This window comes from Aquila chrysaetos, chromosome Z, assembly GCF_900496995.4.
Source record: "Aquila chrysaetos chrysaetos chromosome Z, bAquChr1.4, whole genome shotgun sequence".
NCBI lineage: Eukaryota > Metazoa > Chordata > Aves > Accipitriformes > Accipitridae > Aquila > Aquila chrysaetos.
This window is the reverse complement of record NC_044030.1, coordinates 26,244,170-26,316,258: the sequence shown is the minus strand read 5'-3', so window position 1 is coordinate 26,316,258 and position 72,089 is coordinate 26,244,170.

The following is a 72,089-nucleotide window of genomic DNA, read 5'->3' as shown; positions in this document are numbered from 1 at the left end:
CACAATTAATTGAGTTTACCAGTTATTATTCAACCAGTTCAAATTATGTGACCAAATAAAAATAGCTGATGGAAAAATGAGCTGGTAAATTCAGAAAATTATGGAATAGTTTTCAGGATGTCTAATTCCTGAAGACAGTCTCTTTGTATGAGTGTGGTCATATAGCACCAAGCAAACCAATTTCCTAACATATAGCTGAGGCCATGAATGCAGATGGCTTGGAAAATAAGAGTTGTTCGCGTTTAACATTACTTAGTGAATTACACTGCTCACGTGTAACATTGTCCTGGTTTCAGCTGGGATAAAGTTAATTGTCTTCCTAGTAGCTGGCACAGTGCCATGTTTTGAGTTCAGTATGAGAAGAATGTTGATAACACTGATGTTTTCAGTTGCTGCTAGTAGTGTTTAGACTAATGTCAAGGATTTTTCAGCTTCTCATGCCCACCCAGTGAGAAAGCTGGAGGGGCACAAGAAGCTGGTGCAGGACACAGCCAGGACAGCTGACCCAAAGTGGCCAACGGGGTATTCCATGCCATGTGACATCACATCTAGTATATAAACTTGAGGGAGTGGGGGAGGGGGGATCGCCGCTCAGGGACTAACTGGGTGCCAATCTGCGGGTGGTGAGCAACTGCACTGTGTATCATTTGTATATTCCAATCCTTTCATCATTACTGCTGTCACTTTATTAGTGTTATCACTATCATTATTAGCTTCTTCTTTTTATTTTTTATTAAACCGTTCTTATCTCAACCCACAAGTTTTACTTCTTTTTTTCCCAATTTTCTCCCCCATCCCACGGGTGAGTGGGGAGAGTGAGTGAGCAGCTGCATGGTGCTTAGTTGCTGGCTGGGGTTAAACCACGACAAACACAAAGGTTACAGTTGTGATGTTAATTCTAATGAGTTCCTAGTTCAAACGTTCTTAATGTTTCTCATTCTTTACCCCAAAGCACTGGTAAAAATGCTCTGGGTTTACGCTGATAGAGCAGGTGCTTTTTGCACACTGAATGGAACTCCTTTAAGCCATGCTGCATCAAATTGGAGCTTTCACAGCGAATCACATTAATTCTGCTGGGGGAAAAAGGGGAAAAACAACAGTGAAGGAGATACAGTGCTACGCCTCTGAAATCCATTTAAGCAGTAATCCTCTGAAATTAGAGCATACCATCTGATTTATCAGCTCTCATAGCAACAAAGTGTTTGTTAACTGTGGAAAATACAATTTCAGAGACATTAATTCTAATGTAAACTATGTTTTATGTTATTGTTTTGTTATCATCATTGTCATACGTGGACCTTCTTCATACATACAGATCTCAGCTGAAAGACAGTAATGGAACACAAGCCAAGTAGTCGTGAACCAATGTAATTTCATTGCATTTATGTGAACAGTTCTCCACACTAGAAAAAATTTCAGTAATACCTATCTGTGAATATTCTTTTTAATAAAAAGCCTACAGTATCAGCAGCAAGGAAATGCTTTCATGAGTTTGCCTATGAAGTCTTTTTCACAGAGTTTTGGACTGCTTTGCACAGTGGAAATAGGTGCAAGATTCTCTGTGTACTGAAAAGGTTCTTGGTTATTTAATTGGTAAGTTTAAGGGTCACTAACAATATTAATGTTTCAGACAGGTATTTAATTTTAAAAAAGGAAATAAGTATTTCTCGTCATACATCAGGAGAATCTTAAAGGGAATTTTGAGTGTGTACTGAAAAGTCTCAGCTGAAGGTGATCAGGAAAGAGGAGCTGGACATAAATAAGCAGCTGTAGTAATATCTCTGTTCACTGCCTCCTGGTTAGAGTCAGGAAAGGGAAATTAATTTGGCCAGACTACCACTTTCCCTTCTCATTTTCTTAAGCATCTCTTAACAATATGAAAGCCTGATTAATAAGAAGCTGTGCCTCCTGGCATTGTGTGGTTGTGACCAGTCACCTGGTCATGTTCAGGAAGGAATTTTTTTCCTAGAAAGTCATAGTAGCTGGTGTATTTTGTTGTCTGTTTGATTGCCTAATTCCCCAAGAAGGCAAAGTTTGGCTGACAGCAATAGAACATCAAATTTTATCGGTAAGAAATAAAAGACAGTGGGGCTGCTATGACCTTGGAGATAAAAGACTGGAAAATATTATTCCCCAGACATGTGATATCCAGGGTTTCAGTGGTGGAGTTAGGCTTATGGGGGAAATGGGTGGGGAGGTGGGTAGAATTTTGCAGAAATATAAAGATCTTTTCCAGCAGGGGAGGGGGGGATATATCACCTTGTACCCTTTATACAAAGTGTGAGGAGGCCAGGGATATTTCAGTGAGGCCCTATTCCCAGAAAATGTGTTGATATTGTTATTTGACCCTGTTGGAACCAATTAAAAACATAGTACAGTAATGTGAATTAAAGAACTTCCGGTCCCTTACCTGTGTTGAAACCAGTAACAGTTCAAATTATCACATAAAGTCTTTCCCATGTCACTGTTCTCCATTCGTCTGCCCACCTGGTTCAAAGTATTTCAGCTCATGAATGGCCGTTCTTAAAATATTCTATATATTCAAATGCTAGGGTTACTAACAAAAGCAGCTAGTACTGCAAGGAAGAAGGTTAAGACTTTGCATGTTCTGAGACTTCATAACCCCAAGGTAAGCTTTGAGCATAAGCTGTAGAGATTCTATTCATAAACAAATTAAGATTTTTTGCTCAGAACATTTTCCTGGAAAGGTTACTTAAAGTTTCTTTCATTCATAAAACATCAGCTGTGAAGGATATACAAATCTATGAAAGATAAAAGAAACAAATATTGGAGGAACCTCTGACTACTTCTTTTTACCTCCCTTTTGGAAAAGCTTAAAATGTATAGTTAAGCTGATACATGTCTGTGTTTTTTGGGACCACACAATTTTCCTGCTAGCCTTTACCAGCACATTCTTTTAGCATGACTCATCAAAACTTTGTTGTCTCTGACCTCCTTGGTGCAGAGCAGTCAACACCACCAGTTAGATATTGCTTTGAAACTGAATTCCGTTATTTGAATTTTGCTTCTACGATGTTTTCTGATATGTTTTCCAGTTATATTCCCATTTCACTTTTCTACCTAGCTGTTGTCTTTACTTAGTCGGTCTTGTCTTATTCTTACTGAATGTTGTCAGCTGCAACTCCAATCTTTCTCCAGCAGAGATTACAGATAGCACAGTTGCATCCTGCCTACTCTTGACACTTTCAAGAATATATGTCATATTTATGGGTCAGCCAACCTTGATTTGAAGGAAAGCTCCTTGAGAATAAAACAGCTGAAATGAAATAAAGGAAAGATAGCAAATTAATCTCAAGGCTGTTTTAATAGGCAAAATGTAATTATAAACAAAAATTAATTTTAAAACTTTAAAAGTAGAAAAAATATGTCAGTTAGAATAAAGATATACCATTCAGTAATTAATCAAAATTGCTGGTACTATTATAATAGCAAAAGATAATTTCCAAAGCTTTTGTTCAGTAAGGAAAATATGTCAAGAATAGAAAAAAAACATTGAATATCCTTCACAAACTTTCCTAAATTTAGAATTCTTGAAGTATACATGTAGTACACCTAGCATATGTGGAGAGCATTATGGCTGGAATCCTCAGGAATCTAGAGTTAAAGACCATAGCCTGACTGAACTCAGATGAAAAACAAACAAAAAAATCAAACCAACCAACGTAAGAATCACTGGATGCTGCAAAAGAAAACCACTGAAACTTTAGTATCTCTAAAGTGTACATACTGTTAAGATCCTGTGCACTAGCAAAGGAATATATTGTGAAATTGAGTGATGGTATAAAGGTAACATATTGGGTCAGATGTTAACCAGAGCACTGTTTCTGCTCCAGTTCATAAAACCTGCCAGTGCCCTTTGAAAAACTTCTCTGTTGTTCAGACGTACAAGTTGAGATTGAATTTTATTACACCAGTTCTTCAGAGAATCGTTGTGAACTTTCTGCTGGCTGGATGTAGTAGTTCTGGGGTCCTTTAAGGTAGAAACTAGTCAGAAGAGACTTTCATTTTTCCTTTTTCTCAGTAGAGATGTTCTCTAAATACTCCTATTATTTGAATAACATCATCCTGAGAGCAATCTTCTTCCTGTGACTGATTTTTTTTGAGAATAGTTTGAATTGCTTGTCATATTTCTTTTTTATTAGTGTAAAGAGACTGATATACCTTTAACTTTTTGGCACTGAGAAGAGGAATGTCAGAACAGCATCAGCTATAGAACCAGAATGACACTGCCTGCAAATAATTTAGAAATTTTTCTTTGTATGCCTGAAGAGATTATGAAATGCTACTTAACTTCTCAAGTTGGCATACTATTGAAGTCAAAGTGGAATTTTAATGTCCAGTGATTCCCACTGAGCATTAAAACAATCTTCTACTTCCTCTATCTACAGCAGATCTTGGTGTTTACCTAATGTTAAACCAAAACCAAAAGAGAACAGGAATTTGGTACTTGAAAGAAAACTTCAGAACCCTGTAGAAATTTCAGTAATTTTCAGAGGATATCAAGATTGTCTGCAGATGAGGATGGTGCTGAAGCTTCAACATGGCCATGCATGAAGCCATCAATGGAAGTACAACTGGGTTTTTTGCTGCCTGAGCCAGACTGGACAGGTTTGGAGAGGACACCATTTTTCTTTTTCTGAGAAAAATGGAAATGATCCACTTCTCAAAAGTTTAATATACAATCTGTGATAGTGAAATACCTTTCAGGAGCTGGTAATGACCGATGGTGGACCAACAACAATCCCTGCACAGGGGAAACTACCATGGCCTACTAAGTATGAAACCTGCAGAATAGTAATATAATTAAACAAAATATTTACAGCTTTTAAATTTTTCTTTATGCCTTGAAAGAACAGAACAACTTACTATTTTGATGTTAATTTGACTTTTTTTTGCAGATCTTAGAGAAGCATAGTCTACAATCCTCATTTTGTATTCATTCATCTTAAATATCCATATCATCAGTTACATTCACTAGTGTATGATGGGGTTCACCTTTGTGTCTAGAGTATATTTGTGAAAGTTTTTTCTTATTTTCGTTTGCGATCTTGACTTTCATTTAGCTTGCCAACAAAGCCTCTCTTGAAGCTGTCTGCTGTAAGTGAGGTGCTTCTAAAAATGTTAGCAAGAATTGAAAAAACCTCAATAATATAAAACAAAGGAAGGAGAGGGAAGAAGAAAAAATAGCTGAAGTAGTGTAAGTACACTGGCTGAATATATGAAATGACCGATTCATTGAGTATTTCAGTGATGGGCTCAGTACAATGTGAACAAAAAATGTAGTATTTGCTAGTGTAGCTGTCCAAAAACTTTATTCTGTGGTATGCAGAGATGTGATCTATTTTGTCAATTCAGCTGTCACTGTGATAGTAACATAAAATTAATACCCCATGTGTCCAGACAGAAATTTATAAGAAGCAGTAACAGCAAAATTATAGGTCTGCTTTTCTTTATTCCTTACTTTGCATCAAGTATATTAAAAATAATTTCTGCTGACTGACTTCCAGTTAGACATGCATAAAATTGTAAAGATTTTTTTTCTTTTTGCAAGTCTGTAATTTCACTCCTTCTGTTATTACTTCCCTTCCCTTCCCTTCCCTTCCCTTCCCTTCCCTTCCCTTCCCTTCCCTTCCCTTCCCTTCCCTTCCCTTCCCTTCCCTTCCCTTCCCTTCCCTTCCCTTCCCTTCCCTTCCCTTCCCTTCCCTTCCCTTCCCTTTGTTTCTTCTTAATTTTTATTATGATGCTACAGCTCTTTTGCGATATTTTTCTTTTTTAAAAAAATTATTTTCTTCTTATATCACCCTATGTTCCTACTTCCTCATAACATGTTGGTGTATACCCAATAACAACATTCTGTTTGTTTCACTAATTGAATAAAGAAAATTCAAACTAAAATAAAAAAAAGAAATTTTCATTATTCCACTCCTACCAGCATATCTGGCCATATTGAACCACCTTCAGGTATTACAAATGCCTAATCTCAATACCAGCATAAACAATACCTTAATACACTAACATATTTTGGTAGCTCAGAGCTGTACAGTAATTTAAAAGCTGTCTAAATATAACATCAGATGTAGGCAATTTTATTAATAAATAAATCTTATTTTTTCCCAGAGAAATAAAAACTGATTTATTCAAGTAAATATACCCTCATACATGCTACATTTATTTTCTAAGAATTCATATATTTCTGTACACCCAGAATTGAATCCTACTTGCCAACCAAGCTATAGGACAACCAATCACAGAAACCTTACAAATATCCCAGACATCTATAATTCATGACAATTGAAGCACTAGCACTTCAGGAACACTACTCTCTATTTTAAATAATGGCCAATTTTAGTTGCATAGAATTCTTTTCAGTAACAACATCTAATTAAAGCATTTGTTAAAGTTGTGTAATGTTAAACTAACAGGGAGAGCTTAATGGAGTTCTATTGGAATTTTTCCATTAAATTAACATTATGGACTTTTAATGGATGTCTTAATTAGATGCTGTTATTAACAGGCGTGATGCACAAATAAAAATCAGGCCCTATGTGTGCAGAATGCCTCATTAGAATTCACTGTGGGACATAGATAAAAGTGCCTCAGTCTACCTAATGCACTTCAGAAACAACTTCTTTCCTAAGCAAGCACAAGCATTCAGTCACAGGTTAAAACAATGTGTTCTTTGAGCCTTTTATTTTAAACTGAACTTACAATATTGGTTCAAATGTGGCTCTTATTTACATTGGTGCAACCTTCTTAAATTTAACAAGGTCATTCTCTAGATGAAAATACTCGCTTTTAGCCATTTGAGATGTGAAACGTTAACAAACACAGCAAGATATTTTTGCACAATTCTGTCCTTATCTTTTCTTTCCCTTCCTGAAATTCAGTCCAGGAGGGTGGGTTGGGTGGTGATGAATCTGAAACAATGCTGTATTAATATGTTCATTGTGCTTTCCCTTTCTATCTTTGTTACATGTGTCACCACAGCTGAAAACTCTGACTGTATGCACAGCAGGTAATTAATCACAGAATCATAGAATGGTTTGGGTTGGAAGGGACCTTCTGTCACAGATGGAGTGATGCACTTCGCTTGTAAGGATGAAGTAGCAATATATTTATTTATATAAAACAACAATTTAACAAAGTTTGATGGCAAATGTGACAGTGGTTTAACAAGATTTCATGGCAAGGTTCACTTGATATTTGCTGCATAGAGGACAGGATCAGACAAAACTGTCAGGGAGACTTCGAGTTGAGTCAGAAGGGACCCACTTGCATTCTAAACTTCTCAGAGAGGACTCTAGGTGCAGCTGGATCCACTCCAGTCTTGGTCAACAGTTTATGTCTTAAGGATTATATGTGCGCAATCAATCCTTTATACCACTTACCTACAATTGCAATGTTTAGCATGCTATTAATCACTTACCAAGAATCTGTTGTGGCAAGGAATCCCTCAACCTCAAGGAGTAACCTTGAGAGGTGTCCTTACTCAAGGGGAGATCCTGGTGTGCAGCACACTGCCATGCAGGAGAGCTCAACCGGCCCTGGCCTGTCCACTATTTATGGAGTAAGATAATTGATTCATAGTCATATTTGCATACCAACTACAGATGCTAACTTCTTCCAAATTTGGCTTCAGTAGGACATTGACCAACACTGTGGTTAGGTGGGTGCACTGTTCAAATTAGCCATCGTCTATTGTGTTTTTACGTTTCTCCCCCAAATCCACTTTGAGCCCGGTGCAGCTATCATGACCAGACGCATCCATTACAACCACCACTGGTGGTCAACACTTGAGCAGGGTTGCGGGAAATGCAGGTCACATTGGGGGAGGGAAAGAGCACACGTTGCCAGCATGCACACTGCCATGTCATGTCCAGTTTTACAACCACTAGTATCCCCAAGTCCTTCTCCACATGCTGCTGTTAATGCATTCATCCCTCAGCCTGTCTTGATACTGGGGATTGCCCCAGCCCAAGTGCAGGACCTTGCACATGGTCTTGTTGAACCTTGTGAGGTTTGCACAGGCCCACTCCTCAAGTCTTCTAAGGTCCTTCTGGAGGCCACCCCTTCTGACAAGTGAATCAACTACACCACTAAGCTTGGTGTCATCTGTAAACTTGCTGAGGGTGCACTCAATCCCACTGTCTATGTTGTTGATGGAGATACTAAACACTGTTGGTGCCATACAGACCCTTGAGAGATATCACTCATTACAGTTTTCCACTTGGAAATTGAGCCATTGACTGTAACTCTTTGGACACGGCCATCCAGTCAATTCTTTATCTATCTAACAGTCCACCATCAAACCCGTATTTCTCCAATTTAGTGGTAGGAATGTTGGGGGGGATGCTATTAAAGGCCGTATGGAAGTCCAGGTAGATGACATCCGTAGCTCTTCCCTTTTCCACTGATGGAGTTGATAATGAATCTACACTGACAGCACAACTAGCCCTTTTGAGCAATGTTTGTGTAAAAGACTCATTTGTTCTATCATTCACTTGTTCTATCACCCCTGTTTGCAGCGTCAAGTTTTAAGGGTATTGGGAAGTTCCGCAATGCTGACAGTGAGGTGCTTGTGACATTTCAGAAGTTTCAGCTCCCACCAAGACATAAATTCTGGCATTTCTGTAGGAACATAGACCACAAAGCTCGGGGATGTGGGGCAGAGGAATGTCATTTGACAGTGCAGATCTGTGGAGCAGACTTTCAAGACGAATCCAGACTGATGACCTTGAGACAGCAGATTTCAGTCTGGTGAGGCAACAGTTACATTCCGAGCTGCTTTTTTGCACCTCCTCCTTTGTTTTATCTTACAACTTCTAAATTAAAATGCAAGCCAGCTTCTTTAAATCAAGTCTTTCAGAATTTAGACCTTATAATATCTGCAGTTAAACCAAACAATTTCTCAGCTCTCATACATGTAACTTCTCCCCAGTAGTGTGGTGAGTAAAAGATTTTGAAAGAGAAAAGAAAAATAAAGTAGACACACTGAACATATCTATAGCATCTTTTCATACCACTTTTATTACTACAATAAAACAATAATTGCAAACAATATTTTTATTATAAGGTACAGCCTATAACAAAAACACTCCAGGCTCAATTCAGTAAAGTAGAGAATAAGCTCATTCTCAGTATCAGACACATAATCAACCCAAATAAAGTCAGTAGCTTCTCTGGTTCTTTTCAGTGTCATGATTTCTGCAATGTAAAAACAATATTGTGGAACCCTTGTTTTACTCTGTATTTACTTCCTTCTGCACATTTGCCTAAATAGTATTTCTAAAAAATTTACTTTTTCTAATCCTCTACTAGATTATGTAAAAAGGGCTCTGAGACTCACTAGCTGCTTTGAAAAAAAAAAAAAAAATCTTCTATTGTAGTATATTTTTTGCATTATAGTTCAATTTTAATATAAATAACAATGAATACAATGAAAATTTAATGTTTCCTAAAATAGAAGGCTGTGGATTGTCACTCTTTAAGTCGTTCCTGTTCTTTAAAATTGCTTTTGTTTTCAGGGCCTTCCACTGAGATCAAGATGGGATGTCAGCCAAAAGGAATTTAACTTAGTGTTTTCCATTAGAGAATAGGCCTGAGTTTTGATCTCTTTCATAATCATTTGAATATGTAAACCAATGATTTCCATCTTTAATGGTTTGGCAAAAAAAGATTAGGCAGACTCGTTTAAGGAGTATTATCCTTTGAAGCATGCACAGTAATTCCAAATCATTAAATTTTCAAGCTGATTATGTTCTTCCAATCTAATACTTTATTTCTTCTTTTTATAATTAAACATTTTAGACATGATAGAGAATTGTAAAACAATATAAAACTGAAAAAATCAGAAGGTAACCTTTCCATTGTTGAGGTTTCAACTAAGAATATTTGAGTTTGAGTAGATGCTATGTGGATGGTAGTTGAGCAGTGTTAAAATAATATAGCTCATTTTATATTTGCCATATAAAAAAATATGACTACCTGCACCACTAATAAATCAATATGCATTACATGATCATCCTGAATATTCCTAATATTAATTGTAAAGCAGCTACAGTAAAGAGAAAATGGTTACCTTAAAAAAGCAGTTTCAAAAGTATGCACATAATCTTTTGCAGGAATTAATTTTAAAAACCCCCAAACCTTTATGCTCAAAATGGATATTGGACTTGTTCTTGTACTCATTGGATTCAATGGCAAAATTCCTACAGAGCAAAATTGAGCATATCCTGCATAAGTATAGTGCCTAGAATCCTACTCTGCAATTATTTTTTTTTTTAAATAATTTTGCAAACCAATTAAACTGATGCTGAAAATGGTTTTTGTATGAAAATAATGCTTCCCAGTTGTGGTGGTGTTGTGACAGGGTTTTGGTAGCAGGGCGTGCTGCAGGGGGTGGCTTCTGTGAGAAGACACCAGGAGCTGCCCCAATGTTGGACAGAACCAGTTCCAGCCAGCTCCAAGATGGTCCCAACATTGCCCAAAGCTGAGCCTATCAGTGATGCTGGTAGTGCCTCTGTGATAACATATTTAAGAAAGTGTAAAAAATGCTGCATAGCAGCTGTGAGAGAGGAGTGAGAAAAACGTGTGAGAAACAGCTCGGCAGACATCAAGGTCAGAAAAGAAGGAGGGGGGGAAAGGTGATCCAGGTTCCGGAGCAGACATTCCATGGAGAAGACCATGATGAAGCAGATTGTCCCTCTGCAGCCCCTGGAGGCCCATGTTGGAGCAGATATCCACACTGCAGCCCATGGAGGACCCCATGCCAGCATAGGTGGATATGCCTTAAAGGAAGCTGAAACCTGTGGAGAGCCCATGGCAGAGCAGGCTGCTGACAGGAGCTGTGGACCACAGAGAGGAGCCTACACAAGAACAGGTTTTCTGGCAGGAACTGTGGCCCCACAGTGGATGCACACTGGAACAGTCTGTTCCTGAAGGACTGCACCCCATGGAAAGGACCTACACTGGAGCAGTTCTTGAAGAACTGCAGCCCATGGGAAGGACCCACAATGAAGTAGTTTGTGAAAGACTGTATCCTGTGAGTGGGACCGCACACTGGAACAGTGGAAGAGTGCGAGGAGGAAAGGGCGGCGGAGATGAAGTGTTAGGGACTGACCACAACCCTCATACTCCATCCCCCTGTACCACTTGTGGGAGAGGAGGTAGAAGAGTCAGGAGTGAAGCTGAGGAGTGGTAGGAGGAAGGTGGGTTTACTTTTGTTTTTTTTTCTCAATGTCCTACTCCTTTATTAATAAATTAAATGACTCTTCTCCAAGTCAAGTCCATTTTGCCCATGACAGTAATTGGTGAGCAACCTCCCTGTCCTTATCATGACCCACATGTTTTTTACCTTATTTTCTCCGCCTGTCTTGGTGAGGAGGAAGAGTGAGAGAGTAGCTTGGTGGGCACCTGGTAGTCAGCCAAAGTTAACTCCCCACCACTGGTTCAAACAAAAAATGCTCTTCCCACACCCATCTTGAATGACCCTCAAAAGCACTTGCTCATCTCCCACCAAAATTAAGCACTGTAGTAATCTAGACAATTAAGAACAATTTTAAGAAAAAAAACCCCACACCTGTTTTTACCTAATGTATATCCACCTGGGATCTCTTAATTCCTCTCCCAGCAGATTATGGGACTCTGCTCAACAAATCCACAAACTGCATTGTTGTTATTAATCCTTGAGCTGCCAGAGAGCCCTTCCTCTACAATGGCTCTCCACTGTGGGTGAGGATTGCTTTTCTAGAACTCCTTATTTCTCACTGCCAATGAGACAAGGATTTAACATGCAGTGCACTTACCATGCTTTGTCTGAGGTATTTCTGGCCTCCTATATATCCTCATAGAATGGGGTTTAGCATCATCTAACAAAAGAATAAACTCTGCTTTTTTTTTTATCTTTATGCAGCAACATGCTTACATAAGTACTAGAAGCCTATTATTTAATGTTTAAACCTAAGCACACGTAGTTTGTTAGATGTGAAGGATAGTTTCTTGAGCAGCCCCCATCTCCTCTAGGCAAGAGCAATAGAAGAAAACTATTTTGGTAGCAGAGTCCGAATGATTAATATAATATATATGTGTATGCATGTATGTGTATATACATATACCTCATAAACTACACTGTAAACTTCTGTAATTTTGAGGCTATCTCTTTCTATTTGTAGTGGGGCAGTAATACAGATTTTTCTGTTTAGGTCCAGGTTAGTGGTAGCACCCACTGAAGCATTTGGAAATGAGGAAATGTAAAAAGATACACATCAGAAGACATTTGCAGAGCACAATAATATGTAGTTTTATTGGTCCTGCATTACAAATTTGCAAATCCTTGCACACTAACTCCTTGCACATGTGCTATCTCCTATTGACAGAGGACTGCTGCTGCCAGAAGCGCCTGTGTGCTGCTCCATCAGAGCTCTGCACACACACGTCTGTTTGCTTGCACCCTGCTCAGGAATCCAAGTTCCTCTCAGGAACCTCTTTCCCTTGCTTCCATTTTCCACATGTTGCTGCAGCTACTTGAAGCAAAATTTCAAACCAGGAATGGCAGCCAATAAAATGAATGTGTTTTGCTGTATTTATCAGCCCAGATACCACATGTGTATATTCTGACTGAGAACCTCACCCAGCAAGCTTTAATGCATTGAAAAGGGACTTTATTGGATTTCATGGTTGTTCCATGGAAATGTATAAAGTATCACATAATTTTATCTAGACCTGGGTAGAAAACAGCAAGGCCTATAAAACTTAAAACAGATTCAAAAGTCTGTGCATTAACAGATCAGAAAGGTTTTAGAAGCCTTCATAGATGGTATCGCAGGATTGCTAATACTCTAGGAGTAACATATTTACTTCTTTTAGATTTTAGGTCAGAGACTTGATTTTGTGAATAAATCATCTCTAGTAGTTACTTTGCCCCCATGAACATGGCAGGATTTCACTTTTTTTTTTTTTTTTTTTTTTCCTTTGGGGCTATTCCTTTTAACAGATGATTAAACAGATATTGTCTGATTAAAATGCTGTAATTCTGACAGAAAGAGAGAGATGATTCTGTAGCTACTGGCAAGGGAACTGAGCTGCATATGACCAAGTCTCTGCTCTTCCATTTCTTTCACATCTGTTGTGCTGGCTACTGGCTATTTTGGGGTAGCTTTCTATCATTTGGATTCTACTAAAAATTCTGCTTTGAAAACACTTTCCTGTCAAAGGTGCTATATTGTGATTATTTAATTGAAAAATTCCCAGCTGACTGTCTTCCAGTGTATTTCTGATATGCCTAACTTTATGGGGTCCTATGGTAATTATTTTGAAGCAGAAGGGTTTTCGTATAAAAAAATCATCAATATTTTGCGCTGCATACAAAACCAAAAAGGCCTATTAATTCACTTGTATATGCTTTCAATGCATTAATCATTTTCTATAATGCACTGCTACCTGTTGTTCATTTACAAAGACAACTGAGAAAGATAAGATAACAATTTTAGACTGAATAAGATATGGGCAAGCTAGCATCAGTTTAAAACAGAGAAAATGACCACATAATGAATATGTGTAATATAATAGTTCAGAATAACCTCTCATAATATATGTGTCATTTATTCCTCAAATGAGGCAAAAAGCTGTGGTTCAGACCACAGTAGATTTTTCCTTTGGGTCTATATTTAAGGTATTAAATTTTCCACATTTATGCTCATTCAGTCCAAACACAGAGCAGGGCGTTGTGCATATGTATATATATATGGATACTTTCAACTATTATGCTATGAGTGTTCTAGAAATAGATTTGTTTATCAGACTTAATATAAATTCTAGCAAATATTAGTTACCCATTAGTCTAGCTAATCTCTGTATATTCACTTCTTGTGCCTATTTTAATTTATTTACTCATTATAAGTAAAACTTAGTTTAACAGACAAAAATACATGTGATCCTTAAATCTCCCGAGTATTTTTTAACTTTTCTAAATTCAGCAAAACAGACAGACATTTCAGCTTACATTTGAAAATGTTTACCTCTCACCTACAGCAAAACTAAATAATTACTCACATTTTATCCCAATATGCTGGTATTCCCAAACCTGTAAAACTCCAATTAATGGCTACCACATTTAATTTATAGACAGTAATCTGGAAATAAAAGTTCCTTTTCTGCAAATCAAAATTGCTGTACTACTACTTCTTACCTAAGGTTATCAAGATGGGTGAACTGCATGGATGGGAGAGCAAGATTTTTCAAATCTCAGACTATTTGGTGAATTCACTTAGTGTGAGCTCTCAAAGTTTCATTTCCTGTAATTTAAATTCTTATCATTTCAAAGATGATTAAACCAGTAAAACAACAATGTGTTCTTTCAAGATAAGAAAAAGACACTTTTCTTAATTAGGGCTGAAATATTCCTAAAATAGAGCTGGCACATGTAACTAAATATGACGCTGCTAAAATAAATATGATACATATGTAATATTTATTGTATTTTTTTATTATTATATTGCTTTTCATTTGCCTTCTTTCCATTTTAGAAACAACCTCTGTACCTTCATTTCTTTTATAATTTGAACAGTTCCTAGCATCTCTCTTTCTTTGCCTGTGGAAGTGAAAGCTTCTGTTCCACTCCTCAGTGGCATGTGGTCAATATGGCATTTGTCATGGACCTAAACTTTCCTGACCTCAGTAGACTTCTGTGTTTAAATTTTTAAATTACATTTTTTCACCTCTAGTTATTGAAGCTGACAATCTGCTGACATAAGAAAATTAAATAATAGATTTGGGGAAGATTTTACAGATTTTTCAACAGTTGAACATCCAGATTTCCTCCTGTCTATGCTCAGGCACATGGCTGGAATATCTGCATTAAGGAGATTGTCACTCCATTTTCCCTTGCAGGATACAGGTTACCTTAAATTCTTCTTCCTTTGCAGAGGAGTCTAATCCTTTCAAGTAATATTAGAAAGGAGCTATGGTAATTACACTGTTAATTTATGCACCTCATTTATATGTCTAAAGTTAAATGAGGTAGATCCAAGCTTACATGCACTCCATCGTATCTCACTGTGGACAAATAAGTACTTGCAACATTTCCTAGACAAAATTTTGGTGGACATTTGGCTTATCAGGTAACGAACTTGATTCTTATCTATATTTTCCCATTATGCAAATTATTCCTCATGTTCATATAAGGTTATCAGACATTTTCTTCAATACGTTTATATTTTCCATTCTTACATCGTCCAAAAGAAGTAATAGGATGTTTAATATATAAGGTGTAGGGACTCTGTGTTGGCTGGCCTTCACATTATTAATTTTATACATCATATTATTACACTTATACAGTGCTTATTAAAGAACCATGAGACCCTACATTATTTTCTTAATGATATATTATACTGTACAGTTCATTCTTATCACCCACTGAAATGGATCTACCTGTAAATCAGAACATACAGAAAATGTAAAGTACCACTTCTCAAGTTTAACAATGTACAATATATGCTGCCAAACTGGAATTTAATAAGGAATGAAAGATAATATTCATATTCTTACATAGAAGTGTTATAAATTCTAATAGAAGCACAATTAACCTGAAAAATTCGGATGTGTTTTCCACATCCTGCCAAAATGTAAATATAACACTGTCACATCCTCTCAGAAACTCTTTGAAAGACATCAGTGCTGAAATACAATAGCTGACTCAAAAGTATGAGGTGTAAATCCAATGTTATGGAAGGATATCCAGAACAAAGTACTCTTTGGGCCTGAGTTGGACAGAACTTTCTGATGCTAATCTATGTGACATTTCTGAGAGCAACAAATGTTGACTACATTCCCCAAATAAGAGAATTTACACCAATTTCCAAAATATTTTTTCCACAGGAAAAGAAGAAACAGCAGAGATTGTACAGAAACACTGATTTAGTCTCACAAGTCTTTTGAGGTTGAACATATTAAGAAAGTCAGTAATGAAGAGGTAAGGCAGAAAAGGAGGAGGAAGAATATCTAAGAATATAAAAGACAAGTAGGAACAATCAAATTCAATTATAAAGCAATATTCAAGCTATCTAACTTGCATTGTGCATATTTTCCTTTTTCCTCTAAACTTAGCGTGAAACGTTCATTAATTTGAATTTATGTGCAGTACAAAAATTCTGGATATCAACGCTACTCAAAATCCATTTTGCTGTTTTGATGTGAGGCACTATTTCATTCAGACTTGGACTAGCTATACAGTTTTTATGTAAAGTTGTCTCTATTTAATTTAACATAGCGATTTTAAATATAATAACAAAACTTAGATTCATCTGCACTTTCAATTAATTTCTCAGATTCTTGACACATGTAAATTGAAACATGTCTAGTGGTTGATGAATAGCAAAAAAACCCAAACAGTGGATGTATATAGGCAAAGGTCTGAACTTGTAGATAATCTACGGAAACAAATTTATGAATTCTATAGGACACAATATTTGTCAGGAATCAATTTCAAGTAATTGGTTCCACACAGGCTTGTAAAACTGAAGTCTACTTCCCTGCTGAGTTTGCAATCTTTTTTTTTTTATTCTTTTTCCTGAGATTGGGAATTTCATTATATTGCCAGAGTAACAAGCTGTCTGTATGATTCTCTTCAGGCTTGGTACCCCTAATGAGTGCGTTTTCTTTGGCCCCTTTATAAATCATTGTATTACATCATGCAGTATTTAGCCACCAGCCACCAGTGCCATAATCAGAGATTTGTACAGCAATGAGATGCTCATATTTTTTGCACAAATGTTACATTAGCTTCAAGGAACCAGAATAGTCAGAAGGAAAGGAACTGGGCTCAGCGCAGAGGCCAGTTCTGGGACACAGGGTAATGTGCAAAACCAGAAAGTTATCACCTCCTGATCCCTACTTTATCAGTCAAACTTGTATAATGATTAGGTGTAAACCATGCTTCTTTCCTCAAAGGTTTAGATAGCCCACTCAATTTGCATCCAGCTGTTCTCAGTTTCTCTAGTGTTAATATTTTTTAACCCATTAGAGAGGAGAATACAAATAATAAAATTGAAAACTAAGGGCTTGTAGAATTGGGATTCTCATCTCAAGGTAAGATATATTTAGTGTTTTTTTCAACAAGAGACATGATACAAAACCTACTTACTCCATGGAAACTAACAAATTATTTTAATAATATTTTAATTCCATTTCTTATCAAATAAATACTGTGCTTAATCTACATTTTGACTCGTTTGTTTATGTTTCCTGTTGCCTACAGACTGATTTCTTGAGTTTTATTTTTAAATTGTGTAGCTGTCTCTATCACTGTAAAGAATATAACATATATAACAATAGGTATCACATTTCAGAACCAGGAAAGCATCAATTAGTGTTTTTGAAAAAGATGCCAGCAAACACTATTACAACATTCTACAAAATCAGAATAATTCCTTGAAAATGTGTCCATTTTTTCTTGTCTTTAACAGCATTTCTGCTCTTACTGGAAGAAAATATAACAACACATTGTAAAACTGTGACAAAATTTGTTGAACTGTGAATCTTTTTTGAAGTATTAGTAAGCAGATAGTGAAAGTATGACCTAGTTTCATACATTTCTCACATACATTTTGTCCTATACGTAAACTTCTTTAAATTGATTTGCAGATGAGGACATTTTGTCTTTTTTCATTCATCAGCATTGAAAGTACAATTCAGCTGCTCAAAAGATGGAAAGATATCTAACTTTTAATGGCACAGAACCTACATATAGAGTTTCAAAGTTCTACAAGCAATTGGGCAAAATTACAGGCGAGGCAAGATTATACAGAGCTTTCCATCTTCTTCCCTATCTCCTTCTAGTGCTACAGCCATGGAAATACCTGCTTAATCAGACCAAAATAAAGTGTTCTGTCACTATTGGCTTTTTGTGTAGTATTTATTCTCCTTGCCACCAGAGATCCCATGCTCTATAGTAATCATTAAAGCTACTTTGACACAACTGAGAATGATTATTCTGAATTTAGTGTATTTTATATTTCTCTCACCACTGAGGTGAGCCCTGAAAAAAAAGAAAAAAAAAAAAATTCACTCCATTTACTGCCATCTCTCAACAATAGACTTGTAGAAAAACAAAAAAAACCCAAAAATAGACAATGAATGAAAAACTTATTTAATATCGGATCCTTTATAATCTTTTTAAGTGAGTTCTGTGGCCAATGATGTTTGATGTACCTACTTTTTGTAGGCTGTATCAGCATTTGACATCTCAGCAGAACTGAGATTGAAAGCTTTTTATAAGCTGCTTTCTTCTTATCAAGATCTGTCCCCCTGGATTTAGATCCTGGATTCAGGGCCCTATAAATAAGATCATCCCTTATTCTGACACTCTTATTTCCATGGGGAAAGCATATTAACATATAAATATATTAGCATACATTCATGGGAATTCCTGAACACTTTTTTACTTTTGTGTTTCCTTCAAATAGGTGAACGTCACAACCTTTCTCTTTTTTTCTCCATTAAAAAGCCTGTAAGACAAGCAGAAGAGTCTAAACCCAAGAATGCTTTTCAAAGCTTTAAATCAACACTGCAGAAATATATGTATGATTATTCAGGAAACTACTTTCAGTACTGCAGAAGTAAGAAGTATAAACAACAGCCAGATGACTTTTTCATGAACATATGTTCTGGTTTTAATGAAAACCTTGCTGACAGAATTTCCAGACACAGAAGACAGTGAGGTCCTGGACTACTCAGACAGTAAAACTGCTTGCTGTGAGAGTGGGGGAATATTCAAGTGACTTGAGTAGGTGAAGGGCCTTGAAACTTGTTCCTTCAAATCATGGCAGGAACTAGAGTAATTTGGATGGTCTCTAGGATTTCCTATGTATTCCTATCTGCACCAGTATTAAAACCAATTTGAAACCTCTCTTTCGTACTGCTGACTTGGATTAGCTCCTCTTTATACTCATAGGTGTTTCACTGTCTACTTTTGATCATTTTTCCTCCAGGACACAAAAGCTTGCCTGTTGGGTGTTATACCTATCTAATGGGCTTTCTTTTGGAAAACTTCTTTCCCCCATGTTTCCCCAGGGGATTCAACTACATGAGCATTCCTTCCTTACCTGGAACCCATAAAATACTACAACAACATTTGCTGGTCAAAAAGTGCATTTGTTGGGCTAATTTTTTTTTCATAGCTGATTTATTTCATCTAACTTTGCGTAACTTAACTGAAAACATTCTGGTAAAATGCATGTAAATAACATATAAATATGTATATAATTCACACTTCTTTTTTTTCATAATCCAGCAGTATACTTCCCATATATACAGTCTTTCTGTTTGTTTGGTTTTGTTTGAAATACTTGTTCCTCTCCTTCAGCTAATTATTTTTGTAAGTCTTGCACTGTGTAACTGAAATGACCGCTATTGTCAACTTGTTTTTACACTAGTTTTAATGATCCTAAAATGACAGGCAAATGAAGAAATTACTATATACTTATGGTACATATAAGGGTATGTGGGGGTTACAGCAGACGAACTGGAGGCATGCAAGTGGTCTGCTTTGCAGAAAGTCCTATTATAAATGAATAGATTATTCCTATGGTTAAGGCTAAAATGTGTTTCATAACTGTTTAATAATGCTGCATTATGGACTGTGGTTATCCTCCCTCGAAGACAAAAAGCTTTCCAATCACTTTGTGCACTGCAAGCATTCCAGCCCTGAGCCCATACCAATTACAAGGAAAGCAGAATAACCTTCTCTTTCTCATACGTGCTGCTTTTATTTAAGAAGTCATTCCAAGTGGACTAATGCCAGCATTTCTACCCTGAGGACTTCTTCAGCACATTCACAGATGTCTGGCAAAGACTACAAATTTATGCAGTGGCCTGCTCACCAGTTTGAGGCCATACTCACCACAACACCCAGCCACTCAGTGGCCAACTAACATCACCACCAGGGTGCCTTATTAATGTTAGATGTAAATGAGTTCCTCTAAATGCTGGAAATGCCAACATCATACGTGAGACTTGTGTTAAACTGTGTGAGAAAAAAAAAAAACAGTGAAAAATGCACATCCGCTAATCCTTTGGTGGGAACTCTTACATTCAGCTTCATTATACAGGATAAGATTTACACATCCTGTCAGCAGCAACCCCAAGCTGAGATGTGCTTATCAGCTAGTAACAGGTGTGCCTCTAGCAAGCTCTCAACTGCACCGGAAGAATGTGAGAGAAAAATTAAAGTAGCCCCTGACCCAGGGGTCTATTCCTCCACAGAAAAGGAGAAAATTCCCAGATGCTTCTATGAATCAGTAGGCACCTTCTCTCCTGACAGTAATGGGAGTGTAAACTAGAGGCATGCCCCAGTCATGTGTCTTTTAGTTGTCTCATCTTGTACTGAGTCCTCACATAGGAACTATCTTCTGTAAGACAGGTATTAACTCCTGTTAGTTACCAGTGGGAAACCAAATCTCTCTTCTCCCAGAACCCAGAAGCTACTTCCCTGGTCTGCTTCCTTCCTGCTTATCCCTGCCAGCAGAGAAAATTGCAGTGGGAGGATGGCTGGACATGAACAAATGGCCACAAATGGTGTCTCTCTACTGAAAAATCTCTGGCTGGAGATGGCCAGCTGGTCAGTAATTGCAAGGACATCCCTCTGAGTTCTGCTGTTCAAATTTTTTTCTCGAAATCCAGCTTACTGTTTCTTTTAGCACTCCTGCCTGAGGTCAAGAACTACATCAGTCTGCAAGAGTTAATGTCTCCTTTTCAGGGAACAATCTGAGTAGTTGCTAAAAACTTTAGTCCTGAACTAGGAGAACTGCTCCTGAATTAGAAGAAGGTGACATAATGCTTCTAAGTGCACTAAAACACACCCCAGGGAGTGGGGTGGGGGGTTTACATGAGCTAAAACTTAACATTCTTGAGATAATTAAAGCCCACATTCTGCTGTCAGAAATTTGCATTATGCTCCCATTTGACTCTAACCAGATCCCACTGGCTAAATGAGAATTACACCATTAGCTTAGGATCAGGTCCATTGACTTCAGAGAATGTAACTCCCTGACATATGACAGCAAGAAGAAGATAAACTTACAGAACACCAAAAAAAGCAAACTAAATATAAATTAATATCTCCATAATCTTTCAAATATGTAAATTTCAATTGCACAAATACTTAAACTATGCTTATTCTGTATATTAAATGGTCCTGGAGGTATAGAGATGATTTACATTTGAGCCTTTGAGAGGGGAGAGTGCTGATTTGTAATAAATGAACATATGTTCTGAAATAACTATGTGAGTCATATGATACCAAATACAGAAACTGTAATGCATGAAACCATTTTAAAATATCCTCAACTTAGTGTGTGGCATTTTATGTATGATAATGGAATTGATGGGCATTCTTAAATTACACATTCAAAACTGCTTGCATTTTCTTTTACAACTTACACTGAGCAAAATTTATTTAAACTCACCAACCAGCTCAGTACAACCCACATCACATCCTTATTTTTTCAGTGACACACCTATTTAATTAACAGTTGTCAACATCATGTACCTTGCCCATTCCACTGTCTGGATTGGATAATTTCTTTGGTTTCCTCCACCATCATGTCAAGTGCAGCAAATTAAAACTTTGTGCTCTTGTACTTCAGGTTTTTTCACACTGTTATTATGCTCTTGTAGCACTTACAATATCAGCCTTGTCATCTCTGCTCTTCTTTTAACACCAACCTCTAACCCAGTTTGCCAGTTTGTACCACAAATGTTTCTCTGTTTTTATCTGTGTGATTTACCCACAGAATTCCTTCTAGTAGCTGATCTGCAAAGCTACTATTAATTGTTCCATGAAATCATTGCTCCAGACACCCCAAAGGAAATTATCCAGGTGACAATGACTACATTGAATAAGAGCTATCGTTCAAGAATTAATCAGATTTAGACCGTCAATCTGTGCACACTACTGGTTTATGAACTGAGTTTATCCTTACCCATCTCCCTCCATTTTTCCCCATTGCTATGCAGTGCTTGAAATTATTTTGAAACACTTTTTATAAAGGAAACATGAAGGAGAGGAAGAGCAGAGTTGAATCTACCTAACCAACTGCAGTGAAGTAAAGGAAAAATCTGAAAAGAGTTATAATTTTCTGTAAATTCTCTGTCCCCGAGAGTGCCTAAAACATTTCTTTACATCAACAGAGCCAGGCACTGTACATTTTAATCAAGTGTTAATGGGAGCTAATGTCTGACATACATGCAATCCTTTGTACACAAGTTATAGCTCAGTAAAAACAGAAGTAATTTGTATTGCCAGAGCATTCCCACATTTCTGGGTTGTTTTTTTTTTCCAGTTTCTTTACCTTCTTGGGTTAATTTATCAATGCATAATATTGTTAAATAGGATAGTGAGTTGTTTTTGTCTTTTGTTTTTAATGAAACAGATAATGTAGAAATTAGTCAATACTGTATTTGCATAAATACTTTCTGACTCATTTGGTGCCAATAATTTTCTGTTACTAAAAAAAAAAAAGAAACAAAGAACACTTACTGTAATTTTGTCTTATAAAAAGTGTTCTTCATTTTCTGTGTTTCTAATTACATGTCTCATTGGCTACAGGTACACGATCAGAGCAGCTGTGATTGGCTGCACATTCACTTCTACTTTATTATCTTTCAAATTCATGTAATCATGCAATTATCTTAACAAGCCAATGCTTTCAGTGAAAGTGGAATGGGTAGGCAATTATCCAGAAGGCAGGGATTTGTAATATAATGCAATCTAAAATATAATATATAAATATTTAAATTCCATAGGAAATATATTATATCCTGTTGGATACATCTGAAGAATTTTATTCTTCATACTTAATGTTTTTGAGATTTGCATAGAGGTACACAGAATTCACTTTTCTGGCCTCAGAATTCACTTTGAATATTACCTCAGGGACCATACTTGATAGAGAAAATATTGTGAAAAATAACTCAGTAAGAGGTAAATTCTTCAGTTTTCTGAGAATATTTCTTGTAATTAATATTTCCTTGGGAATAAAACTGATAAAAATACTCAATATATTGGAAGGAGTGGTGGGAAGCTCTCATATTGACTGTTTTATGATTTGTACAAATAGATAAGTTAATGTAAAATGTATAAATTAAATTATGTGAATTATTTCCTTTAAATGAAATGTAAACAATTTTAATAAATTTTAAAGTACACATTGCAGAGAAGCTTTAGTTCAGAATTAAATCTAGAAAGAATGATAACATATGTCTTCTTTTTGGTCTAACTCTGAAACTAATAACAGGGATTTAATGTATATTGGTTAATAGTAATGAGATCAATATAATTAAAACCAGTGGAAATGCCTTATGCTCTTATTACTGCATATAGCTTTTTATTTTGAGTGCTCATACATCCTCTCAAGGACCACTCTTTGCCTGTGATAGGTATCATCCCAGCACATACGGGTGCCTTGTTCAAGGGCTGGAAAAGTAGAGACTTATGTGTGCTCTGGGGAGTTTTTACATCACTCACACTGTACTTTCTTATCTGAGACAATTTTCTGGGTCTTCATCATTACTAAAGCCACTTGCAATAAAACAGTTAGGTATAGCTTGTTGGAACTGCTGATACAGTCTTTCAAAGTACTTCTAAGCGAAATGATTTGTAAGTGAACACCTTAAATACCTCAAAATCTGCACGCTGTCTCCTTCATATGTTTGATTTATTTATTTACATTTGTAAATTCTGTACTCTTCAATTAGTTCTTGAAAGATGAAAGCTTCTCTTACCTAAGCCATGTTAAAGAAAGGCAAAGAAGAGAGGTACCACAATGATTTTCAGCTTCACAGTGTCATATACCAGTTTAGCAGACCTTTAATTTGTAAGTAAATCAAGCTAATTGTCAGAAATAGCCACAATTTTGTGGCTTTTTCAATAGACAGTACTCCAAAGTTCTCAGCAATTCATCTCTCCTGCAGTGTGATTCTCTCAGAGAAAGGGAGTAAATTGTTTAAAGAACATTAACGATTTCAGCCTGATTGCAGTTCATTCTAGCTATCTTGTGATCTGCAACGGCGTTTTAAAGAAGAATCTCCTACATCAGTTATCTCCTTCTCTTGTTTGGTTTGTGTAATCAATCAGGCAAGAAAAGAGAATCTGATTTCTTAGGAAAATGTAAATTACCCAAATAATTGGGGCGGAGGTGTTGTATTGCTTCATCAAAGTAACACTGTTGATGTTAGAAGGTAGGTATATTTCAGAAAGCTTTGTTTTAGTGTATGTCCTTGTCTCGATCCAATGTCGGGGAAGGTTTCGATATGATCCCAAGAGCGAGATTAAGACACAAACGAGGTCAAATGCCATATAGTCAAAAGAGTTTTTATTCTCAAAAGTATCAAAAGTGGAAAATGGTGGCGATAGGATAGAATGGAAGAAAAGGTAGAAATTAAGCAAGCAGTCGGGATAGAGTTGCAAGGATAGTCACCACCATGGATCCAGTGGCATCCTGTTGGTCCTCAGGCAAGCAGTCGGTGGTGGGAGTTGCAAGGATGGTCACCAGCACGGATCCAGCGGCGTCCTGTCGGTCCTCAAACTTCAATTCTTTGGTGAGGAAGAAAAGCCCTCCCACAGCTTGTCTCTATGGGTTTTTATAGGGCATATTTCGATGATGTCATGCGCTGCAGGTTTCATTTATCACACGACCTTCGCGTGATCGACACCAGAAACCAGTATCTTATCAGCTCCAGCCCAGTTTCCTCCCCTGGATGCCTCAATGGCCTGGTAATCGTCCTTATGGACAGGAGTGTCCTGCTTAAACAGGCCATCTTAGAGAAAAAGGGCTCAAGATAAGCAGTTCACAGTTCCTTGATGACAGCCCAGTCCCTCACACCTAACAATCTTTGAGGCAAATGGTTCAAGATAACAATTCAGTCTCTTACAGTCCTTTAAAAATAACAGGAGATGGAACCTGATTTACATTCTTTTGCTAACTACTTGCTCGTATTCCAGTGCGTTTTATTATTTCAATTACAAATTTGACAACTCAGTCAGCAAATGCAAGCATATATGTACATTATTTTCTAAACAGATAATTAGGCAAGGGAGAAAAAATGCATATGTCCTGAGTCTGTCCTTTTGTCTTCATGTATGTCACTCAAAATATAGGGCACATCTTTGCAGAAGATTAACAACATAAAGTCTGAATGCTTAATCAAGCATTATTTTAAGACATCTTTTTTAGATTGATAAAGACCTCTAAGGTATATCTAACCTCAATGTGAATTTTGCAGGAACTTACTGACATTAGGGTATGGTCATTATGACCATAATCTGATACATGTATGAACCACCAGCTTCCAGTAAAGACAGTGAATTCAAAGTCTTTCAGTGAAAATGAGGTTGAGTTATTTCCACTTTTTGTTAAAGTTTCTCAGATACCTCCTTAACTGTTCTACTATGAGGCTGGTCATCTCATTGTATTGCAGTAATATCTTGTCATGTGAGCAAAGCAAAACACCTCCTGCTATGGTCAGACTGAATGAGCAGTATTTGGCATTTTAGAGGTTCTCATGCACCATAGCAAATCAAACAATGAAAGATTAGCAAGAGGTCTGAAAGTCTGTGCAGTTTTAATAGCTTTTGTTCCTATGTATGTGGGTGTACACGCATCACCATTTCATATCAAACTTCATTACAAGTAGGTATTACTCACAGACAGGCCAATTTCTTTCATTTCTGACTCAAGATTGGGAAACATTGCTTGTCATATGTGTGGAGCCTAGGAGCTTGTCTAACTAAACAGCCTAAGCAAAAGCTTTTTAATATTAATTAAAAATATTATTTAACAGACATTTTAAGCATCAGGAACAGAGCTTTAAATAGGTACTTTGAAAACATTGTTTCTGTACATTGGTTATCTAAGTCTCTCCAATAAAAGTAAAAAATCCTTATTCCACAAATGTTTGTTTTACAGTACAGGATCTGGACCTAAAATAGTGCTACATGAGAATTCATAGCTCTTAATGCATATATTTTAAAGTAGGTACTAAAATAAATAATGTTGCATACCCCTAAATAATACACTGACCTTAATGTGGGTTTTTTTAATAGCTCAAGAAAAAATGGTTACGTAAATAGAATAGGACTGAAAATATTTAAGCTGGAGAAGAAGAACATAAATAAATATTATTATAAAAAATAATGCATTTATTCCTTAAATAAACCTAAAAATGTGTTGCTTAAAATTAAAGATGAGGAGAAGAGAAGAGAAGAGAAGAGCTGTGTTCCAGCTGGAAGGGACCTACAATGATCATCCAGTGACCACTTCAGGGCTGACAAAAGTGAAAGCATGTTATTAAGGGCATTGTCCAAATGCCTCTTAAACACTGACAGGCTTGGGGCATTAACCACCTCTCTAGGAAGCCTGTACCAGTGCTTGACCACCCTCTTGGTAAGGAAATGTTTCCTAATGTCATGTCTGAACCTCCCCTGGTGCAGCTTTGAGCCATTCCCAGGCATCCTGTCACCAGATCCCAGGAGAAGAGCTCAGCACCTCCCTCTCCACTTCCTTTCCTCAGGAAACTGTAGACAGCAATGAGGTCACCCCTCAGCCTCCTTTTCTCCAAAGTAGACAAACCTGAAGTCCTCAGCCGCTCCTTACAGGACACGCCTTCCAGCTCTTCCACCAGCTTGGTTGCCCTCCTCCAGATACGTTCAAGGACCTTCACAACCTTCTTAAATTGTGGGGCCCAGAACTGCACACAGTATTCAAGGTGAGGCTGCACCATCACTGAATACAGCAGGATGATCACCTCTTTTGCCTGGCTGGTTATCCTGTGTTTGATGCTCCCCAGGATGTGGTTTGCGCTCTTGGCTGCCAGGGCACACTGCTGACTCATGTTGAGCCTGCTGTCAACCAGCACCCTAGATTCCTTTCTGCAGAGCTTCTCTTATCATTTTCCCATATATATAGCCAAAATTTTTTGGCAAGAGGGATTACAGTAGCATCACTTTCTACATCTGGATTTCTGATTGAAAATCCAACTTTGTGTTGCAGTGAAAATAGGTGAAATTTTCATTCCCTTTAGAAACAGTTATCTTTATCAACTCTAAAAGACAGACAAACACAGCCTTTCTGGATAGTCAGTGGAATATTGAGGATGTTGAGAAAGCGATGAAATCTTCCACAGTTTTCATATCAATGACATTGTTTAGTAACAAGGAAGACAATTGTAAAACCAAGAATTTTCATGGGGTTTTGATGCTTTCTGCTACCCACTTTCTAACTAATACTACTTTCATCTTCTTTCTTTTCCTTTTCAGCAGTTGTGTCACTGCTATAGCACTTTTTACTTCCTTTCTTTCTTCTTTCTACATTCTCTTTTGAAGTACAGGTAATAGATATTATTTCAGTAGAGGGAAGACCTTACCGAAAAATCTAAAATACATTTGTGTTTCAGTAAACCCTATATATAACAGTCCTTAATTATAAAGTACACTGAAAATTGGATGATCAGGAATGATATTAGGAATGCTATGATAGATGTAGCAGAAGAAGTAACTTGGGTAAGAGCACTCTAGTTAGTGAGATTTTTCATAATTTTTGTGCTTCCATTGCTAACAGAATATTTGCTAATTAGCATTCTCTTTATGATAGACTCGTCATTACTGATCATCATGTGCAGATGATGGAGACAGAAACTGAGGCCCTCCTTTAGTTTCTTTTTCCTATAGTGAGATAACACATATACTGATGCAGATTAGAATAGTTGTGTTGGTTTTCAGCAAAACACAGTTGAAATACCAGTTACTATTCTCAATACAAATACTAACACTGAACATAGACCCAGCACCCAGAGGAAATTTCTGCTGAGAGCCATGATATGTTCTGATTTGTCTTTTCAAAAGAAAACCTTGTCTCTGTCTACGAAAACAGAGCAGGGTGATGGAGAATGATCCTTTGCCTCTGTTGTGCTGGCATTAGAAAGAAATTCAAAGCCACAGTGGGCAGCAGCTGGGCTTTACCAGCTTCTCCAAAAGCGCAGCTTCCAAAGAATATAGCAGGGGAGAAGCTTCGGCCCTACATCTAAGAAAGCTACAGTAAAGATGAACATATTTCTACCATTTTCAGCTGGCTGACCAAGGCCCTGGGCTCTTGGCATACTGCTCTTGGCATACTGCTCAAGAGGCCAGAATAAATCCACTGAAATCAGGGCAGCTGAAGGTGATTTCTGGAGTTTTCTAAGCTTCCTTCAACTTAATTGTACACCAGGGGCATCAAACATATTTTGTGGAAAGGGCTAAATCCTACCTTGAGTTACAGACTATTAGCTTGTATATACATTCAGGATTGCGTAGTTTTCTCCTAAGTAGAGTTCACACTGACCTCACCAGATGGTACCAACCTATATTGGAAAGAAAATAAATACTTTATATAATAAATAATCTTAACATTCTCTCAACCTTAATAATCCATTCTCATTACATGCAGCACGGTGAAGTCTGTTCCTTAGGCCCAGGTAGAAATCAGTTTCTGTTTCTTTCTCTTTCTATTGTCCTTTCTGACTTTTATTGTTTTTCTGTGTGCTGTTCTGTTCTTTCCTCTGTATTTTTATCCCTTCAGTGTCTCCAGCGAGTGGAATGGGACATTAAGAAAAACATCATCCAGCTTCACAACTGACACTCGAAAGAACAGTGAGGCAGTTCACACCTTAGTGAATAAATCCATCTGCAAATTCCTGCCTGAGTTTACATTGAGTTTGCATTCATTTCATTTCACATTTCATTTCACAATGATGAGGGCTTTGTACATAGTTGTTTTACAAAAAAATGAAAGGTGAAATCCTGAGTAATCCGAATATATAGTGAACAGCAAAAAAATGTACCCAGGCCCAACTTGTGCACCTGGACCCATCAGCGGCAAACTTTGTTAAACTTCCACTTAATAACCTGACAGAGTCTCTCTATGTGACTTTTTTTAAGTATAAAGGCTTTCAATAAATTTATGGAGAAACTCAATGAGACTGGATTCCTCCTTCCTTATGCTTCCCTGAAAACTTCAGCCAAAACCAAACCCAAACACAAACCAACCCTACTCCTTCAACCCCCCTGCAAAAAAAACAGAACAAAACACAACAAAAAATCTCAAATCTTCTATCTGTGCATTTTTGTCTATGCCCGTTAATTAAACAAGATAAATAACTGTGGCAAGGAGTCACTCAGCTGGATGCTGTACCACTAATGGTGAGCAGAATGCAAATTCCACACACTGGAGGATTTTTTCATGTTGTGACTCAATATTCTTCCAAATTGGACCAAAAGAAACTCCAAGCATTAACTTTACTTTTTATTAAAAACATTCATTTTCAGGGAAAATTTCCTCTTTCTATTTTCTTCTAGCTTTTTTTGCACTTCTCTGTCACTGGTTTCATGAACATCACATGAAGGTAATGCTGCTCTCTCACAGTTTCAAAAGGGCAAAGGAAAAATTAATCTACTTTTTTCTGGGTTGTTATTTTTGTTCAGTACTTGCTATATGCTCCTTTGCCAGATAGTCTTTCTGTGAGTTCAGGCTGCTGTTTTGCTTCTCATTGCTGTGCAACTAATAACTTGCTGCACTAGTCCAAGGCTTTGTCTCTGTGCTCCATTCTCAGCCCTTTGTATCATGACAGTTATTTTTCTCCTTTCACTGGCAGCATTTGCTTGTCCTCTGTACTGGCCATTTGCAGCCAGCTCTGGTCTGTCCACAGCATGTGCATGTGTTCTTCAGCTGCTTCATGGACTGCTCCAACCAGCATTGTGTTGCCACCTGCTCAGAACACTTTCTGATGGGCGCTCCAGCTGCACCTCTTTCTGTATTGTGCTGGCATTTCCCTTCCTGCTATAAAAAATAATACAACTTTTTTTTTTTTTTTAAATTGATAATAACTAAAACTTTTGATTAGTAGCAGATTATCAAAAGGGACATAACAGGTCAACTTCTCTCCACCTTCTACTATAGATGTTGCTGGATCTCCCTAGGATATTATTGCACTAGGTTCTTGCAGTTCTTTTGATGACAGCTCCTTATGAATTGCAACTTAAACATTATTCATATTCTAATAAAATAAATCTTTAATCATGCATTCAGTTCTTTACTCTGATTGCTCCCTTCATTTTCTACCTTTTGCATGGTCAGTTGCATTGCTTTTATTTTTTGTTTCTGCAGTGCAACACATGACAAGTTTGTCCATAATTAAGACTCCAAAGTAGACAAGATTTTCATATTCAAATATAAGAACAGGGGAAAAATGGATTCAGCATGAATGGAACATGAATCTTGCCAATGTCTGAGTTAAAATTAAAAAGAAGTATATATTCTTTCCAATCACCTTACTGGGTTTCTTTTAATCCATATGACATTCCAAGTTTTTAACACTATTTCCTTTAACTTATATTGGTTTTATATGTAATGAAATGTAATGAAGAGGTATAAACCTAAAAGCTTTGTTTTAAAATTTCAGGAGGAAATATCTCAACATTTCCAAAATGGAAACTTTTTGATTAAAAATGTTCAAATTATGTATCTCAATGTTTGAAATGGTCTGCTTTTTATTTTGCCCAAAGTATTTGCAAATATTTATTGTTTTAACTCCCCAAGAAACTGACTTTTTATACCAAAATCACTGTTCATTAAATTTTGCACATATCTACTGGAGAATAATACAAGAAAAATAGCAATGATAATTATCTGTCACAAACCAAATGTTGTTTAAAAACTTGTTTACAATAGATGTAGAAATATTCTTTTTTAATCACAATCAGGTATATTGACAAACTAGAATGCAACGGTTTTACAGGGATTGGTTATATAAAATGTCCTATTCAAAGTGATGCTAGTCGTTCATTTTTCATGAGCACTTAGGATGACTTTTTTTTCTATAAAAAACTTATTCTATTCAAGATTCGTTATGCTACTGAGAAAAAACCCTAAAGGAAAAATAAGGTACCAAAATAATGGTCATTACTGAGGATTTTGTTAGTAGCTGCAAGGAAATGTTTTACATCTTATTGACTAGAAAGAGACAAGTCTTTCTCCCAAAAGAACAGATTGCCTTTGTTTCAGAAATTTGAGAAATGAAAAGCTTTAAAACATTTTTCTACCTCCAAATACAGCATCTCCCTCTGTACCCGTGACAAGGCAACCAAAGGTTGTTCCAGAAGTAATTGTATGTCTTTATACACTAATGCCTACCCCCCTATTGCTTTTTTTTGATAAATAGTATTTATAATACGTTGCTTCTTTGGTTTATATCAGCTTTTTCCAATGTGGAATTAATCATAAATGCACATTTTTGGAAGAGAAGCAGTATGTGGTATTTTAAAATACAGAATTTCTGCAGGAAAATTCTGGACTGTTCTCTGGACCTGAAGTTAAAATTTAATAGGAAGTGCTGTATTTTAAATGTTTTTTGTTTTAGTTTTTTTTTTTGTTTTTTTTTTCCTGGGGAGAGGAAGAATAAAACCAAATCAAAACAAACAAAAAAAACCTGTCTCATTGGCCTTTAAGGCATTTCCAACATCTTTCTTACATAAGAAAAGCTGATAAAGTGTATTACACTTCTTTATCTTGAACAGTACTGGGAGAATTTTTCCGTCTTCATCAACTCGCTGCTCTTTCCAAATATTGTTTACATCAGAAAGGTCAAAGAATGAAAAAAAAAAAAATTTTCTCAGACTGTTTCTGGGACTTATGTGCATATCTAATCAACTTTCACTTTCCAGCAGGGCTAAACATATTAAGCGCCTGGTTTTTACATGGTTTGACCTGGTATCAATTCTGTGTTTCAGGAGATGTCAGCTATACATTTTTGTAACCAGCAGATGTCTACAAGTCAAAACAACATTGCTGGAGTAACCAAAATATGGAAACAATTTTACTGAGAGTTATCAAAGTCATTAAATTTGACATACAATAATCATCCTTTGAATAGCTCCCTCTAGCTTATCTGTTGTTTAAAAAAGGGAAGCTGAAGACATATTTTCAGTTCCCATAAGTGAATCCTCATCACTATTTTTAAATGATTTTAAGGAAATGTAAAAAATAAATGTAAGTACTAGGTGTCATACAAAGAATATGGTCTTAAGAAATGTGACTTACTTCTCATTACTTCTGCGTTAACTGATCAGTCTATTATATCAATCCTTACCTATTGTCTTGAAGAAAAGAACTTTGGAGGCTCTCTCCCTATGCCAACCTAATATTTCTCTGAACAGCTTGCTTTTCTTCCTTGGGATTTCTACATACAGAGTAAAAATGAAACTTTTCTTTTTCCAATCATTTTACTACACTGGAACTGCAGATGTGATCATGAGCAAAGGCAGGGTAATTAGATATTCAGTTACTGGCTATGTGAAACTGTATATTTTTGTTTTCTGAATAAAGATAAAACTTCTTATAAAACCTCAAATGCAGGGAATAACTAATGGAAAAACATTATATTGGGCTGTGTAATATGTCTGAGAACTATTCCTATAACTGGTATTCTGAAAGTGGAGGTATATATAGCAGACATACATATGTAGTGTTATTAACATTAATACCTCATTTTCAACATAAATATGGCTTAGTACTGAAAATTATGGTATCATTGCAGGACTAGGTGTCTGCTTCCCCTGAATTTTGCCAAATTCTGGTTAAAGATCAAAAACAATATGAAATTCTTGTAATTTTTTATATATCCATATATTCTGGGAATCCTGAGTAGAAGAAATAACACACCGAAATGGTGTACTCTGCAAATGTTGTATAGATGTTGTTGCTCTGGGAACTTACTTGACTTAGTTGACAGTCTTAAGCATTTCAGAAAAGGAAGAAGAGAACTTACTCTATCCCTGCAAGGCACACAGGAAGATCAACAAAACCGTATAGTCACCAGAATCAAATACTGCTACCAAAGCTGACAAAATCAGTGTGATTCCTTTACTCAAGTCCACAGCCAGATGGGGATATAAAAAGTAATGTTATTTCCTTGTGCTAAGTTCTATCCTAAAACTAAATCAAGTGTAAATGGACTTATTCTAGCATGGCCTGATGGTGACCAAAGTCACTATAAGACAGCTAATATTGATATAGCTACAATTACAGCCACAATTTGATTGTTCAATGCACGGGTCTATATTTCCAGCTTGAGTAAGACAGGTTTGCCACTTTGTGGTGCATCATGTCTTTTTCTGTTTTTATCATAGGTCATAAAATGACAAAAGTGGTTCTTTAATTTATCTTAACACTAATACTCACACACATGTATGTGTATATTTTAATGCAGATACACTATAGTTCATCTAATAAAAATCCAATATTTCAGAAGTATATATCAGGGTAGAATGTAAAACTGACAGGTGGTGTGAAGCAATTCCAATTGCAGACAACTAGTTCTATTAACCCTCAAAAATAAAAGATATTTAGTATCCACCACTTCTCTCTTAAACATATTTGAAATTTCTTATCAGAAATCCATTAGAATCTTCTTTAGTTTTCTTTCACAAATAAATCTGCATCTTCAGAAGTAATGTAAAATTTGAATAAAAGAAAAAGAAAATCCCAGAAATTCCCAAGAATGTCATGGAATGGACAAAACTCTGTGAAAAGAAATATTAGTTTCCTAAAAGCTTCTCTTACTCAGATGATTTGAGTAAAACTTAACGTTTTCTCCATTCCCATCCACAGTGGAATAATGTTTATAATACTTGAACTGGAATAAATGCCTGCAAAGAGAATAAACCAGTTAAAATATTTTTCTTGTAGAGCAAGGTTTTCTGCTCTGCTTACTTTAATTAAACTGAGATTTTTTTTGTGCTTGTTCAGTGAATTCCCGCTTCTTGAATTTCCATATCCCATATGTATTTAATACATAAGAGTCAGGAAAAGACACAGGCAAGCCCAAAGCCAAATTCACTTTTTGCTAAAAAGACTGTTCAGTTTTGACTTGACACATTGTCCATTGTGTGCTCTGTACGATTTGTACTTCACAACTCCAAGTTGACTTACTGCATTTGCTTTAATCAGTTTTGTTTTCATAAGGCCAGAGGTGCTCTTTTTTAATTAGCATAATGAACAAACAGGACTTATCTCACATCTTAGTTTGTCTCTGTAGAAGAGTTCATTAAAATGACCAGATTTATCTTGTTAAACAGGAATATTCATTCTATGCTAACCCTTCCTCTGCCACATACAGAATAAAGCTACAGATAAAAGAATTTAATTTATTTAATTGGTGTTCCCCAGTATAGTTCAGCTAGTCAATATGCAAGGACAGGACCTCACTTTGGGAAGCGTGGTTTATTATCCCTTCTCCCCAGCATAACCCTCTTGCCTCATACTGCAGGCTACCTGCACCTGATGCTATCTGCTGTCAGATGTGCTTTCAGCATAAGAAGTCACGATGTGTCCAAGACATCAGTTTATTCATGGGAGCCAGGAAGCAGGTCCCACTTTTTGAACATAGCTTTAATGAACCATTAGAGCAAAAATAGTAACTAGTCTTTTACTTTAGGCTGTGTGAACATCCAAATACATTGATGTTTGTCCAAGCCCTAAGAAAAGAGTGAACCTGCAAAACTGGGTTAAAGTCTTTGTAGGGCTTGTTTTCTGATGAGATTTCAATAAAATGTACTCAGAGGAACCTTATAACTCCTGAAAAGAAAAAGCAAAATATTTCTTTCAGCTTATTATTTTAAGCCACCCCAAACCAAAAAAGGTTTACTTTAAGTTTCTTTCCATAGCTTTGATATAATTTTCAACACCTGCATTTTTATCTCATGTAGCTATGTATATCACAGCTGTATGAAATACCGCCAGGAACTGCGAAGCATTTCCTAGAAAATATATGTTCCTCTTTCAAACACCTCACATAGCAATTGCTGTTTTATGTACAGTTCAGCTGGGGTCCATGAATGAATCAAGGACCAAGGAGCAAGGCCAATCACATCCTCAGTAAGACTGGATCCTGTGTCATGTAGGCACCACACATATGCACCAGTAAGCCTGATACACCAGAGGGGTTTTGCTGGTAAAAAAAAAAAAACATATTCTGCATCAATTGTACTGCCTACTCAAAGGAGTCTGTCTCACAGCAGCACTAGGACATTTCACAATAGGAGGAGGCAGGGAGGATTTGTGGGGTTGTTTCTTGTCCTTAGCCAAATTCCTCATTACCACCAATGCCTTGATATTCTGCTGGCAAATAGAGTGGCGAGGTCCTCTTTTGTGCTTCCCTCAAAATGGATTATCTCATAGTGACATAGTCCTCTGTAAGAAATAAAGCTACTAGATAAATTGGTAGATAACCTAGAATTGAGAGTGACAAGGCATTTTGTTTGTTTTTAATGTGACTGCAGAGGAAACTTCCCAAGGGGCACTGCTGACATGGAGTAAGTATCAACTCCAGAGGAAAGGCTAAAAGGTTTTGGAGAGGAGAGAAAGAAAGATTGTCCTCTTCTCCAGACTTTTCTCTTCCAATGAAGTTATAAAAAGTCAGTTCCAGATGCCTTGCCAGCCCCCAGCTATAACTTTTGCCTTGTGTTCATGTCCTAAGTGACATACTGCTCTGCATGTGATTGCAGAGCTCTTAGATCAGACAAGTACTTAATTCACTTCTCTGGGTGATGATGCTTGCCTGCAGGAGGGAAGACCAAAGGGATACTGAATTGTTCTTTGGTAGTTGTATACCATGTACTGCAAACTCTGCAACAGCTGTTACACACTGAAGAAATGTGTAGCTGAGGTCTGTTACCATTATTTAACATCTCTCTCATGACAATGAACATTAAGATGAGAAATCCTGAAGCAAACAAGGTATAAAACAGAGTTCAAAGTGGATGAAAATAAATTATAAAATTGTCCCTGTGTTATCCTCTTAGGAACTACACATTGTGTATTGTAAAACATGGATTAATTAGTTATCAAGAAATTTTTGTACAAAAATACCAAGTGTTGCAAAAGTATTGTACTGGTATTATTAACTGAGTATTAGAAGTCAAAAAACCATGCAGCTAGTTCTGCAAATTGAAGTCTATGTTGTGAGCTATGATGCTTCTCTCCCATAGCTGTATAAGTTTCAATTCCAGAGTACATAAAGGCATCAAGAAGTAGCTAGCAAGTCAGTCCCAAAGCCAGTCCAATTATACACATACAGGACTTTTAATGCATTCTTTTTCTAAAATTCCCTTTTAAGAAAGTGGTGTTTTGCTGACACATAGTTAAAATCTTTTAGACAAATAGTGTATTATAAAGCAATAATGACCTTCTAGATACATGCCTAGAAGTCTTATGCTTAATTATTACAGATAGAAAACAAGAAAACATTACCTTAGACCAAACAAAAAAGAGTCAAGGGAAGAAATCATGTATTATTCATGTATCATTTTGATTTTGAGCAACATTTTCTTCTATTTTTAGAAAAAGAAAAAAAAGTGCTATTGGAAATACGAGATCTATTTTGTTACATGGGTTTGATCCTGAGGTTTCTGTAAAGTTGCAGTGGTCACTAGCATCATTTCTTCAACAAGGTTTGCAAGACTGGATCCATTGCCCACAAGACCTTACTAAAATGAACTGTACAGGACCTGGTTTGATGAGGATTTAGTGAAAATCAAATAGAATAAATGCTTTAAAAGTAAGCACTGAAATCTCTATAAAAATATCAGAGGGATGATTATGCAATAAATCTAATAAACTATCTTTAAAATGTGCAACAAAGAAGAACCCAATTCACTTAGAATGCTGAGAAGCCTAAATGGTTATGGAACATCACAAGAGTAAAATTCCTACTTTCAGAAAAATATTCATGCAAATGATAAGACACTATGCCTTCAATGTCCACATTCTTCAGCCTCTGGAAGAAAGATATAATTCATTAGCCGTAGCTCCATTAAGGAAGCTCTCAGAAGCTAAAAGTTCAAACTGTCCTAAACAAAGCAAGGATATTTTTTCTTATTGCATCTCTTCAAGTTGCCTCTAGCGGTTCAGAGCCAGAATAGCTTTTCAGTTAAACATTTTCTGAAATTAATTATTGAGTGGGTTTTTTTTAATGTGTGCCAAAGATGTCCAATTTATACTTTTGTCATACTGTACAATTGATTTCTGTGATTATGGTCACAGGATTAGTTTGGGGGGAGTGTGGGGGGGGAGGAATTCTCTTGTCATACTCCCACAAAATGCTATTCATCTTTAGGATCAAATAGTATTGGAAAAGGTTCCTATGGTGAGTAGGCTCAAGGTTTTAATAACTTTCTAACTTACACAGAACAAGTATTCATCCCACCCTATAGACCTTTATGTGAGAGCTGCCCAATGTGAAAGCATAAAGTCTGATGGTTTGTTATTTTTGGCATCATATTTATACCAATAAATGTGGTATGAAATGAGTGAAGTGTGTGGCAAATATGTTATCAGTCTGCTTTGGAAGCATTTAATATCTATGTTGGGATCACTTTGCCAAGGGCAGGTGATTTTACAAAGTATGGTGTGATGGAAATTCAAGCTTAGAAACTCAGTGTCTTACAAGATCAGATGTAGACTTTGGCAGTGAGCCAACAGCAAGGTCTACATGCTACTGACGTTCCACTTATGCCTGTCAGAGGCCACTTAGAACTCTTACAAAGTGTTGAGTTACATTGAGAAAGAGTGGCAATGACAAAAAAAGAGGGTATCTGGGGAGTCTTCCATAGTCTCAATGCCAAACCTTGACCTCTAACCACACTGATTTTAAGATCTTCCCACCAAGGGACACCTTTTTACACTGTTTGTTAGTGACCTGTCCCAGAAAGGTCAGGTCTGGGACTGGGTTCTATGTGATGCCAATATGTGAAAATCTTAATTCCTTTGAAAGGACCTCTACACTCTGGCTTATGTTCTCAATCTACTTTTCCAGTCTACTAACAACAGCCTAATGCCAACAAGGCAGTAGATGTTCTCTCTTTTTTTTTCTTCTTTTTTTTTCCTCACTCTCAAATGGTGTTTATTTTTGCCAAAGGTAAAGTTGTGTGAAGGAGCCATCACCTAAGTAAAACCTCTTTTATCTTGTATGTAGCAATACCACAAAATCTGCTACAGGCTTGAGCTCATATGTTGCTTCTCAGAGAAAAAGCAAAAGACTCATCTTACTCCTTTCTTCTCTAGTTCCTTGTGTTTCAACACAAGCACAGCTACATGTTCTGCTGATGGAAAGGTGAAGGGGAAGTATGGGCCACATTTGCGCAATGGCTGCGTTTTCCACACTCCTCTGCCAAATACTGTCCTTTCCAGCAACCTGACATGAAGACATTAAGCAATGTAGGTAATCCTTACTTGCTCTCAGCATTTATCAGCCATTAATGTTTTAACACAAACCCCAGTGTCTATAATACTTGTGTAAAGATAGATCTTGTGTCCATATTTCACCACAGTCAGGAAGGATCTTCACATGTCTCGAAAGGGATAAACCTTGTCTCGCTCTGAATGCTGTTAACATGAACCTGGCTAGACAAGGCAAGTCTAGATGGCTGTAGAGGCAAAATCACAATTTCTTTCAAAGGAAGACCAATAGCAAGTGAGCAAAGTGAGTGATGAAAACATCTATCTTCAGTTGTTCTAGGATCTAAATATAATTCTTAGTAGAAATAGTTTTAAATTTTGACTGTAAATTTTTCCAACAATGTAAATTTAATTTGGGCGGATTTTATAGGGTAAAGTAATACAGTGCAGGAGATAATCTCAAATAGAATATTAAATGCTAAACTAGAGAAAAGAAAAAAGAAGGGAGAAAGAAAGAAGGAAAAACACTTTTTAAAGTCCCAAATCAATTTTGCCATAAAAAGTTAATAAAATTATAAAATCTGTACCATAGCCTTCAAGGATCTTCTGAGCACTGTGTTGACACATAATTTTCTGTATGAACAGAGTTATTGTACTTACAATAAATAGATAATCATGTACAGTTTCATAAAACCTGAGTCAAAGAAGGTTACTTTAAGTTTATTTTATAATAAATGTAGCATTTTAGACAGACAAGAACTCTACTTCTACTATCACATTTTGTTAAACTTTTCTAGAAATAAAAGCTTTTTCTGAAAATTATGTAAGTATTTGATCACTTTTCACAGTTAATGTTACTTAACATAGAATAAGTGTTTGAACTTCCCTTAATAAAACTCCTAGTGTTGTATTCTTCTTTTTAAAAGATAGACATGTATTTTCCCACATATGAAGCATTGTACTGTTCTATTTATAAAAAAACCCAAACTTTGTTTTTAGTCCTAAAGCATAACTTAAATAAGAAATTAGCTGATCCAGGAAAATATGTTTCAGAATGTAAGTTAAAAATACATGCTACATACCATAGCACTTCTTTCTTTGTCAAGAATCCTAGTTCAGGACAGGAAGCAAAAGCAGTTAAGGAATGTGTGGACTGTGAAGATGGGACCAAGTATTAAAGCATTGTCACTGACTTCAAGTTTGTAATACCAGTTCAGTCAGATTCTTGGTCTGAACCTGTACATTACATCTAAATGTGAAGCCAGGTGCATGTGCGCAGGTTTCAATACTCTTTGTTACGCCTACTCCCTCAGTGCAAGAAATAAGAGCAGTGATTCTCTAAGACAAGCAAGTCTCTGCTTGGAGCAAATAGTATTTTACAATGTGATTCTTATCTGAGACAAAATGTAATTTGAAGGATAGTTATATGTTTTGTATTATGCAGTGATGCAATCCTTAACTTTTCAAGGTACCTTTGACAAGATTCAGAGAGGCATAATATATTTATAATTATGATATCTGTTAAAAATTAAAAGTAAGTACTGGCTTGTTTCTATTTTTACTCTGGCACAGAACATACAGACAAAACAGATTATCAGATTTCTCTATAGACCTGCATTGAAAGCTGAAGTTTCATGGGGACTTATAAAAAAAACCCTCAATATACAGAAAAAAGTCATAACATTGCCCTGAAAACTAGTATACCATAGTCAAATTTCAGTATGTGATGAAATTTAGTTCAAAAAATTATGCATTCAGCAGATTATTAATTAATGATCTGAACCGTTTACTCCTCAATCGATTTTAGTATGTTTTTAAGGTGTATTTGTTATACAGTCTAGTTAACATTCAGTCCTGAAAATACTGTAACCTGCTCTGCAATAATACTGTAACCTGCTCTGCAATCAGGTACTTACTCCCCATTAATATACTTGCAACTGGCAAAGCTATACATTCATAGGATAAATTAATCTGTGAATCTGTGAATATACCAGGAGGGGAAATTTCATTTTTACTTTTCATTGGAAATACAACATTTTTCAATCTTTTGTTCAGTCTGAGTGGTTGAACTGGCTCCTGGCTCCTTCAGCCAAACAGGAGACAGAAAGAATGCCACGTGGTGAAAATAAATATCCAACAAATGTAAAGTTCAAAGATTACCTTAGAGTGTCTGCATGCCATCTGCAAATTGAAAATGTAGTAATAAAGAAATTTGAGTACTGAACACATTTGAGGGAAATATAGGTCATATAGCCCTTCTCCTTACTCAGTAGTAGTAACAAGTAGTCTAGAAATGATCCTATAGTATTTTCTTAGAGAGGATTTCCACTGGTATAAGAAAATCATGCATTATGCTGTACATATGAAACATGTTGTCTGTATCTTCATTACGAGACCCAACAAAAGGCTAAGGCAGCAGAATTGACACTTAGCTGTCTGTAGAGCATGTTAATGCGAAACTACGACTCAACAAACTCATTTTTGAGGCACGAAAATTTTGGGTTGGGAGAACTCTAAGTCATTTCTCTGTTATCTACATTTACTGAGTAATATTTACCTGAACGACTTGAGGACTTCAACCTTTAGGGTTTCCTGTATCTCCCACAGATACTGTTTTCCACTGGAACTCTGAGTTATTCCAATAGTTCAGTGTTGGAAGGTAACTTTCCACTGTACTATTTCCATGTGTTGTATAAATTTTCCTTTGGATAAAATGCATAAACAAGTCTCAAATTTAGGCCTGCTCTGTGCTGGCTGTTTGTTTGGATCATTAGATCACTGAATCAGACTCTTAGCTTTACAGCTGGATAAATAAATCAACTTAGACCATGTGATGTTTGCTTTTAGGAGCTGTAATTCCCTATCTATTTTTGAAAGAAAATGTAGTGGTGTTTTACAGATGGGTTCTAGCTTGCATTAGAAAAGGATTTAAGGCATTCTTCCATCCTCAGCATTTCCTCTTTGGTTTGCTGTAGCTACCTGTAACCTGAACAAGTTAGTTTCTGATAAGTCTTCACTCAGTGAATTGTTTCTTCTTGGTGTTAATCAAAGCTGCCTAGTTGTCCAAGTGTTCTGCATAACCTATGTGCCCCTGCAAGGACTGGGGATTGCACCCAGAGGTCTCAGAGCCTAACTACTACAAGGTGTGACATACAGAGTTGCAGGGTCTAGGTATTTTGCTTTACTGTAAAAGGAAGTTTACATAAATTGTTGCCAACTAGCTGAGTGTTCACAGTATTAGAAAAGCCAGCTAGTTTACAGGTAAGAAATAGATTGAGGTTGTGCACTATCCTTGTTACAGCTCTATCCCTGGAAAAATTGCCCCTGTCACTTTGTATTTGAAAAGAGCAGTATAGAATACATGGCATGAAGAAACAGTGTCAAATAGAGACAGGAGCAAGACAGCTTACATGTATGAATAGCATAAGATCTTTATAATTAAGAAAAAATTGTTCATTACAGTGGGGGTATTTCTTTATTGTTTGTAAAATTGTGATGGGTTGACCCTGGCTGGTTGCCAGGTGCCCACCAAAGCCGTTCTATGACTCCCCCTCCTCTGCTGGACAGGGGAGAGAAAATATAACAAAGAGCTTGTGGGTCGAGATAAGGACAGAAGAGAGATCACTCACCAATTACCCTCACAGGCAAAACAGACTCAACTTGGGGAAAATTAACTCACTTTATTACAAATCAACCAGAGTAGGGTAATGAGAAATAAAACCAAATCTCAGAACACCTTCCCTCCACCCCTCCCTTCTTCCCGGGCACAACTTTACTCCCGGATTCTCTACCAACCCCCCCAGCAGCACAGGGGGACGGGAATGGGGTTTACGGTCAGTTCATCACACATTATTTTCTGCCGCTTCATCCTCCTCAGGGGGAGGACTCATCACACTCTTCCCCTGCTCCAACGTGGGGTCCCACCCACGGGAGACAGTCCTCCACGAACTTCTCCAACGTGGGCCCTTCCCACGGGCCGCAGTTCTTCACGAACTGCTCCAGCATGGGTCCTTTCCACGGCGTGCAGTCCTTCAGGAGCACACTGCTCCAGCGTGGGTCCCCCACGGGGTCACAAGTCCTGCCAGAAAACCTGCTCCGTGGGCTCCTCTCTCCACAGATCCGCAGGGCCTGCCAGGAGCCCGCTCCAGCGCGGGGTTCCCACGGGGTCACAGCCTCCTTTGGGAACCCACCTGCTCCGGCGTGGGGTCCTCCACGGGCTACAGGTGGATATCTGCTCCACTGTGGACCTCCATGGACTGCAGGGGGACAGCCTGCCTCACCATGGTCTTCACCAGGGGTTGCAGGGGAATCTCTGCTCCAGCGCCTGGAGCACCTCCTCCCCCTCCTTCTTCACTGACCTTGGTGTCCGCAGGGTTGTTTCTCTTACATGTTCTCACTCCTCTCTCTGGCTGCCGCTCTCTGCCTGTCCCAACTTTTTCCTTCTTAAAAATGTTATCACAGAGACATTACCACTATCGCTGATTGGCTCGGCCTTGGCCGGCGGCGGGTCCGTCTTAGAGCCGGCTGGTATTGGCTCTCTCTCGAACACAGGGGAAGCTTCCAGCAACTTCTTACAGAAGCCACCCCTGTAACACTCCCCCCCCCCGCTACCAAAACCTTGCCACACAAAGCCAATACAAAAATATATTTTCCATTCTTCGTGATAGCCTTAAAGACTTCCATTTGCCAAGAGGCCTTACTTAAATGCACTGCATAATTACTACACAGTTACTAAACATGTACTAATGTGTGTGGCACTATTTCTAAACTCTATTCTGCAAACCATGCACCAATCTCCCCTTCTTTTCAAAAGCAAGACTCACACTGATATAGGCTTATACTTATACATCTGCACCATGCCTAGATTAAAATGGAGGAAGAACAGATGCAAATTTATTTTAACATATTAACTATTATATAGCTCAGCAGTATCAACTTTTTAACTATCTTTTCAACTTTGTTATTATGACTTTAAAGAAGTGCAGTTTATTGGTTAGCTTCCATAACCAACATGGAAACAAACCAGAGGAATATTAATTTCTGAGAAACCTTCATAAATAGAAGTGGAATTGCACAGCCCACAAAGAAGATTAAGGACTGTTTTTCTCTATCTTTTTCTACTTCTGAAATTCCATGATTATGGTAGGAAAAGTGATAGCTTTTGTTATCTCCAGAGAATACTTTCATTTTTTTCAATCACATAAATTTCATTTGCTCAGACATCTATAACGAGACAGAGGTAGCTTACAATAATTTACATTTCAATCTCCCAAATGCATGTGAAGTGGAAAACAGTTCTGTGACAATAAAAATTTATTAGCTGAGCTAGGTGTAATTTACAGTTAATATATGAAAAACTTCTCAGTTCACTTCATTCTGTCTGATAAGGCAGAAAGAGCAATATATTAACATAATGGATCTGTGAAGTATTTAACGCTGTTTACTTAACATGTTGTCTATTACATGTGGAATTTTAGTTTGAGACTTTTTCAAGGAAAGTGACATCAACAATTGACAGTTATTGATTTGGCAGCAAGGTGATTTAACTAGTTTTGAATAAATGAAAATCAAAATCCAATTAAACTTGACTTCCTAGCTGAACTATTTATCCCTGACAGAATGCTGAGTGAAGACAACTGGTACTTGGGTAGGCCATACTTTGGTGTGATGAAATCAGATAGCTTAAATATAATAAATCTAAAGAGAACATCTATTTTCTCTTTGTTGTTTGCAGACAGTAGTTAGTAGGTATCCATCATGAACAAAACCCTTTTTTTCAGGTATTCATCCTGAACAAAAGTATTTAACAGTAACGGCATGGCTGAATTCCTACAGTTCTTAAGGAAAATCAAGATAACAAACTAAAAGCTCATCTCCAACGCTCTCAAACAGCAACAGTTCTCACAAACAAGATTATTTTTATTAATAAAATAATAATAACGTGATAATAACTTAATAATGAAGTTTGCCTCTAAGTTTATTATTAACTTTAGGTTATTAAATTGCAACTGTTCTATAAAAAGAGTACACATTTATGCCATTAATATGGCCCATGAAATTTGGACTTTCTGAGTCAATGTGCAACTTAGCTCCCTGTATATATTCAGGCATTCTCTGCTTGCTACACTGATGTACTGGTGGGGTAAAAGTAGAGGAGAAAATGACAGAAGCTAATGCAGAAACAGATCAACTCACTGCAAATGCAAGACATCTGCCTATGTTTAAATGGGTGTGTACAGCATAGGTTTAAACTCCTTAAGTTCAAAATAACTTGAAAGATAGAGTGTTGAGAGCTTAGTAATAGAATGGTATCTAACACTCTTCCTAAATTAAATGGTAAATTGCATCTTACTGGGAACAGTGAATTACAGCATAAATTATGATTTAAAAGTAATGGTGCCTACTGCTCTTAGTCACTGTTTGCATTTTATGTTGCTTGGGATAGTGGTGCTTTCATGAAGGCAACAGAAAGTGGATAAAGATTCACCAATTGTTAGAACAATTTGATTATGATAGTTGTTCTTCATGCCTTTCTATCACTACAGGAGCTCGCACGACAGTTTTGCTTGCATAGTCTATAAGCATGATTTGTGGGAGCTTTATACCCCTAGCTTACACACAGTCAACACAGACTGTAGACCTGTCAGTGGCCTTCAAGTACCACATTTCTTGTAAACATATCTGCATTTATATCCTCAAGTATTGATTTAAATAATAAAATGGAATGGTTTAAGGTGAAAGAAATATATGCCAGCAGTTATTGCAAATATTACAAACCCATCTTATATATCTAAAACTGCAGTAGACAATAGAAGTATAATAAATGTAATAAATATTCTTATAATTCCATTTTTTATCTGGATTTGTCTTTCAGAAATTGCTCTTTCTTTCCTTCTTTTTTTCAGAACTGCAACTTGAAAGAGCATGGTATTTACCCCTTCAGTGTCCAGAAGGATACAGATTTTCTTCAAAATCTGGGATCTGATATACATCTGCTAGGGTAAGAATCTGAACTTAGAAATATCTCTGTGCCTTTGGAAATCCACCTTCTATAAAAAGTGCATGGATGTGGTGGAAGGAGGATCCCGTAACAGTAAACCAGGATGTGATTTTTTTGGAGCCACTGGCTGTAAATGTATTGTTTTCCCTTTCCCTGATTGGTGAGCTTATTTGTTGCCTGTGGCAACCCTCCTTGGTGGGAGGCAATGGAGGTGGGAGGCAACGGAGGACACCCTCCTTCCTTGGGTGTCTCTAGTACTGTCTTGGCCAAGGAGTGCGTAGTGCTGCTCCACAGAGCTTCAGAATGCTGGTGTTGCCTCTCATTTTTCATCTTTCTCATGAAGACCTCCAGGGCAAATGACCTTTTGTACTGCCCATGCTAAAACTCTGCTCCACAGTGATACCGCCAATCCCACAATCAAAAAATGACTCATTACTTTTTTAATTCAGATGGCAACTGCAAATCCCTGGTATGTCACCAGAGAGACTAATGTATGGAAACAAATTAAACCTGATAACCCACTGCTGGACTAAGTCAGACCCTTCACAGAAAAAAATGCGTCAGTAAACGTGTGCAAACATTTGGCAAGTCAAAGGATTTTTATTATGATATATTTTATCAATTTCGTTTAAGATTTTTTTTTTTCCCAACAAAGGTATGCAACTAGTGACAAGCTACCTGTTCCAGAATGTATATGTATCAGTTTAAAAACATCAGATTTCATACACACGTGGCCTATCCTACTCTCAAACTCAGGCAAAAGGAAAACTTTGTATATGTAGGCAAAGTCAGAAAGTACCAGTACAGATGACTCAGCCTGAGGAAGCCAGTGAAAAATTACACAACCAATGCAGGAACTCTCTGACATTATCAGTACATTTGTATGCTATGACCAGCAGATATTAGCGATGAGAAAGGAATGATGACTTTATTTGTGCCTGAAAATGTCATGTTTGCAAAGTGCTTCACCTGATACAAGAAATAGGCTGTTTTGTCTATTTCTGGGTCTTTTCCTACAAGATAGTGATACATTTGTCTCTAGGCTGATATATCAGTTGTGATGCTCTTTTCTTTTCTTTCAGAGTCCTGTCTTCACTACGCACTTATGGCAGGGTTTGTTACATATCTTTACAAAAACTGTAAGAAATAAGATACAAGGCATGTAGACATTACAAAAGAACTAACAAACAGATCAAATGATGTTTTGTTGTTGAGCAACTGCTCTCACAAATTCAGAAGAGAATTATGTTGTTTGTTCACCACCTTTTGTTTGATCAGATGACCTTCTGCATTTTCCATTCTTTTGGAAGTAGAAACAGAATTTTGCAGATCAAGAATTAAATTGCTGCGTAACTGTCCTTGTCTCTTTATTAGTTTCTTTATAGAGTTTCTATCACGGACTTGCTTACAAATTCATGGCACTGTCATTACTAAGGTATACTGGCAAAATGCACTACATTTTATACACATTAAGGATTGCGTTGATTCACTGCTATATCTCATATTGCCCACCTACATGTTTCTTTTGCAGTAGACATTGTCATTAAAATAATAAAGCAACATTTTCCTGTCAGCAAGTAAGCAGTGCACTGAAGGTTTAAGTAATACCCACCTTCAAGTTTCTAGGCTCGGAGAATATGAAGATCTTTGAACCCATTAAAACTCACTTTTGTTTCTTAAAAATAACTATAGTGTTGTTATATACTAAAGTGTTCATGGCTTATGCTTGCTTGCTTTCTGACACAGAATCTATTACTCCCTATTCTATAGAACTATGGCTGTCAGCCATTACATCACAATATATTAATTAAAAGTTTCTGTATTCAGCTTCACATTTTTTACCTTCTGAGCATTGCTAAAATGCAATGTGGAAAGAAAGGCTTACATTGGTTTAATAGTAGTTTTCAAAATATTGATTCACAAGCTGAAGGTTTAGGAGGTGGGGATTGTAAAGGTATTCTGAGTGCCAAAAATTTCTGTTTCTACTCTATACTACTGAATAGCTCTGATAACAACAGTACTATTACTTTGCATGCATTACTTCTAGAATAGACTTCTGAGAAAGATGTAGATATAGGTAATGATGATAGAACTTATACACTCTTCCTGGTTTAGAGAAGAAACCTACCACTTAGTTGTTTCTGTGGAGATCAGCAACTTCAGATAAAACACAAATATTTATAACATCAGAAAATAACACTGGCATACTAGCATTTCACTGTAGTAAATGTGACTTGCCAAATAATGTCTAGTATGTATAAGATGAGATTTATTCATGTTCTGTGAAAACACTGAAAAATCATATTGTAGAATTTAACATACAGGCATTATGGGAACTAATTTCTAACTTCTCATGGAACCATGTTGTGTACAATTCATGAGTGTAAAGGAACATATCTTAAAGAAAATTGTCACAGCTCCTTCTCTTAGAACAAGAACTTGCAACAAGCTCAAGAGTTGGAGCATGACAGTACTGCTGGAGAATGCAAAGAGATCTATACAAGGCTGTCAGGCTAGCAGGACTTGCGAAAGTCTGACAAAATGTTTCAAGGATAGAAAGCTCAAGAAAGGGCATAGAAAGCAAGGAGTTAATAAAGGAGTTCTGGTGACAGGAGGAGTGAGGTATATGCATGTGTGAAAATGCATAAGAGAGACAGTGGTAATAAATGGGAAAAAGGTCACTTGGTGGAAAACTTCAGCATGAGAAAGAAGGAGCAACTGGCAATCAAAGGACTTCTGAAAGTGGGACTCTCGCTGACCCTTGCAATGGAGCAAAGAGCATCTCGGCAGACAACACTGGAGATGACCAAGGACAGCCACGTATGAATGAGAGTATTAAGATGTCTGAGCTTATTATTATGGCAGGTTTTTCCTTTCCATTCATAAAATCCAACTCATAAATGCTGTCCAATGAGCTGGAACATATTTCTTTTTCAACACAGCAACCATCAGATTTTTTAGAATAATGCTGTGATATCATAATGTATAAGAAAACAGAGACAATTTTACTTCTTATTCTCAAATTTTGTAGTGTTCTTATTATTCTAACTGGAAATTCATTTCTGACAACCCAGGAGGTGTTCTTTCCTTACAATTCCAAGCTGTTTTGAGTGAGTATGAGCAGGAATTTGGAACTTTCTGAACAACAGAAGGGTTCCAGCTGGTAGCTGATAGAAATAGATTCTCAGCCAAAACAGGAAGAATAGTAAGAAGCCAAAGTTTGGAAGAATGTATATTAATACAGCATGTATTACCCATATGTTTGCACATACAAAGATCTATGTACACACATGCACTCAGTCAATATTAACTTAATCTAGGTAAATGAAAACAAGACTTTGTAATAAAAATAGAATGCTGTGTGATACAACAACTGTCACTGAACCTACCCACCTTAAGAGTTCTTCTCCATTTCAAAATAAAATTCAGTATACAGAAGACCAGAATGAGTGGGCAATTCAGGACTTTTACTGCATGCTATGATGACATGCTGGAGCAAGAAACATCTTCAGCAAAACTTTCCTCTGTTAGACAGCTGCATTTTTTGGATTATGTGATCCCTATATGACTGGCAAGGTTACACATCAATTACAGATGAATAAATGCTGATTATGCTACAAAGAACACATGACATTTTGTGCTTTGTGTATTTCCTTCAATATTTGTTCCACTTTGTTACACAGTGAACTTCTTCCTTATTTCTCACATAAATAACTAATGTGCTATTTACAACCTAAACAAAACCCCATATCAGGCAGTTGTTCTTGCCACAAACAAGAGCTTTCCATCCATGCAAGAGCTGAATCAGAGCAAATGTTTAGAAAGACAGCAGATAATATTTTACAGCTGATTCATTCACACAACTTTATATTTTGTTGGAGCTTTTTAAACTGGCAGTGACTCCTTCATTAACATACTAGCCCATGATTAACAATCCCTCAAGTTATACATTTTACTGACTGAAAAAAAAAAAATCATATACAAATATTACTCCAGAGGGCACTGACTTCTGCAACACAAGATATGAATAACTGCTTCAGAAAAAAACAAACAAACGAACGAACAAATGAAAAACTGTAGGTAGAGGTACAGACTGTGGAGTCATACCGAACTGACTATCCATATAGAGTTCTCAATTGATTTTTGTGAGAGCTTTCTTGTCATTTTGGCTAGTTGCTATGGCAATTGGAATTCTGTTTTTGTTAATACAATAAAAATTCACTTCATCAACATGATAGAAAGTCACTAATACTATATGACTTTCATCACATCAGTACCTTTCTCATGGCATTAGAAACTCAACAGAGGACAGGAAAGTTACTGATCCTACGGCAAAGTCCCTAATTGAAAGTAACAGTTACAGGTGTGATATGAAATATTTATTATTTCACAGGACTTCAAACCTTATTTGTTACAACATTACCTGGTTTTGGAAGACTATTGCTGATCCAACCATAAATAGCTGATTTTTTCCTGAAGAAATCAGTTTGGGAATTTTTCATTCACAATTTTTTTTAAAGTTAAAAAGAAAATATACAAAATTCATACAATTATATTATCTGCTATTTATTTTTTTTTATTTGCAGATTTTATTCTAAAGAGGTAGGGTCTGATCTAAAGCCTGTTACAGAAAATTAAAATGTTTCAGTCAAGTTTTGTGGGTTTAATCTTTTCATAAGTAGATAGCACATAGATAGCCAAATGTTTAAAAAGTCCTCTCTGTAAGAACCAGAGAGGTGCTCCAGTGATTTGAACTTCCACCTACACATTCATTTCAAAATAATTTTCAAAAATCATATAATTTGACATCAGTCATAAAGTGATAAAAGTCACTTTCTAATACCCTGATTGCAAATTCAGGAAAAAGAAAAAGTATTTCATTAAAAAAATTATTTTGCCTATCCTAAGGCAAACTGATTACTACCCAACTTCATTTTTTTAAAAATTGGATAGAGCTTTCCTTTTGATTAAATCTGGATTAACCTCCACCATTCAAAACAATATGTCACAAGAAATACCTAGAGAACTCATTGACATTTTTTGCAGTTTAAAACTTTAAAAAAGATATTTGGTCTGTTGTAAAAAACCTGCTTATTTGTGAAGTAGAGTTATGGGTACAAGTGAAACTATTGAACTATGATTGTCCTTATCTTAGAACCAGATCTAGGGCATCAATACACTGAATTACAACATTAAAAATTAAAAATAAACTGGAATTAAGAGACAAAACATTAAGAAATATGAACTTACAACCTCCAGGCATAGGTTCTTCTGTAACGAGTGGAAATATTTTGCTATGGTGTCAATACATTGACAATCACTAATGATTTTCTCTTACAGCATGGGTACTTGGCCTCTTGCAGAATTATTTAACCTCTTACTAGAGATTACTGACCTTGACAGGCCACTAATCTGATCCAGGATAAAAATTCCCCAGCCATTTTCAGTAGAAATGCTGTGCTTCTGGAACAATACTCTCAGACTTCAATGATTTGTCAACAGTAAGCTCTCTGTCCCAGGGAGCACAGTCAATATACAACTTACTATCTCTCAAGGGAACAGATAGTTTGAAGTCTCATAAGTCTCAAGCTTTGCATTGTGCATTAATTAGTTCACATTTACGCAGCTGTGTGAATCAAGCTGGTTTCTGGTCACAATTATCAGCTTTTTTATCTTGAAGTCACTGGCATGAATCATACTGGAAGCTTTCCTGCAAAGTTCTGCAGAGGGAAAAAATGTTGTCTACCCTCGCCACCAATCATTTAGAAAGACAGCCTTCATTAGTATTGCAGATGTAGTCTCAACTCCAGCTTCAGACTGGGAATGATTTGATACTCTGGTGTTAACCATTCAACTGGAATTTCAATGCAGCAGTTTGTTTAGAGATTAATAGTATCTTATTACTTTGAGACCAGAAAGCTAACTGAACATTTCCATTTGAAACCATTAGGTGGCAAATCTTATAAGGAATGGTTCATAAATTTCAGTCAAGCTAGTCATTAATTACTTGCTATTAATAGATTTGATTTGAGTTCCTTATTTTGCTTATTTAGTTTGGCAAGAACATTGCATAAAACTGGAAACATGTTTCCTTGACAGTGGAGTTCCGGTCCCCAGGAATCCCACAGTGCATCGTGAAATGCAGTCACCATGCAGTGGTCTAACAGTGAGTTAGAGATGGTCCTTGGCTTTCCTATTGTTCTGGTCTTGCTATAGACACTGAGAGCTTCAGAAAGACACAGACATGTATTGATCATCTGTTCAATAGTCATGGGCTGGTTTTTTTTCACAGAACATAGAGGAGTAAAGAAAGTAAGCTAGAAAAAGGCTACCAATGCCCAACAGTATGTATTCGCTTTTCCTAGGGACTATGGTATTTTGATCACAAACTTGTTTGCAGCTGAAATATTGCAGATTCCAAAAGGAAATAGCACACTGCTGTGTAAACAAAAACCCCAAACCCAACAACCATAAAAAACCTGCAATATCAGTCCCATTAGTGCTGTCATCTGTAGAGCATCTTTGCAGCTTATCTTTCAAAATTGCCTACTTCTTGATGTATATCTAAATATGACCTGTTTTGCTAAGCTAAGCAAGCATGAGAACAGCACAGAGAGAAAATATGCGTGAATGTATACGTATACTTGAGGTTATATGCATGAGGTAAAAATCTACAAAAATAATAGTAAATATACAGTGAAATAGACTCTCCCACTCACAAAATTTCAACCTAGGGAGTGTATAAAACTGGAGGATGCCAAAAATACAACTGTTGTTGTACAATTACATGTATATTAAAAAAAAAAAAAAAAAAAAAAAGCAGCCAATTATGTAAGTTGAAAGAAACTAGTTGCAAGTTATCTTCTGTAATGCATATTTGACAAGCATCACTGTCTAAATTCTCTAACTAATCTTCTGGCACACTATAATAGAAACTGGGTTTGTGTGTATTTTCTCCTTCTCTCTCTTCCAGACACTGAGGTTTTCCCTCTATTTTTACTTCACCCATAGCTTTTCCAACACACATTACTAGTAGTAGGTAATAACTTTACCTCTCTTCTAATTTGTTAACCCACAGGTATAAAAAAGATTTGTAGTTTTAAAATATTTGATAGAAAAATATCAGATTCTTCTCTTAATTTTATTCATGATGTAAGGAAAAATTTCCCTTATGGTGGCCAGATCGCTGAGCTAAATCTGAAAAAATGTTTTTTTCTCTCAGAAAATCAGCAGCTCCTCATGTCAACAATTGGTCTTTTCACCATAGATACTCATAGAGATCATAATGTTGTTTGGAACCAATGCAGACAAAAATGATAGACCTGCTCCAGTGATAATCAGGCAAACATCACCTCCAGAAGCTACAGCATAGTCTTCAGAAATAACAAGTCAGTTGGGTATAAATTGGCACTATTTGTTATAGTATAAATAAAGTCACAAGTAAATTCTAAGGCTTAGCATATCCCAAAGATTTGTGGTACTACTGCATTCCTTTCTGCTGCTACAGACATTTGAGGTACCTCTAGACAATATAGTTGATTTTTAAATATATGTTTGAAAACATGCCTGTACGATTGAAAAGAAATTCCTGTGGCTTAGCTGAAGTATTTTGGAGAAAGAAAATACTTATCCTAGCAGAAAAACTTCTCTGTGTATTTATTCAATAGGAGATACCACTAATTCTAAGAGACATGTTTGCCAAGGCATTTTTTAGAAGCTCTGCCACCAGAAGTGGAGAGTGAAAAATGAACTGCAAAGTAGAAAACTTTCTTGCTAGTACTATTCCTGATCATTTGAATACAAGATTGCACAAAAATTACAAAACCCCACAAATATGCAAATATTTCTCATTTTCATGATGTAGGGGTGAGGCACAAAGGGGAAGAAACCCTGGTGAAAGTTCCTTTTGATGAAGCAAAAGCTAGAGTGATGGTATACACATAGAAAGCCAGGTCAGTCAGACAGATAGTAAATATTATCAGTCACATTCAATTCCAAGGTAAATGGTTGTCCTGGTTTCAGCTGGGATAGAGTTAATTGTCTTCCTAGTAGCTGGTACAGTGCTATGTTTTGAGTTCAGTAGGAGAATAATGTTGATAATATACTGCTGTTTTCAGTTGTTGCTAAGTAATGTTTAGACTAAGGATTTTTCAGCTTCTGATGCCCAACCAGAAAGAAGGCAGAGAGGCACAAGAAGTTGGGAGGGGACACAGCTAGGACAGCTGACCCAAACTGGCCAAAGGGATATTCCATACCATGTGACTTCATGTCTAGTATAGAAACTGGGGGTAGCATCAGTCAGCAAGTGGTGAACAATTGCATTGTGCATCACTTGTATGTTCCAATCCTTTTATTATTATTATTGTCATTTTATTATTGTTATTATTATCATTATTAGTTTCTTCTTTTCTATTAAACTGTTATTATCTCACCCCACAAGTTGTTGGTTTTTTTTTTTTTTCCAATTCTCTCCCCATCCCACTGCGGGGGGGGGCGGGGGGAGGAGTGAGAGGCTGTGTGGTGCTTAGTTGCTGGCTGGGGTTAAACCACGACAATGGTTTACGCAATAAAATGATCAAGATGACATCAATAACATATTAAAAAAAAAAAATTGGTATATTTCAAATTTAGTTTCAATACCCAAAAACTTTCTCCTTAGGCAACTGTAAACCATTCAGCCTGGTACTAATCATATACAAAATAAAAGAAAAGCGTCCTTACCACTAAAAAAATAAAAACAGGAGGTATAATAGTGACAACAAGTATGGTTTCTGGGAACAAAGGTCATGTCAAACAGATTGGTTGTCTTTCTCTTGACTGGGTTATAAATTATGCAAATATAAATGATTCTATTATTATAGTATATCTGCATTTCTTCATGGCATTTGACATGAAATTATTATTTTAAAAGCTTGTGTTGTAAGAAACTAACAGAACATACAAAATTAATAGGGAGCCAATGCACTATATTCAGAAATCAGCCAAAAATTTGGTGTCAGTGAGGTGGGCATTTTCTAGCAGCACTTACCAGAAATGAATTTTTGGTCTAAATCTATTTAATAATTTTATAAATCAGTAAAAAATAAAGAATTTTTGCTACTTATGTTTGTATGATCATGAAGAACGAATGTAGATTGTGCAACAGCATAGTTTGTTTAACCTGAGGATATTGAAGCACAGGTAAATGTTGGGTAATGCTTTCTATGATTATCTGACAAAGAAGAACAACACAGTTTTGGTTATATAAAAACAATTATTTTGAATAAAGGAGAAGCTGTCTTGCCTCTTAATATTAAAATGGTAAGACTTCCATGTGTATATTTTGTCCTGTCCTGAGTTCTCTCCTCAGGTTTATGTTAATCTCAGAAAGTATAATGAAGAGAAGATCACAGAACAGATCCATGTGTTAGGAAAATAATGCATTTTTTAAACTTTGACCCATGAGAGTTATTAAAGAGAAAAATCATCAATATTCACCTTAGAAGTACCTACACAAGAAAAAAAGACATTTAGTACTTTGGTGCTCTTCAATACCTTCCTGATAACAGCACTAAATAACATGATTAGATTGCTGGAAAAAAAAGCTAGAGAAATCTTCTCTAGAGAAGTTTCAAAATTAAATGCAATATCTAACTATAAAGGTCCATTACATACTCAGAAAAACTTCCCAAAATATATGATGAATTCATTTAACTTGGCATTTCTAAAATGAGATTGGATATGCCTTCTAGAGGTATTTTGAATGATCTTTTAAAAAAAAAAAAAAAAAGTTGGTTGTGTATGGCAGCAGAGATTGGGACCAACACACAACAAAACCTTCTGGTAATGGACTTCCACATTTCACCTCTTTCCTCTAAGATGGCCTGATTGGACCAACTATACTGAAATATACTGATTCCAACAAACATATTTTCTGATTCAGCTGGTCAACAGTGGATTTAAAGAAAGAAAGTTCTGCAGCGAGGATACTGAAAATGGTTATACTGACGTCTTCTCTGATGCCTCACTAAGGTACATTGTTTCTGAAGTTTGGGGTATACTGGTGGTGAGATACGAGTTGAGAAGGAATCACTCCCCTTTATCATGCTTTCAAGGAATTTTACATAGAGGACTGTTCAAGTAGGGAAGAGGTCATTACACACAGAGCCTGGCTCAGCTGCTGTGACCATATCTTCACATAACATAGTCTTTACCTTTTCCCTATTAGTCTTTCACCTTCAAAAATCCATTTCTGACAGCACAAATATTTTATGTCACTAAAATCTTTAGAGAGGTAACTGAGAATTTGGTTAAAAAGAAGAGGTGGAGATAAATAACAGGTCAAACTGGGAGGTCCTGTGGAATCTACATCCTTAATTCCTTAATTCCATTAAATATTTAAACTTGATAAATTCTCATAAAAATAATAAAAGACAGATGCTAGATTTAATTGGTAATAAGAAGAGGGAAATGGATGCAACAAAGCAACAACAATGTATTATATGACGTATCCTACATACTTTGCCACTTGCTTTCTAGACAAATCTGTAGTCAATAATGTTTTTAAAATGTGGTCATTCACTACCCTAACTTTAATGTGAGCAGGAAGCAGCAGTTGCAACAACAAAAGGAACAGCAGAGAGGTTTAACATCTGGGAAGGAGTTCAGCAGGGCTGCATTATGCCACTACATCTGTTCAGGATTTATTCTGAAATAGTAATGCACATTTATCTTGATGGTTACAACACAGGAATTCAAATTAGAGGAAGCAAATGCTGTAATGTCAGGTATGCTGCTGATGTTGTCCTTATCACTGAGTCTGAGGAATCACTTTGCAAGCCAGTAATGAGAGTGACTGCGGCTAGTTTGGACTGAGAATACCTGGGAACGCAAAAAAGACAGAGGAGCGACATAGAGGACTGGAAAGGAAAACATTACAAAAATAGCACAAAAAGAAGATCAAGAAGTCAAACAGAGAGTCTTCACAAGGTTTTTATTGTAGGAGTATGAAATTGAACTATGCCTAGAGGACTTCAGCATTAGCTATGAAATAAATAAACAAAGTAAGTCTGGGAAGAAAATTGAACCATTTTTTACTCCTGATGATGTGTCTAATCTGACAGTAAGCAGTAAGTCATGGTTATAACCTTCATTTTCACTTTTATTTTACTCTCCTGATTTACATTGTTACAAAATACGAACAATCTTCTATTCTTTAAGCATCTTTTTTGTTTGTTTGCTTGAATGCATTTTATTAAGAAAGTACATGTGTGGAAGAATTGTATTTTTCCAAGATTTTAGTGAAAACTCAACTGATAGTGAAAACTCATAGCAAATGCATTTGTACACTTTGCAAACAATTATCTTATCTTTATATGGAAAGCAAACAGACATTATGCTAGCTGGCAAACTGACAACATAACCAACTACTACCAACTAATAAACACAGCTGGAGAATTTGCATTCAGTCAAACTCCACTTACTGAATACAGGGTTCACTACCAGGACGCTGGATAATAAACCATCTATTTTAAAAAGAAAATACACTATAGTCTGGTATTCTGACTATTTGAAATAAATGGAAAAGATAGGGTAACAAAAATGGTGTGGATAAAAAGTAGGAGAAAGAAGAAAAGCAAACAAAACCAAAAGAGGATTAAGGTGCAGGCTAAAACAAATAAATTAAGAAAGCGTTTGTTACTGGAAAGTAAAGCAGAGTCAGTAATCCAAAACTGATATAAATCCATGAAATGCTGACTTCTATACAATCACACCATCTTACCCTGCCTGCATACCTAGAGATTATGTTAACTGGGGGAAAAAAAGAGGACACTTTTACTTATTTTTTAGAGTAATGGACTTTTATAACTAAATAATTATTTTAAATAATTATTCTAGAAAGTTACTTGCATATTTTTACAGCAGAAGACTTTTGTGAAGGTATTGTGCTTAGAACAGAACTGTAATGAAAAGTAATCAAGACTCGAACTACAGGGGTTTTTGCCTACATTTTCCCCAATTCTTTCTGAAGTGGAATGCTTAAATCTGGCTACAGATACCATGAAAATCTCATGAAAATCAGATATTTAGAACTGATGGTTGTAAGAGCCATGAATTTTTGTGTGATAATCTTGAACTACTTGACTATAAGAAAAACAAGCTTCATTTTACAGGAACTGTTCTTTCTGTGAGCCAAAAGTATTATATTTTTAAAGCACAGGATTTGTATGCTACTAGTTTATAATCTGCACTAATTACTTCTCCAAACTGAAGATAAAAAATAAAGACCAGCAAATCAAATTCTAAAAAGTCATATTCTACAAATATTCAATACAGTACTCATTCTACAGTATTATTCAACATCATTTATGTTTGACACAATGGCAATTAAATACATCATGCAATGTACTAAGTGCCGGTAATAATATTTAATTGTAATTTAAGGGTAATTTGAACAAATAGCATAACTACATGATGCAGCATTATTTCAAAATAGGAGGATAAGATGATGTAAAATAAGAATTGGCAGAGAACTTCACCTTCCCATGAATTAGCTTTATTCTGAGTTCAGTTTTCAATTCACTTATATTTAAATCCTTATTTGCACACCTGCTTCAAATAGGGCCTGGAGGCTACAGCAAAAACAGTGAAAACAGTGAAAATATTGGCACTGACAGTAATGTGTTTTCTCTCCAGCTCCAGTTCAGGTGACACGCAAAAGTTCTCTTAAATACGCTGTGCATTTTGATCATGTATATGCACACAATCATGTATCACCATGTAAAGCTGAAGAAATACACACAACTACAGCTCTGCGGGGAACTTTAGAATTTCATTGTAGCTCTTGATCTTACAAAAAATGCTATCCTTTTGTGTTCCCTTGTGTTTATTTAAATATTCATGTTAATCTCTTAACAGAAGAGAAAAGTACCTTTCATTCATGTACATACAGGGTAATTGGATTAACACATTAGTATATAGTAATCTTTCATGTTTCTCATCATGTTTGCAAGTATGTACATATACACATATGCTTTGTGCATGTATATTTTGTGAATACTGAATATGGATATGTGCAAATATATGCATATATACATATTCATGTCCATATATAGGTAGACTCTAATAAACAAAATATTTTGCCATGCAAGCAATGGTGTAAAAGAATTCTTATAAGGGACTGTTTCAAAGACATCCCAAGTCAGAAAGCTCAATAATGAGACAAGAATCATCCCTGTTACTGATCAGGTATTCTAGGTTTTTCTTTAATGCAGGATTATATGAGCTAGAATAAGTTGATCTACAACAATCTCCATCACTGTGAACTTTTTCTCCGTTTCACGCTAATGGCAGGTCATTAATATCAATAGGACAAGTCAGGAAGCTGTTGGATTACATCTGAAATATCCATTCACTTTGATGAGACAGGCTCAAGATTGCATTTGGATTGCAGGCAGTTTGCTGTCTCCTGTTCTTTGGGATTAAACATATGCAATTTGTAACATAGCTGAGGAGCAACTGTGGATGCTAAATTTGACTGGTCCCCACACAGAACTTAAAATAAGCAAACAGGTTACATGTCTAAGTGACCTATAACATATTTAATTACTCAACATGTCATTTGACAAGAGTGGGAAAACCCAGTCAAAACCATTTTGTTACTAGTAATGAAGAGATGGAAATATCTAGGTATGTTTCGTCTTTTCTTTTCTTCAGTATTGAACTTTTCTATTTTCCTCCTTTAGCTAAATTTGAAAGGCTTTGTGTTGAAACCGTCTCCAAAGAAACCAGTAGTTTTTAATGTAAAATTTCCTCCTCAAGGAATAGGCTCTAATTTTTCATTTTTCTGAGGATAAAAATATTATTCTCTTAACATGAAAGTACTATCTCTTCTATTGCTGAGGGAAAAAAAAGAACTTTAATATAGCCCAATTCATCAAATTGATTCTTTCTTGCTCTAGGTTATTTCTCATTGATATTCCCTTTGGTTCCTATGAGTTTTTAAATTAGTGTTTCATACATCTATGTAGCACAAATTATTTAGCTAACTATTACCTTTGATTTGTATTCATGTTTCATGTTTACATTATGCATGTTTGTATGACTTTATCATTGCTCAGCATTATTACACCCATAAGGGAATGACTTATATTGCCATAGCTACAGAGATAGAAGTATTTCATTTTGAAATCACTGTCTTTTCTGTTCATAAACAAATGAAGAACCAAAGTGTCAGTGTAAATAAGTTGTTCTTATTTATCTAGGTATCTTTTCTCTAGAAGACTCTTATTCCTTTACTGCAAGAAAGTCCAACTTTGCTTTTTCTTTTAACCAACACAGGTCATTTCCAACCTGTCCCAAAGGCATCTAATACTAATGCTGGAACAAGGAAAATTATAAGCTGCATGTTAGCAAGCACAGGAGCTTTACATCTTGTTTCAGCTACAGGGGCCTCCAAACTCCAAACACTAATAAACACAGTTTTCTTTCAGCCTGTCTATTGCTCTTCTTTCTCACTTTTTGGAATTCATGAAAAGCTGCTTTGCAGCTTACTCTATAGAAAGTGTAAGACACCTACTAATGAAAAGCACAAGCTTACCATTTATGTTATCATCTGTTCAGCAGATGTCAGTGAAATGTTTGTTTTAGGAGTTCTTGTCATGAAAACATTTTGGTTTATGAATATTATTTCTTTCTTTGTTCTAGTACCAAGTGCAAGACAGTCTAACCCCTTCTTATAAGCTGTATACTAAGCAGTTCTAAGTATATAAACTAGTACCTTAAGAACTTAACTTTCTAAAAAATAATGTCACTGAAATTCTGCATGTGCAAACTCCACATTTTCTCATACAAAATCTAGTTGCTAGTAAGGTCTTGCAAATGCTTGTATTAGTTTGAGCACATGGTTTATTCTGCATGTCCCCCAAGCAATTCAGAAGAGAGTCTGAACTCCTCAGTAAGCATTTAAAGTGGGGTGTAGGCTGTATTTGGGTCATTGGCATGGTCTACTAAATTGGTAGGAGATGAGGTACTAAAACTGCACTTTTTGGCTTTGGTAGGTGGCAAGACATGCTGATACAGATTTTGAGGTTTGAGTAGCTGTAGTGTAGGTGGCTTGTACTTGACTATTAAAACAAACAATGAATAATCCTTAACTTCTCTGTCCCACAAAAATTCATTTTTCCGGGCTAAGATATACCTTTTTAGTTCAACTAGTTTTCAGAGACTGTATATAAAATACTTTAGAAATGATGCTGACTCCATGTTCCTAATAGAGTTTTACACTACTGCTGTGTGACTCATTGCTTTGTTACTGAGACATTTTAAATATAAAGGATTCCTTAAAAACAGTAGTCTACTTGATTGAACTTAAGTATATAGGCAGTATATTTACACCAATGTATTAGAAATGTACAATTTTTTCCATGTGTGAAAATATGTGTATGAAGTAGCTTATTACACAAAAAGGTAAAAAATACTTGGACTTTAGGGTACAATACATTATCTTTTAAAGCAGTAAGAAAAACGAAGCATGGAAAATCAAATCTTATCCACTAACGCTTTTCTTTATTCCAAGCTATCTCTATATTTTAAGCTAACATCACAGGAGTAAAAAAACTTGAAACAAGGTAAGCAGAAAAAGCATTGTTTCTCTTCAGCTGTATTCTTTGGAATTTCAGCATGACAATAAAGTGAGAAATCTTTGAATAAGATCTAAATTACTTGACTTTCTTCTTATTATATGGCTTTCCCTCAAATAGAAGAAATCAAGATTTTCTTTGCCAGAGTTAGTAAAGGGTTAGCAAAAATGCAAAGTCTTATTTTTGTCTTTTTTTTTTCTCTTTCTGAATTATGGTTGCTGTTTAGAAAAATAAGAATTACTGAACAGGAAGGCCCAGTAATTTTCTTTAAAGTGCATCATCATTACAAAAAAAAAAAAAAAAAAAAATTTTTTCCTTGCATAATACCAAAGTGTGAGACTAATTTAAGAGTGTATATGCATAATATTTATGAAAAAATTCTCTCCTCAGAAGAGAATAACTGAAAACAGTCTAATGTTAGTGGTGCATATATTTCCAATATTTGTCCCTGTTACTCAAAATATATATTCTCCTAGCAAATCTCAGAGATGGTGAACTGCCAGATGGCTCTTGGGACTGCTCCAACATGTACCACAGTTAAGAGTAATGTTTTCAGTCAAACCAGATCAGGTCTGCACTGGCACCGGTTCAGTCCAGCAGAAACCAGAGCTGGTTCCTGAACTAGCAATTGAAACCTGTATTAGCAAACTGCTACTCTTACTCCTTTCATCTTTAGGAGCTCCATTTTTCCATTCCTGCCAAGGCCTGGAGCAGAAAGTCCCCTATTTTCTGTCCAGCCAATTTACTGCCCCAGACTCGGCTGGTACTTGTTTGGTAAGACATCCTTAAAAAACTGGTGATCAAAGAAAACGAAGTTGGATGAGGTTTCCCTATGCTTTCCTAGACATTCTTTATCTTTTGTATGTGAGAGAGAAGACTCACTTCCCCCTCAAAAAATGTTTTGGATTAGTCATTGTGTCACCTGGCAAATCACTCTCCTGGTGCTTCAACACTTTCAAGACACAGCACTGGGGGAAGCATACAGTAAGAAAATGCCATTAGCTGACTGTCCTCTCCACCAAGGAGAAGGGAACCTTTAAAAAATGGGTTCATGTTCTGTCTTGTATTTCACAACCAGCTACCATTCTCGCTTTTTTTTTTGTATTTGCTAGACTTTGCCCACACTAGGACAGGTATGTGAGGATAATAGATCTTTAAAACTGGCATATGCTTTTCACCTCTAGTAAGAGAACTATATGTACAAGCTTCATGAAGCTGACACAAAGACCATGCTTAATACCTATTGGAAGTACACTTCTGAGAAAAATTTGCTGTAACTAATAGGCTTTACATGGATATCTTTAAGGCATATATTTGTACAAAAGGCATCCTTTTGGAAAAAAAGCATGCCTTATGGAGAAAGCGTTTTCTTTGATGATCAAAACTGCTCTCTTCTGCAACATTCATGAATCATTTGTGGTATTGTTAGGTCTTTCTTATTTTTATTCCTAATTTTTTCTGTCTTTATTGTTTATTTTGTTATCTTTTAGGGTTCTTCCCCCTTTCTCCATTTCTGTTATTTCAGTTTGGCCATCTCTCTAAATCTATTTCTGGCTTTTTTATCTAATAACAAACAAAAAACTTCTGTTTGATTGGTTTGGTTTTTTTCCTCCCCTCCCTGCCCCCGTCCAGCTTTGAAAGGACTGATGAGGTTTATTTTTCCCCTGTGACCTCAGAGTAAGAAAATAAATATGCAGCTGTAACTTCTGTTTTCTAATAATTGATAAAGGTATCTCAATTATGACACAAGCCTATTGTTTTAAAGTGTTGAAATTTTCCCCAATGCACCATTCTTTTTTCTAGTTAGTTTTCTAGGATGTTGAGTCAGGCATTTTTTACTAAGCATAAATATATAAAAATATCACTAGTGCAGCCTTTCTTCATTTCCCCATTGTTGTTTATTAATTGTTTATTAAAATGGTCATTTAAAAAATTGCTTTATAATAACTCTGATATTTTTAACGAAACAAGCTTTTGAATACCTATGTAAGAGACTTAGGGGTTTTTTTCAAGCCTGTGTCCTTTTGTTATGACAGAAACCTCTTACTGCATTTTTAATTTCAGACAGTTGCTAAAGGTGGTTCTAAAGGCAAAAGATAGTTCTGAACCATCCAGTATAAACCTTTCAGTTTTTTCAAATACCTATTATTCTTCAACAATTTATACTGCAGCAGCATCCAAGTGGCCCACTGAGGATATATGCTTCAGTGTACTAGATGCTGCAGAAACTTAGGAAAACATTGTTCCTGTCTTAAAGAAGATACACCCAGTCCTCCATGGACAAGCTGAACTCAGTTAAATCAGATGTTCACATGCTTATAGTCATCATGATCAGGAGCTAACCTGAAGCAAGAGAACAGAAAGTACAGTGCTTTTAGCAAAAAGTATGGAATAAGGAAAAAGGGTAACTAGATCACACGGTTAAATTCACAGCTTCACTGTAAGGCCACAAAGGAGTGCTGTGGTCAAGTAATCTGAATTTCACTGTACTTCAAGCCATAAAGCTCTCCAGGAAGTATTTTGTTTTGAAATAATGATTACATTCTAAAAACACATGGCATGTTTCCCAGGATGGAGAATCCACTATTTTTGTTCCAACAGACAACTACACTCTTTATTAGCTAATTCCACCTTATTTTAGCCTGAATTTGTTTACTGTAGAAATGGAGATATTTAGCTAGGCTTTCATGCATTTTTTGTATCAAAATATGTGTGTTCAAAACTTGTTTCATAATTAGTTTGAATTTGTTAGTTTCCATTCACTGGTTCTTCCCGGCTGCTAAACTGAAGAGTTGATTTCAAAAAGTAGTTCTTGTCATGAGTACCTGTTCAGGGACTGTGATCAAGTTACCCTTTGATGTCTGCTTTGATAAACTAAGTGAATGGACCTATTGAAGTCTTTCATTATAAGATACATTTTCCAAACCTTTAATCATGCACACAGCTCTTCCCTGAACCCCCTCAAAATTATCAGCGTCCTTTCTGATACCTCCACAACACTTTAAAGCATTTTCATCTAAGTCAAGTCAGCTATCATCATCACTTAGCCATCACTGATTCCTTCTAGGAAGTTTATATATTTTGGCTATTGACAAAACACTCACCATTCACTTGTGAAGCACAGAATACTTTTGCTGTTATTTCTGACTAGTGGGAAGAGGTAAGGAGGAAAAAAAAAAAAAAAAAAAGATACTTTCCTGCCAGTCAGAAAGCATCTTTTTTTAACGTTCAGCTTGCAAGCCAGCACCACTGCCATAGGAGAGTAGCAGGGAATTGTATTACCTGAAAAGGCAGTTGCTTTGAAATTGTAATACAGAATTAAAAAACATGTTGTTGCTTGAAGCACATTAATGTTGATTTACTACCCAATAAATACAAGCTTCCACTGAGGCTTACAGGCCAATGGAGAGAAACAACACAAAGATACTTATGTGATTAGTTGTTTGCCTAATTACAAGCTGTGGCTGATTAGAGATGTTTAGTGTGACTTTCATGCAGTGGTTTCATTCCCTGTATCTAGACCTCAGAGTCCAAAAAGCTGCAATTTAGTCTGCCTGCAGGATTCCACCAGAATTTAAAACATTTTAGCAAAGTCATCACAACTAGTTCTTTCTTACCCCAAATTGCTATGTAATGACATATAACAATTTTGGAAATCGCCTCTGGTGAAAAATTCTGTTGCTGCAAAAATATTGATTTAATGGCTGGTAACATGCTGTCATACAGGTAAAACATTGCCTTATGTGACAGGTGCACCTACTATGGGATATTGCATTAAGCGAATACTTCCCACATGCTTTGATTGTGGCTGCCTTGTATCATCCACCTGAACAATGCAGCACAGAGAAAGAGCAGTGCTAATATCTTCTGTTTTCCTTACAGATCCAGATTATAGTGTCTTCTGCAGTACACATTCTGAGAAATAATTCAAATGGAAAAGCTAGTTATATTCTGATCTTGACCAAAATAGGACAGCACAGGTTTTCTGCGGAAAAAACTAGATTCACCTATGTTTGGATTAAGCTAACTGCTTCTGATGTCACTTAGAGGAAGAGCTCTTAGTTTGTGATTCCCGACTTGTGTGTACATGGACAAGGAGTTCATTTAGGAGAGAAATTGAAAAAACAGAAAGAATGAGATTGAAGAGAGGAGCAAGGAGGGAGGGAACTTCCCTCCCCACCCCTCCAAACAAAAAAAAAACCAAACCCAACCCAAACCAAACCCCAAACAAACAAACAAACAAAACCCCAAACAAATCACAAAACTATGAAGTGGAAAAAAGATGATTTTGTAAGTATAAGTATCCTTTCTCCCTTCCATCTTTCTCCCCTTTCTTCTTTCTTGAGTTCTTTCCTTTTCTCTTTGCCTTTCTTTTGCTGACCCCTCCTTTCCCACTTTTTCCTCCTCTTCTCACTTTCTTCCCTTCTTCCCCCGCCTTTCCTCCCCTCCCTTCTCCCTTTTTTCTCTTTATTTTCCTTCCTCTCTCTCTTCTGTGCTGTAGATCTGCAGTCAGCCCAAGCAACACAGATGACTGTTGCCCAAAATGCAGCTGGGAGCCATATCAGCTAGTGCTATTACAGCTGTTAATAACAGTGAGACAACTTAGCTTTACCTACCTGAGAGACTGCTTCCCTTCCCCGGTCAGGCTGCTGTTTAAGAACCTGTCAGAACTGCAGCTGGTAGGAGCACTTTGATCAGCTAGCCAAGGGACAGGCAGAGAAAGAAAATAATAATTGGTGTAACCTGACAAACCTGGAACTCTGACTCCCATTGCAATGAGAGACAAATGCTTAGTGCTGGTGAGAGGGAGTGAAGATTTTCAGAGCTGAGTGGACCAGGTCTTCTCCCTCCTTACCCAGCTCGGTTCAAAACAGGACAAAAACATTTTCAAACCTTCTTTGCAAAAATATATGGTGATATCCACAGCCTGTCCACAATAATTATGCTTGAAATATATCAGTTTATAAATAAAATTGTTGCTGGCTGTTTAGTCTTACTTTTGGTTCTGCGCAATTCTGCCTTACCTGTTTGTCTGTTTTTAGAGTCCCAGGTCCAGGAGAGCACTTTGGTTCTGCAACTCACTTGCCTGCTTGCAAAACCCTTTAAACTGAATAATTTTAAAAGGCTTCTGTAAACTAATCCTTTTATTCTTTTATATTCTTCCCAATATTTGGAAAAATATAGAGAAATTAGGAAGATTCCACACACACCTCCCCACTACACCAAAACATTGCTAAGGTTTTGGATGCACTTAGTTTGCTGGCAAGATCTGTTACCAACAGTTGATCCATGTCAAACTAGATAGATTAATTAATCAGGTGTAAAATTCCTTCTGCTCTGGAAGGTTTTTGTTATTATATGATCCATAGGTTTTGTTTGTTATTATAAGCTCCTTCAAAAGGAAAATCTTAGCCTGGTGAATACTCTGTGTATGTGTGAAAAGTATTCAGGGTAAGACACTGATAATCTTCCACTCAGAGAAATAACAGTCCTGCAAAGAACGTGACAACACATTGGTGTTCTGCCACTAATTGCACTGTCAGCCTTCAGTCTGTATATTTTCCTAATATTAATCCAAATAATTTCATTAATTCAGCTTATTAATATGTTTTCCAAACCACAAATGAGTTCTACCTATAATCATTGATTTTCCTTCATTATCTTACAAAACTTCTTTTGCTTCCATCTGAACAAGTGTAGGAGCCAAATGTGAGAGATTAGAGAATGAATACACATATTCCCACTCCTATGAGAACATTATTAATAACATAATTTTAGCTATAATTAGAATGTTTTCCTGGGCAGTTTTTTCTTTTTCCACAGAGTCATTTATCTGGACAACTGATGGCTTAATCAAATCAGTAACTCAACTGCATTGTCCAACACCAAGAATGCAGATTATATGGTTTGTTTGCACAGTTCTGGCACAGATGTTGTATATGACCCAAAAAGCACATGGTAAGTCTGGTGCATGTTGCAAGGCTTGACTTACTGTGCATCTGCAGGTCAGCCAGGCTGATGCTGTCAATCCAAAATCACAGTGACTAGATGAATCTGTCAATTGCTTGACAGTGTTACTAACTTTAATGGAACCTGAATTTCAGCCACTTCATTTAGACAGTCAAAATGACAAAAGGTAGAATACTAAGCAGAGTTTATAACTTGTGCTAGTAGTAGTTCTAGGGACAGCAACCAATAAGCCAAACAGTGCTTGTGGTTTATGGACCTCTGGACCCACACTCTATTCCTTTCATGATCCGAGAGACACAACTAAGATAAGCAAGTTTATATACAATATAAGTTAATACACATGTATGAAGTTTTTAGGGAGATCTGCAGTACAATGCCAAATGTCTTAGGAGTCCAGAAATCAAAATGCAGATATACCCTATATATAGCACCACCATCTATTAATTCTGCCACAACAACCCATCTTGTCTGAATCCTTTAGTCACTGTAACATAAATAAACTATAACCAGCATAATGAGTATACAAAACCATTCAATCTACTTTTTTAGATAATAAGGATGATCATTTAGTTAACTAAGAAAAAATGCACCTTATAAAGAAACTTCCCAGCTCTGTTTGTATTCTTGGAACTTTTTTCTTTCCTTTTTTGCATTTTGCACACATATACCCCCACACTCCAAAGCATATTTCTCCCAGGCTGAGACCTCTTCTACTAGTTTAGCCTAGAGCAAATGCCTATTGCTGAGTTATGAAGCACTGGAAATAAGCATTTATAATGAAAATGTCAGTGACACTGTAATAACTTCCAAATCATGTTCCTACAAAACATGGTGTAGTTCTTGTTGCACTTAGAGCAATTCTGTTCCATTTCCTTTGCTCCTTAGGTTCTTAGCCTGTCTGTTCTTTTAGGCTGACAAAATCTGCTGAAGCACCCTAAATCTTTATGTCTTCCTGTTCTCAGGTCATAGTCAGTGTTCTATGGTAATATGATATAGAAAATGTGAAAGATATTTTTCTTCCTTCTTATTTCTACAACAAATGTGAAGAAACATCTTCTAGAGAAATTACTGTCAAATTACATGTCATTTCTTTGTGTATTAGTCATTGCATTGCTGTTATCTCTTAAATTAAAATAAAATTACTCCTTTCTGTTTAGTAACAGATTTTTTTTTTCTCAATGCCAATAATCCCACCTATAAAATCACCTATACGAATGCTCAAAAATACTCCAAAGCAGAGCTTTTTTTTTTTATTCTTTTGCCTGATTAAGAGAGCTATGTCTCTGACTTTTACCCTTTGAGCTTGCTTTTGCCAGGTCCCTTCTTCTGGCTCTTCTGAGTTCATCATGATTGTTAACAGCAGCAGAGCTTGGTGTTACAACCTGCTGCTCAGCCAGTTTGAACGTTGCTAGGTACCATGCTGCTTTCTTTCAACCCTTTAGGGAAGTTCACAGCTAGTTAGTCCTGCAAATATTATTCCACCCCCTGGGAAGGAAACAATTTTCTAATCTTTTTTTTTTTTTTTTTTTTGGTTACAGTTTGCTTTTTGCCTCTGATATGGTGTCATTGCTGCGTTTACAATGACTGGCTTAAAATCCCCATGATGTTTCCTCAAGGTTGTAAGGTTTTATGCTGGCTTTCCTGAGGGGCTGGCTGTATTCTAAGATCGAGAATTAATTTTCCTTATCTGGAGATTGATATAGGCAACTCCTCCTCATGAGTTGTAAGTGCCAAAACCATTCAAAACTTGATGATGGACGTGCATCAATACAGTAACAAAAAAACCCAAACCTTATGAAAAGTTATGTTATGGTCAAATGAAAATTATTGTGTCAGACCTGAGCAAGAACTAAGTGAATCAGGCTTGGTTGTGGTACACAAAAGGGTTTTTAGTAGATTAAAACAAGAAAACAGGGTAGAATGAGAGAAGTTTGGTGGGAATCTGACTGAAGATGCATGGATGCACAGGATGAGGTTGTGAGGAGACCCCAGGCAATAGACTTGGCTCTTCTGGTAGGCTAAGAGAGTGCTTCATTGGCTGTTGGTCTGCTATGAAATATCATGGGGATCATATCAGTTAATTGGTACTATTAATACAGTTTTCTTAATTGCTTAGTAAAACTGTAGATCAGATCTTAACAGGTTGTGTGGCAGACTAAGAAAAGGGAATTGTGTTACTCTGCTAGAGGTAGCATGTCTTGAGCTCTTTGACCTAGTTGTCAAGCATGCAAAGATGACTCCACTGTAAAGTTACTAGAGTCTACCAATGAGTACTGGGATTTCCTGTAACACAGACTCAGCATCAAATAAATGGCGAGATCCTTAGGGATTCTTTCTCAACAGAAGTTTCCCCCAGCTGCTCTAACTTGCAGTGCTGAGCAATAGAAAAAGCAGAGCTAATTTTTCAATATATCATCTCTATATAGATATTAGATTTCATGGATGATCCAACTTTCACTACTAACAGACTAGGTATTTTCCTGAAATACCAGTACAAAAGGTAGTAACACTAATCATAAAATTTCTGTCATAAATTCTTTTCTTCTTATCAAATAGACTTATCTTCATTAAACAAAGTTCAAGTGGAAATGAAAAAGAAGTAATTTTTCAGACAATTGATTCTAATCTTAAAGTAACATCTTCACAGGTATACAAATTAGCTACTCTTATACCCCTCTATGATTAGTTTTCAGTCTTCAGACATAAACTAGTTTCTAAGGTTTTTATTCTCTGAAGTGCACATTCCACATTGTTTTTGTACTTATTAGTAGGACCAGGTTTTTATAACTTGTTTCTTGCAAAAAATGTCAGCAAATCAGTACAGTTTTCTTGCTATGAAACAAAACCATTCTTCCAACTATGCTAAGGGGCCAGTAAACTTAGAAAGGAGATCATGATGAAAAAAAGAAGTCAAAACCCCTCAAAGAAAAAAAAACCTGTGCTGTAGACCCTTATTCTTTGATATTAAATTCTAAATGAGAGCATGCATGGTTATTTAGTAACTGATCAATACCTGAGAGCAATACATGTACTCAGATCTGAAAATATTCATTATATTACTCCCACTAAAAATATTGACAATTCTATTAGGAAGACAAAGTTGAAATTGCCCATTGCTGCTATCAAGCTCAGTGGAAATACTCAAAGAATGGAATGTCCGTCCTAATAGTTCAAAATTTGTTTTCAACACAAAAGAGTGTTAAGATGTATGATACTGAAAATGTTCATGAAACAAAGAAGTTCAGAAAAAAAATTATTTTGTAAAATGTCAAGATGAGTTATTTTGACTTTCTCAACTGATATGAAAAGTTTTCCTTTGAAGAGTCAGAACACTTTACATTACTGATTAATACCAAGATAAACTTTGGTGTACTACTGAGATGAGAGATCCATCTATGGATCCACTGAACAGATATTATGTTTTTGATACTGTCTGTATGTTGTAAAACATGTCTCAACTTCTTTATATTCATAGGGAGAGGAAAGAAAGCAAACAAATCTGATACTACCACTATATTCCTCATGGAAAAAAAATATTACAGTTTCTTTTTATTAGTATTTTACTTCTGTTTAGTAAAAGTATTCCATTAGTGCCAAGGAAGGGATAAACAGTATCTTATGCTTACTGTACTTGATTGCCTCCCTTCCCTTCCCTTCCTTTTCATGTAATGTTCTCTCCCATAGAAGTGTAGAAGATTTTATCTAAAGTGAACAACTGCCTGTAGTTATGTAGATACTTAAAAACCTACTACAGTTCATGTAGAATATAAAGTAAGTATAAAAGCTGTTGGCATTTCTGTATTTTATTCAGCAAATAGGAAAAGTATGATAGTCCTAACCTGGGAGATCAGAACAAGTTGTTTTGATTCACTTGACACATTTTGAAATATTGATGGAGCCACACCTAGCAGGGCCATTGTAATCAAATGAGGCTATACCAAGCTATTATTCTGGCTGGCTGATTAAACATAGCAAGTATTACAAAACTGAGTACTTTAGAGGTGAAGACTTGGTGATTTGACCACTTAACTTTAAGAGCACTGTTCCATTTTAGACAATAGTAATTATATCTCTTCAGATGATCTCAGTAGAGTTAGAAGTGTAAAGCTCAGTCTGTTCCTATCTGTTTAAAGCTCAGTCTGTTCCTATCTGTTAAGTAACATGTACTATGTTTTGCAATTTAAGAGAGAGCTTCACAGCTTGGGTCTTATTACCTTGGTATGAAAATTTTTCAGCAGGTCATGGTCATTTCACCCAGCTACACTGTCACAACAGTGTTAGTGATACAGTAATCTCTAAAGCTCATATGCCCAGGAATGTGAAACCTCTTCTTGTTCCTTCAGTATGACCGACATTCTTCCCTCTCCCCCACACAGCTTGTCCCTCTGTTTTGCTGTGAGTACACCAAGTTTTAGAGCACCTTGATACGGATGCACGACTAACCAAATCCAATAGGTGTTAAAACTCAGATTTATTCTTCAGTAAAAGTTAGTTAAAAGTCCAGCAACATTTTATAAAACCACAGGCTCAATGATGTAAATAGAATTAATACTACACAGCTGACTTAAGAATCCACAAGATTTAAAGCGATGGCTCCAAAATGCACATATCACTCACCTAAAAGCTGAGGGCTCTCTCCCTCGAGGATTTACCTCGGGCTGTGCCCCGACCCAAGGGGGAGTCCCTGACTGCAGACCCGCTGCTTCAAGGAGGACTGATTCCAACATGTCCTCTGGCGGGACCCCATTTATACCCCTGTCGAATCTGACCTGTGGTCATTTAATCCCTATTGGCCAGGAGGGTCACCTCAGTGTACCTGGTGCATCTTGATTGGCCAGTTCAAATTTCAACTTGTGGCCTCCAGGGTTTCCTTCCCCTTCTCCCTGCCTGGACAAGTTTCCTTTCCTGCTGGCAGGATGGGGGGGGGGGGGGAGTGGAGTGTACTGCCACACACCTAGATAAGCATTAATCTTGAACTTGGATTTTTTTTTTTTTAGTACCACACCCACCAGACTGTCAGTGCAGCCTGTTCAATGGGTTGTACAGACAAGATGAGATAACACATTGCTACTTTTAAGAAGCAAAATTTTGAAACTGATGAAATTTTAATGGGATTTTGTTTTAAGTCCCCTCTAAAGCCCCCATGGCATGCTTGGAAAATCTTATGATGTAATATGAATATCTAAAATGTCCACAGCCATTCGTGTTAGGGAGTATCAT